Genomic DNA, 62,273 nt, shown 5'->3' on the forward strand with positions numbered 1-62,273 from the left:
GCAGAGGCCAGAGTAAGGCCTTCAAGACGTTTCTGAGCTGCTCCTGAAGCCTGTGCTTTGCTCTGCGCCCACCGTGGCACCCCCAGCTGGGACCGCCGGCGCTGCGGAGCCCGAGCGGCCGGGCGCCGGGACAAAAGCTGCCCGGGCCCCTTGGTCCAAAGGCTCCTCACCGGCTCCTTTCTCCTCCTCCCTTGACAGGTGCCGCCAACACTACCGCTGCTACCCCTTCGGTTCCTCCAGGTACGTCCGCTCGCACGGTGCTTTCTGCGCGTCGCTCGGGGCTGTACTGCTGGCTAGCGCAGAGGGGGGCGATTTGCCTCTTCCTCATCAGAGCAGAGGCAGGACATGCGCGGTCTTGGCCGACGGGCCGGCAGTGCTGCTGCCCGGAAGGGCACAGCGGTACCAAAGGCCCCGGCGAGAGCAGCTGCCCGCCTGCAGGAGGGTTTCCCCACGTTTTTCCCCTCTCCTCCTTGCCCAGGTGCCTTCCTGCGGCTGCACAGAGTTTGATAGATTTGTCACTGATTTTTCTGATTTTAAGGCATCTTGGAAGTTTGGGTTTTGCTGTGCCCTCACCTTGGCACTGCCTGCTGAGACCAGCAAACGCTGCACCCCTGCAGTGACAGGGCAGCACGGCAGTCCGTAGTGCTGGGATAAAGCCTTTGAATGTTGCTAGTATCCAGAAGTTCCTCATTTGCTTTTTTTATTACTCCCTTAACAGATGCAATTTCCACTACCTATGTTCCCTCTCCACCCTTGACTACTCCATATTTTCTTTGCATTACTTTTGAGTTGTATTAATTACTAGTTTTTAGTTTGGAGTTTTTCATTTCCACATTAGAACAGAGTCAAAAATATTCATCATCCATACTAACAGGCTAAACCCTCCATATTGCTTCTTTATGACTGTGATTCTCCTGCTGGAGATCTATTTTAGATTGTGTGGATGAAACAGTTTTTGTCAAAAATCTTTTTTTTCTTCTCTGGACTTTATGCTATTTGGGCAGACCTTCTAGCTTTTTCACATACATATATATGCCTGAAGCCCACCAAATGCAAAGGAGCAAGCAAGAGTCGGAGTTGTCTAATGAGAATGTATATTCACTTGTTCAGAAGAAAAACCTAAATTTTGCATGTCTATATCTTTTCTTCTTTCATTTTTTTCAGGCAGAAAATATTTTTGTGGTGGCTTACTTTCGAATTCTTTCGGAACACTTCAGAGTCCTTTTTACCCTTCGAATTACCCAGATAATGCAGACTGTCTGTGGGAAATACAAGTAGCGAGCAATTTCCTTGTTGTGCTCACATTTAGAAGTATTCAGTAAGTAAAGTTCTTGCTGCTTGGGCAATAAATGGGACCAAAATCTCAACTGCAAGCACATTTCCCAAGCACATTTCTAATACTTAGAAATTAATTAGAAATATTACCTGGGAATTGTGTGAGTGCGGTATCTTAGTTTATCGCTTTTTCAGCACTTACAAACTGGACTTTACAAAACATGTTTTATTGTATATTCATGTTAATCTCTCAGGTTGCAAGGTGGATGCCAGAACGACTCTGTTGAAATCTATGATGGGCCACCCAATACTTCTCCCCTGCTTGGAAGAATTTGTTCTGGTTCTGGTTTCACATATACATCATCCTCAAACCTCATGACTGTTAGATTTCGCAGTGACTCCAGATATTCAAGTAGAGGGTTTTATGCTGACTATCACTCCATTCGAGCAGATGAGAATACCAGTAAGTTCCCATTCAGTTTGTAGTGTTTTCCTGTGTTAAGTATTTGTTAATGTTGGTGAACTGTTTCACACAGATGACATTCCTACTTGAATTTCATAACTGATTATTGACCAGTTACTTTCAGACAATAATTTCTTTTGCATTTTAAGAAGACCTTCAGGTACCAAACTAATTGACTTTAGACATTTTCCGTGATGGTCAGTCTAAATTCACCTTTCTTCTTATCACCTCATTATTCTTATTTTTCCACCCTTGTGGCCAGATTTTCATAAAATCATATCAATGTTGTTGAGAAAGACATCTGGAGGTCTCCTAGTCCACCCACTCAAAGCAGGACTACTGCCAAAACTAGATTCAGTTTGCCATGGGTTTGTCTAGAAATCTTCCAAGAGTGGAAAAACTGCAACTTCTCTGGGTGACCTATTCCAGTACTGCCCTGCAATCCTAGTAGAAAGGTTTATCTGTGGTGCACTCAGGACTTTTCAAGGCACAATTTGTGGCCATCAGTCTGTGGTATATCTTCTGCTGTCACATTTGGCTCTGTTGTCTTTGTAATTGCCCTTCAAGAGCCTGTGTGTTGCCAGTAGCTGCTGTCACCAGACGCTTATCTCTACTAAAGGACAAACTCTCCCTGGAGTCTTTGCTCTTCATGTCACGGCACTCAGTGAACCATCACAGAGATGTTTCCAGATCCCCTCCTGCAGAAGTAGTGCTTATCTCTATAACTTCCACAATCGTTTTTTGATTAGTATTCAGGAAAAACTCTCACTTCTTAGCATTTTTTACATGAGTGGTGATGCAGGGTTGAGGTCTCAGCAAAGGCCTGTTGTAATCTACCTAATTTTGTCAGAAGAGTAACTGAAGGTCAGTTGAAGTTTGTCAGAGCCTAGTGCTTATTCATGCCTAAGCATAAGGCGTGGAAATAAGTGTTTTGGCTTATGAATTCTGCCCCCTAAATGGTAGTAGCTGTTGCATTTGGTGATGTTGTAACATCTAAGCATTATCAAGTACCTGAATCCACTAATAATTCATATTTTCTTCACTAGCCCTTGAGTGCTTTCCAAGCTACATGCACGTAGTTGTAAACAGAAACTATCTCCAGTCACAAGGCTACTCTGTGGAGAACATCATCTTATCTGATGGTTCTTGCAGACCAACAATTACGTCGACCCAGATTAAATTCATCATTCCATACAATGGCTGTGGCACACAAAGACAGGTTGGTGTCATGTACTTTGGAGTTCTGTCTAAGTAGGGCATGGAAACTTAATAGACATTTGGAAAATTGTTGTGCATCGCAAGTGGCATTGTGGTCCACCGGAATTCAAAACACAGAAAAGAAGGATGTGTTTCTGAAGGCTAAATTCTTTAAACATTTCTACTTCCCCTTCTCAACCTTGAAGGTAATCTCCATGTGTATTTCAGAGTGATGTTCTAGAGAACAAAGTGTAGGATAGAGTTGAGTGAACAACTCCATCCAGGATGCTTGAGTTTAAATTTGGCATATTCTTTCTAACTAGTACCAGGACCTGGTACATACATAGTTTATAGTGCACAGTATGAACAAGACTACATGCAGTAATTCTGCCTTCATCTGATGTGTCAAACAGGGTGACAGTGAAACAATCACCTATTCCAACGTGATAAAAGTGGCCACTTCCGGTTACATAATCAAGAGGCAAAAGGACCTTAATTTGCACATCAACTGCAAAATGCTTCAAAACACCTGGGTGCAAGTAATGTATATCGCCGATGACAATATTAATGATGTCAATGAAACTCAGTATGGCAGATATGATGTGAACATTTCATTCTACAATTCCTCATCTTTCCTGTGGCCGGTGTATGACTCTCCATACTATGTTGATCTGAATCAGAATTTGTTCCTTCAAGCTTCCCTTCAAAGCTCTGACCCAAATCTGGTGTTGTTTCTGGACACATGTGTGGCATCACCTAATCCTAATGATTTTACGAATCTGACCTATGATTTAATCAGAAGTGGGTAAGAAATTTATTAATAATGGTTTAAAAATTATTTTTATGCACAGTTCTCAGAGTGTTTCATTTATGAAAGAGATAAATTAGGGCCAGTGTACATTCTCAATACATATGTAGTTCTGAGAAAGGTGATTGGGGGAAAAAACTTGATTAAAATTGACTGTGACAATAGAAATGTCATTCAGAACTTGCAGTCAAGCACTGAGATTTCATCCAAGGAGGCAGCGTAAAAACTGAGGAATAAATTAATTTCTGACATAGATGGATGAAGCTCTGAACTGTAGGGACATCAATGACTCTACTTTTCCATACCTCAGGATTAGAATTTTGCAAATATTTTCATGCAGCACCATAACTAGAGTACAAAATATTCCATTCAAAAGAAGGTAAATTTCTTAGCCTTTTCTTGCTATTCTGAAAGCATAAAATATTTTGATTGATTTGATACAAAATATGCCATTTGATTTGAAATGAAACAGTTGTGGGTTCTTGTAAGGCCTGCAAAAGTGACAAGGAACTAGAAGTGCAAACATGTGGCTATAGGTTTCCCTTTTTTTTCCAGGAATGGAAGGTCCATTTTAATTTATGTTCTGACTGTGCTTGGTGAGATTTGAAGCTCTCTGCCTCCTGGGAGGGAGTTCACATCATTAATATTAGCAAGTTAGGAGTGTAGGTACCTCACCACTAGGCTGGAGGGTTATTGCTTGTGTCAGACTAAAGAATTGAACCAATGTCGCCTGCTTGCCAGGCGAATGTCCTCCCAGAACTACTAGTTATCTACAGTTAATCCTGCTTACAAGTACTTTGCTGAGTTATGGACTTTCAGTGCTGTACACTTTACTTTGGTACAAATTGCTACCACTATTTCTTATTTTTGTCTCTTATTTTCTCTTCTTACTAAAAACACACAGTTTTATATCCTTTAGAGTTCTTGCATATTCTTACTTTCTCATTTTATGTTTGAGCCTAAGGCATACTGCACATAGATAGTGTAATAGTGTTTCTATTCATGAGAGCTAATTTATAAATTTTATATCTTTCCAGGTGTGTTAAAGATCCCACCTACTACTCTTACTATTCACCATACAGATATGTCACTCGGTTTGCATTTAATGCCTTTGAGTTTGTAAGTCGACATCCATCAGTTTACCTGCAGTGTGAACTGGTGGTATGCAGGTACAATGACTATTCTTCCCGATGCTATCAAGGCTGTGTTAGTAGGTTCAAGAGGAATGCAGAAACTCCCGAGGAAAAAGTGAATGTTGTTATTGGACCTATTCAGCTTCAGGAAGCTCATGCTGAGAACAGGAATGCTAGTAAGTTTAAATAACTTCCTCTTGGGTTTAATGTAAGATATGGTCTATTACTGTAATGTAAGATCTGTATATTACTGGGTGTTTGCATGACAGTTTAGACATGAAATCTAGCTCTGATACATGTCTTTGCTGGTTTATTCACATTTCCACTGCAATCCTTAAAGGGAGTTGGTTTTTAAGTAAAGATGTTTACAAGCTATTTCCTTTCTGTCATATCTTAGAACCATTATTTTCATCTGCACATGTCATATGGCAATTGATTCAGTTCTGCAGGAGAAGAGATGAGATGTAACTCATCTCCCTACAGGAACTAGAATAATTTTTCAAAACTGTCTGTGCATGATTTGTGTGTCTTCTATCTATAAATGACCAATCTATCTGTAGGTCCTCTTGAGAATATTTCCCAGTGTCCTATAGCTGGTGTTACTATTATCAGAAAACATCATCAAATGGTCTTGGTGTGTAATCATTACAAATTATTAGTTGCTGTTTATTTTCTTGCTTTCTTGGTTGTTTTCTTTACTTGTTTCATATGGCTGCAGAGTTGTTTGTAAAACAATGTCCAATAGAGCAGTTTATTCTCTGATCAGATCTACATTGCAACATTTTAATTCAAATTCTCTCTGCCTAATTATTTTTGAGAATAACTAGATGGAGAAACAAATGTAAGCAACTCTCTCCCTCTCTTTGTGTGCAGAGCTGGCCTCTGACATCCAGGAGAACAGGGAGTCTCTGAGCTCAGCTCCCACGTCTGCTGCCGGGTCTCACGCTCCACTTGCTGTGGCCGCTGTGGCGCTGGTGGTAGCTGCTGTCCTCACCGTGGGCGGGTTTCTGCTGAAGCGTAAGCTGCAGGAACCCATTCCCTACCAGATCATGTGAGAGGTGGTAAAACCCCTGCAGCTGTTTGGGGCTGATGTTTTTGCCAGTCATCTGTGGCTGTACCACTTCAGGATTTGGTTTTATAATCTGTGCAGAGGGTAGCTCTTATGTGACAATTGCAGCACTTAGTTGCTGTTTGAAGAACGCACTGCAGTGAAATAACACCCCCTGTTAGAATGAACTGAACTTATAAAGAGTCTGGCTTTAAAATCTTTCGGTCCAAATACACATACAGGCTAAGGAAAGTTTGATTCTCACATCCCAGCATCCAAATAAGCTGCCATCTTCAATGCTGGACATTTCACAGCATCTCGGTTAAGTTCCTACTTTGAGTGTCCATCTGAGGAGACTGACTGACTTCATTGACTTAAGAAAGAAGAACTGATTTCTTTTGCAATTGTTGATATGCAGATAAAACATCTATGTGGCACCATGAACTGTTCCAGAGAGTAGTCTAAGAAAAATATTTTGTTTGGGTGAAATTAATCTCAATAATCAGCTGCAAGCAAAAATACACAGGGGTTGCACATAAGGAATTACTCCTGTACAACGTTTCTTTTTTTGGTGGGCATGGTTTTTCATATTTTGTGTTTTTATGAGAAAATGTAGGCCATTTATGAGCTTTTGTATAAAGGATGAAATTTTGAATTTAATCAAATCTGTTACATAAATGTACAGAGTGGTAGCTCTTTTTGTGTACTTGCAAATGTACTGCCTATACATCTGAACTCTGAGCTAGCTCTTTATCACGTTGGAGAATATGGTTTGTGACAAAGAGACTTTGCCAAGCAATGATTTGTGCTCTTGCTTTTACGCATTTCTAAACCTGTAATGTGAAAAAACAGGGAATGTATGGAGATTGCCATAAGGAAGCATGACCTCTCTCTTACTTCCATGCGAAAAATAAAATAAAATAAAATAAAATAAAACAAAACAAAACAAAACAAAACTTGTTTGGAAGAACCCACCTACTACAGGAGGAAAGGTCACTGGTGTTTGATTGAGAAATTCTCCTCTTTAGACTTTCCTGTTTTCTTGCCAGCTGTGAAAGAGGAGAGCTTGGGGGAACAATAGAATGTACTGTGTGTGAAGTGAGCTGGACATAAAGCGGTGCCCTCTATGGAATGTGAGCTGTACTTTAGGGCTACATCCTGACCTGACAAGGAGGATGCAGGCAGCTCTGACAGGAATAAGCATGACCAGCCTGCACTCTCTCTTCCTGCAAGCTGCCATTTCCAGGGGACCCCAGGCAGGCCTCTTCTCACCTCTGCAGGCTGTGGAGAAGGGGCCATATGAGGAGGGACTGATATTGCTCTCAGAGGATGGTAATGAAGTTTACCGCCCACAGCCGGAGGAGCAAAGATTGAGGAGGGTCCTCGGCTCCCTTCTGCCTAGGATGCATTTGAAGCGCACACCGGCACAGGAGGCTCACCTGTCTCTCATCTAGTCCTCTTGTGTGGGCCTGAGGTTGTCCAGGCTTGGAGGAGTCCAGCTACTTGCTTAGCACAGTGGAGACCTCCCGAGACCTGGCTCTCCAGAACAGGTTCTTCCCCTGTGGTCTTTCAGGATTGAAAACCTGCTGTTTTCACTCCTGTCCCCATTGCTGCAGTGGCCTTGTCCCTGCAGGTGTGCTGCCCCACCATTTTCCAGGCAATAGTGTGATGGTACTCTTTCTACTTGTCCTGGTCCCACGGTATCTTTGTGATTAGACTAGCAGGAAGATCCCAGGCCTAGGACATTGATGCCTCTGATCTGCAAAGAGCTTGTACTGCTCAGAGCTGAGCATTCCCATGCTATTTCTGTGCCAGGGTCTCACATGGGGATATACCAAGGTTATATCAGAATGCAAGGCAGAAATACCAAGTTCAGTGGTTTCCACATTAAATGTTGCTATAGAAAACACTGCTAAACTGCCCACGTATTTGGCACCTCAGAGTCATCCTCCTTATTCCCACCCCCACCCCCCACCTTCCTTGATCCACAAGTATTCCACAAGTGCAGGGTTCAAGAAAACTGGATTTGATGAAGAAAGGGCTATGCTTTAAAGCAAGTGTGCTGGGTGAATGGCCCCTCTGCCACAAATCATCCTTCCCACCTCCTGCCTCACCACATTCAGGAAAGCTGCTAGGGTAAATCCAGTGGATTTGACTCTTGGCTGTAGATAGTTCTGATTCACTTGCTTTCGCACTATTAAACAAATGCAAATTGATTTGAAATGGTATGTTTCACATGGTATAGGCAACAGAGCCCATAAGGCTGTCAAGGAACTCAATAAATTAGACTAAGCTGCCTCACATCACTTTAACACAGGCATTCAAACTATCGTTCCTTTATACAGAAGTTTGTGGGCAGCCACACTCCAGTGTAGATATTTTCTTATAGTCAGGGATAAAAGCTGATTAATCTTCTGTGTTCTTTTAATGATTTTCCTTTGGACCTCACAAAAGCCAGCATGTCTGCAGAAGTCTCCTAACAATAATCAGCAGAACAGAAATTGTTTGCAAAGCTCTGTGGAGCTTCTTTCATAGTGTAATGTGTTGAGAAACACTTCAAGCTGCCAGAAAAAGTCCTAGAGAGCAGAAATGCATGATCACAAGAGATCTAGCCACTGGGAAGGATGAAAACATGTTCTGTATGGTAATTGCGTTAATTAATTAATGCAAAATAATCTGAATATAACATTAATATCTGGTCTTACTGTGCAGAGATTGTCTGATAATCACAATCTCTGAAAATGTGGATCTCTGAAGTGTGTAGTGAAGAACAGAATTAATCAGTGTTATTAAGTCACCTAGACAGCTTAGTGGCATTTTTTTTTCCACTTCAATAGTTTGTGAGTCACTTTTGTGTCCCATCCCGTCCCGTCCCATCCCATCTCCTCCCACACCCTCTTTTTTCAGTTATTACAAGAGTTTGGAAAAGAATTGTTATCCGTCACTTATTCTTGCTTCATTGATTACAGTGTGTGATTGATCAGTCAGATATACTGGATTTTTGCTGCTTCTTGCCAAGATGTCAAAACCAGCAGAATATGAATAGTGAATACCAGGTATTTTTGTTCACGCATAAATTTCCTTGTTCATGTGCGAATGTAATTGTTTGTATAAAGAAGAAACATATTTACCCTTCTCAGTTCTTGCTTTCAAGTCTTCCAACTCTGTCTTTGGCCTCTTGTGTTTTGCACTTCCTTCTTCCACTCCCATAATGCTGGCCTTTGTAGAAAGAAGTTCCAAGTCATTCTCTTTCTCCCTTGGGTTCCTGAACTTTAATCTTCATCCTTGAGAACTGCCCCTATATGCCATAAATTTGTATATGGAAAGAACTGTGCAACAAATTTTAACTCCTGATAAGGCCCTCAAACCCACAATGCCTGGAGGGATAGGAATCAGATGGATAGCAATACTCCGGCTCTTCAGTTTTAGGATGAAGTGATGGTCATCAGCCTTATCTCATGAAATGGTTACAGCACAGAAACACAGGAAAGTAGACATGCTGACAAGAGTGTGATGAATGAGAATTAAGCATTATTTCATGCTGAGGAAAAGCTTCAGATTTGGTTTTCAAGTTACACAGCTATAATTGTCACTGTACGAAATTAAACAATGAATACATTAGGAGAGATTCTAAATGGAAAGGCGACCCTTTTTTTTTCATTTGATGGTTCAAAGGATAAAAGAAAATTTTAGAACAACATTAAGCTGTAACCCATGTGATTTACTTAACTATGCATAAAATCCACAGAATTTTCTGCACTGTTTTCACAAAAGGTTATAGGCCTTGATTCTCTTGACAGTGTCTTGCAATTTAAGTCTCTCAGTAAATATGATATGAGATTTGACTTGAAGTTAAAAATACCAAAAAGGGATGAATTTTTTTTTTTGGGGGGGGGGCTGGAAGATGTTCACATGAGCTGCAATATCCTTCAAATGTCTCTTAGCGACTCACTTGTAATGCTTGACTCAATCTCACACGTTAATTCTTTGGAGCGAGTTGCCCAAACAGGAAGGAAAATTTATTTATAGACTGTGGCAGAGATTCCTCCCTGCTTATGACGGTGGCTCCCAAGCAAGAGAATTAGGAAGCAAAGTTTCATGCCTCTCTGGGGTCAGCTCCCCTTGACACCACTCCAACTCTTTCTCCTCACTCTGGTGGCTCAGCCCAGGACCATCAATGCCTCCTCTCCTTTCCTCACATCTCTACCATGTGCCTCTTCACTGGCTCCTATGGCCACCAAGAGGCTGCAGCCACCTCCTACCTTAGCCTTGCTGTTGTTAGCTCTGCTTCTGGTGGTAGAAACATTAATGTTGATGTGAAAGTAGCAATTCTGGCAGAACCCAGCTGTCTCCACTAAGTACCTCTTGGTTATCTTTGCATTAAATTCAGCATTGCCACACTTCTAGTGGCATAGGTACAGAGACTCCCAGTCATGCTTGAACAGGGGCACCAGGGCTTATTTTATTTTATTTGAAGTATGCCAAAGCTGTAAGATATTCATGGCTCCCCAGGGAGATTTGTCTCACTATTTCAGACCAAGTTATGAAGCTTTTTAACAACTTTGTTGGAGGAAGCCTCTTTAAATTTCAACATCCCACTATCTTCCCTGAACCTGCCAAAGATTGTCCCCATGCTATAACTTTAAGCCATGAGAGAAAATATTGAGATTCATCAGCCAGAATTTAAAGGTAGCTTTCACATTCTACATACAATGAGATGATTGTGACACCTATGGTAGCATAAATATTTCCTTCCAGGCAGTGGAAAATGTTACTCTTGAGATACTATCTTTTTGCAGAGACTAGGAAGTTACAAAATCTTGAATAACAAATCAAATACATTTTTGTTTCAGACCATGGGATTGTGGTTATTTTACTGTTCACCTGTAGAGAGAGAGAGAGACCTTTACAGCCACTCCCCTTCAGAAATAGAGACTATAAATTCACGTGGTCCTTTCTGTCAAGAGCTCTAGATGAGATGGGTACCAATATGATTTTGATGTGGCTACTCTTGTTAGGTCCAGCAATTCTGGAGGCAAGATCAGGTAAATCACTTCATTTGTTCCAGGGCATATAAGTATATAAAGACACTTTGGGGTCCTCTCTGTTGATTCCATGAATAGAAATCACATTCATGCTAGCATCATTTTGGACAAATGATTAAAGGTGAAACTGGGTGAAATGAGATAGCACAGCTTTGTTCTACTGAAACTGTGAACTAATTGACATAGTGAATGATAAGAATGATTTAAACCAGTGAATGAAGTTCATTTTGCTTTCACAGGGTGGTATTTTTTCTTAGTGCTTTGTATCATGGCTAAAATGGTGTCTGTGAATATGTTATGAATGAATGACTCTTCTATTTCCAGAAATTTGGGAATTAAGAATTAATTATGAATTATGGAAGAATTGATATTTTTTACTAAAATGTATATTTATTCCAGAGCATACGTACACATACTTAGACTACGTATATAATACGCTTGTATTGTTTGACCTTCCTTGTATACCTGATCTTACGCACACTTTAATGAAATATAATAAGTTAGCCTTCATAATCTATCAATGTGGATAAAGGAGGGACATCTAAAAATGATGAAAGACATGAGACTTTGTTAGTTCAACTTTTCTTTCGTCATTACCTTTTCCCTTACATGATTGGTTTCTCTCTCCTAAGTGATTTAAATGACTTTGCACTAAACAGTTCCATGTATATCCTAGAATAATTGCAGATGATCTTTTTAACTAGCTATTCAAGTATCATTAAAATAACCTATATTGCCATCATTCACCTCATCCAATTTTATCCATCTATCCTCTTCTTGCCTTGTGATAACAACCTTCCTCTTGTTGCTCCAGTTCTTCTCTTCACTTGCAGCTTCATTTCCCAATCTCTGCCTTTGTTTCCTGGGTCAGAGTAAGTGCTGTATTTATAACATCGCTGACTGCTTTTGTCTTTTTGACACCTTTAACATGGGAGGCAGAAAGCAGCCTATCTAATTACATGCCTCAGTTGATGGTTTGATCTCACAGTGATGACAGACCTTGAATGAGGGCAATAAAATTATCCTAGACCAGCTTTAATTTCCCGATCTCACTCTGACTTTTCACCAGGTTTGCTGTTTCAGTTCTTAGAGATCATACAAGTATGGTTTAAAAATGTCCATCTCCGAACAGATATTTGAAGAAACAAATCAGATACAAGCCAAGGGACAGTTTTGTAGCTTCTCCCTTGAACTGGCAGTTAAATACATTTAAGGAGGAACAAATTTAGTTTGGACACTCTCTTGATTCCTCATGTGCAACTACCAGGAATTAGATGCAGTGAAGAGATTCTGGAGCTGGTAACTTTTCAGAAATTTTTTGCTTTGGTTGAATTATTCAGTGTTTAGTAACAAGCTAAATATATAGTTGGCAAACATACAAAGTTTGACAAATGCAGCATGCATTTCCCATGTGCAAACACTGTAGATCCTAAAAGTTACAACGTTTATTTGGTCATTTGCTCTTTGTGGTAACATATTCCTCCCCCAAAATGGATCTCTAAAATTGAGATTTTTCACACTGCTCGCTAAAGAATGTCTAACTTAAGAATAAGTTAAGTCAAACTGAAAAGTGGATTTTTTTTTAACTGAATGAATGCACTGTAACAGCAGTTGTCAGGCATATGTACGATAGGTTATTAAGTATTTCTTTATTTCAAACTCTAACAATATTTTACAGGGGCATAGGAAATTAAAGGTCAGTGGATTCCCATTCAAATTACTTAAATCCCATTGAGTGTATTGTCCATTTTGTTGAACACTTAGTGCAATTCTTCCACTAAAATTACCCTTAAAAACTTGGTTGCAATGTGTGGACTCTAGGTCCTTAAAATTTTCTTCAAAATTTTTCAGGAAGCAGAGAAATTCTAGTGAAATTGCATAAACCAGGGGGGAAAAAAGGTAGAATGGCTATTGCTGTCTCCAAAATTTGGTAGTTTTTCTGAAGGTAGGATTTCTGAAGGATTCATTTGACCTAATTCTGTCCTCATTTTAAGCAAAGGAAACCCACTGGTAGGTGTCCTTACTGGTATGCTTCAGTAGTGGTTTACAATTTACCTGCTTAGTAATTTTTGAATGTCAGAGCTGCAGCAACCCCATGAGCACAGGTTTAGGAAAAAGCCACTGTCTTGGCCGCCCAGGCTGCATCTTGTTTTGTCCCCAAAGCCTCAGGGATCTGCTTGAGCCTTCACACTGCTTTCCTCCCTGCAGTACCTTTTGTAGGCAGCTGTTGCACCGCAGGTCAGCAGAAGCTTTGTGTGTCATGTAGGAGTGCTACACATACACATTTCTAGTAAGACAAGGTTGGGGGGCAGAAAAGCTGTGTTGTACTTCTTAAATTCCAGTATGATTCAGTGCAAATTGCTACACTTCTTTGTTCTTTAGCATCAAACATTTTGACAGCAATGAATAAAGAAATATATAAACTTGAAGTACGTTACTAAAACGTGCTATTTTCTTCCTGTCAACAATGTGAACAATTTTTAGTTCCAGTCTCCTGGATTCTACCTAGGTTTCATTCAGATATTGAAATTCATTTTCTCTCCTTTGCTTTCCAACAGCTTTTCCTATTATCAAAGATTTTCCTTTCTTTGTGAAATGGTCTGTGCTTAGCTTACTGCCTAAATTTTCTGTAGCAATCTTGCATAAATTCTGTGCAGCTAATTTTGAGGTCTGTGACGGTAGAAGAAAAATGTGTTCTGTCTCTCTACCATGTCTTCCTCACAGGCATTTAATCCTAGGCTAAACAAATACCTCCTGGGAAGATGATGGTATCCTGGGGTAGTAGGCTGGAATAGATGACTTCTCAGGATCATTTCCAGCTTATTTTTCTGACTCTGTTTGTGCTCAATTTCCTGTCTCCCAAAGGGACCACTCTCAGACTAGTGAATGGAAGGCACAGCTGTGAAGGCCGAATTGAGATTTATTACAAGGGACACTGGGGGACAGTTTGTGATGATTTCTGGGACCTTCCTGATGTCCAAGTTGTGTGCAGGCAGCTGGGATGTGGCCAGGCCATTTCAGCGCTAGGAAGTGCTTACTTTGGCCAAGGCTCAGGAAAAATTCTCCTGGACGATGTGCAGTGCAGAGGATATGAATCCTCCTTGTGGCATTGTAATCACCGTGGATGGAAGAAACACAACTGTGGCCACCAGGAAGATGCTGGTGTTGTCTGTTCAGGTGTTGTCAGATTTTTCTCTTCTAAATACTTTTCCTATGAATTGCACCAAGTATACATGTATCAGGTTCTGGGTATGCAGACATTGTCCTCTTCAGATAACATTTCACTGAATTAAGATATATGGCATAAAGTTGAACCTGATATATGTCTAATCCCACACATTTTTGTGCTAGTGCTTGCTGTTTCTATTTTACTTTATTTTTATGTTTCGTATGAAGAATTTTCTGTCTGTGAAAAGGAACATTCTCGCTAAACAGACCTGTTCTCAGAAAGCAGAGTTAGATCTTCTAACAGCACTGTCTTTTCACTCCACTGACCCTGCAGAGCCCACATGGACTCACTAGCATACCAGTTCTGATTGCTCACACTGTGCAAAGCAATTAAAGAAATAAGGATCACAGATGTGTCACAGTATGCAGAACTTTTATTCTGTCTAATCACCCATCAGAGACAGAGAGAGAAAGGAAACAAATCTAAATTACAGTAGCAAAGCTATGTTGCTTGGCTGGTGTCTGGCAGGGAGGAGTGGGGATAGGTGAAACTCATCTTCAAAATGTAAGTCTGAACATATTCATTATAATAATAATTTTGCAATCACAACCCAAACTTCCATAGCTGACAATTCATTTTGCTTTGTTTCTGTACTTTTCAGGTATTCCTTAAAGTTTAGACCCATTAATTTTCTGTCCCTACACAAATTTCAATCTACTTTGAGTATAATGTCACCATGCTGTTTTCTAATTTTACTTTATCCTTATTTTTTAAGAAAAGCTGCTTCATTTGTATGTTCATTGTATGTTCTCCTGTATTAATAACAGATCTTTATGGAAGTGAGACATGGTCACATACAACAGGTAATTCAGGTGTTTTATATTTCTATAGTAGATTAGATATTGCAGTTTTCCACATTTTGTCAAAGATTAAGAGTGTAGAGAGATGAACTCAAGCTGAAAAACAAGGCCCTGGGGCTAGGCCAGTGATTGGCATTTAAAAAAACACCAAGGCTTGCTGTCATATCTCTATTAACTTACAAGCGTGCTGTGTTCAGTGTCTTTTTAATTGACATTTATTTCTTACTTGGGTTCATAGCTACACTGACTACTACAGGACAGCCAAATGCAAAAGGTAATTCAGGCCCACCTGATTCACTCCCGGCCCTGCACCAAGCACCAGCCCAAGAGCACCACCTGGGCTACTCTGAGAAAGAGCTGAGTGCATCGAGGATGGCGGTGTGCCCACGTCCTGCTCCTGCCAGGGACCTCGCAGCTCCCAGGACCAGGGCAGGGGCTCGCAGAGGGAAGGCTCTGGCCTCCCCTGGAGCCACGAGGTCCTGTGCCCGGGAGCAGGCAGCACCTTGTGCACTAGTCCCTTTCCCTCCTGACACTATTTATAAATAGCACTCCCAAGGGTAATTTTCAGCCTCCCTGCTCTCTGGTGACCTCTGTCTGGGTGGTGTCGGCAGACAGAGTTAGTTCTCCGGGTCCCATTTGCCTCTTGAGGAACTAGGCTCGTAGCTGGCACACAGGTGCGCCCGATGCACGGGCACGTGCCTCACCTAGGAGCTGTTTTATTCATATTCACAATGTGAACTCCAGCAGAGACGACTGTAACAGAGACAGCTGTCCCAGAGGTGACCACAGTGGAGACGACCACAACGGAGACAAGCGCAGTCGCCATGTCCACAGCAGGTAGCTCTGCCCGGTGTCACTCACGGCCCCCTTAGCGCAGCCTGCTCTCCTCCCTTCCCCTCCGCGCTGCGCTGGAAGGAGTCTCTCCTCTCTCGGAAGCTCCTGTGATGCCCCTCCTGTCACCCAAGTCCTCAGCGACAGCGAGTTGCGACGGGCCCCCGCTTGCCCCCAAGGGGCATCCCCGCGGGGCCGCGAGGTGCTGCCCGCCTGCAGCCGCCCCACGGCAGCGCCGCGGCGGCACGGGCTGGCAGGGCTGTGACCCGGCACCGCGTCTCTGTGTCCCAGGCGCCCGCCTGCGCCTGGCCAACGGCAGGAACGAGTGCGAAGGCCGCGTGGAGGTGTCCGACGGCAGCGGCTGGGGCACGGTGTGCGACGACGCCTGGGGCCTGAGCGACGCCCAGGTGGTGTGCAGGCAGCTGGGCTGCGGCCAGGCCACGGCAGCCCTGGGAAACGCTCGTTTCGGGCCCGGCTCCGGGCGAATCCTCCTGGATGATGTGCAGTGCAGCGGCCACGAGTCCTCCCTGCAGGAGTGCCGGCACAACGGCTGGGGCATGCACAACTGTGTCCACGGGGAAGACGCCAGCGTCGTCTGTGCAGGTAGGTGGGCGACGGAGGTGTCCCCGCTCTGCCGCGCGTCCCACCAGGCGTTTCGAGTCGCTCCCCGGAGCGGGAGCCAGGCTGCCTCCGTTGGCAGGGCTGGGGGCGAGCGGCGTGGTTAGGGGCCGTTGCTGCCTGCCGCTTGAAGCTGCCATGTCTGCTGGGGGCTTTCCTTCCCTGCTGTCCTGGCCTCTGCAGGGGCTCGGGCTTTGCCTGTGTCCCCCTCGAGCCCCGCTGGGTGCAAGCACACAGAAGCATGCCGATACGCCTCCCCGTGCAGCGTGCCTCACGCTTCATTCAGCGTGCCCATTTGGGGCATACATGGAGGGAAGAGCAAGGAGGGAAGAGCAAGTACTTCCCCGGCGTCGTAGCTCCTGAGAGTGGTGGCAAAGAGCGGCAGCGCGAGGAGGTGCAGGCGATGTCCTGGGGACTCGCATGGCTGCGTGCAAAAGRGAGAGAGCAGGATGTGTCGTCGTGCTCTCTTCTCCTCATTGGTGGCCCAGCCTCACTTTCCATCTCTTTTGCAGTGTGCGTGCTGTGCTTGGTGGTGGCGTGCTGTTTCTGAGTAACAGAGCACTGGAACAGGTAGCCCAGAGAGGCTGTGGAGTCTCTATCCTTGGAGATATTCACACCTGTCTGAAGAGGGTCCTGGGCAACATGCTCTAGGTGACCCTGCTTGAGCAGGGGGTTGAACTAGATGATCTCCAGAGGTCCCTTCCAACCTCAACCGTTGTGTGATTCTTTGGCAATTCCATTTCCTGCTTTTTCTTCCATGCAGCCAGTGATCCAACTTCTCCTCCAGCATGGCCATACTCAACAGGTAAGTGGCGCCTGAGGTGTCAGGGCTTTGCGGGAAGCACCAGCCCAACAGGAGAGCAGAGCAGAGCAGAGCAGAGCAGAGCAGAGGGAGGTGTGGTGGCTGGCGCCTGCCTGGTGCAGGGCTCGTGCTCCTCCCTGCCCTCTGTGGGAGGCCGTGGGGCTCCCCGGGGCTGCTCCGGGGCAGAGGCGAGCAGCTGTAAAGGGCACTGGGAATGGTGGTGTGTCCACGTCCTGCTCCTGCCAGGGACCTCGCAGCTCCCAGGACCAGGGCAGGGGCTCGCAGAGGGAAGGCTCTGGCCTCCCCTGGAGCCACGAGGTCCTGTGCCTGGGAGCAGGCAGCACCTCGTGCACTAGTCCCTTTCCCTCCTGACACTRTTTATAAATAGCACTCCCAAGGGTAATTTTCAACCTCCCTGCTCTCTGGTGACCTCTGTCTGGGTGGTGTCGGCAGACAGAGTTAGTTCTCCGGGTCCCATTTGCCTCTTGAGGAACTAGGCTCGTAGCTGGCACACAGGTGCGCCCGATGCACGGGCACGTGCCTCACCTAGGAGCTGTTTTATTCATATTCACAATGTGAACTCCAGCAGAGACGACTGTAACAGAGACAGCTGTCCCAGAGGTGACCACAGTGGAGACGACCACAACGGAGACAAGCGCAGTCGCCATGTCCACAGCAGGTAGCTCTGCCCGGTGTCACTCACGGCCCCCTTAGCGCAGCCTGCTCTCCTCCCTTCCCCTCCGCGCTGCGCTGGAAGGAGTCTCTCCTCTCTCGGAAGCTCCTGTGATGCCCCTCCTGTCACCCAAGTCCTCAGCGACAGCGAGTTGCGACGGGCCCCCGCTTGCCCCCAAGGGGCATCCCCGCGGGGCCGCGAGGTGCTGCCCGCCTGCAGCCGCCCCACGGCAGCGCCGCGGCGGCACGGGCTGGCAGGGCTGTGACCCGGCACCGCGTCTCTGTGTCCCAGGCGCCCGCCTGCGCCTGGCCAACGGCAGGAACGAGTGCGAAGGCCGCGTGGAGGTGTCCGACGGCAGCGGCTGGGGCACGGTGTGCGACGACGCCTGGGGCCTGAGCGACGCCCAGGTGGTGTGCAGGCAGCTGGGCTGCGGCCAGGCCACGGCAGCCCTGGGAAACGCTCGTTTCGGGCCCGGCTCCGGGCGAATCCTCCTGGATGATGTGCAGTGCAGCGGCCACGAGTCCTCCCTGCAGGAGTGCCGGCACAACGGCTGGGGCATGCACAACTGTGTCCACGGGGAAGACGCCAGCGTCGTCTGTGCAGGTAGGTGGGCGACGGAGGTACCCCTGCTCTGCCTCGTGTCCATCCCGTACCATCCTGATCTCTTCTCCCCGTTGGTGACCCAGCCTCGCTATCCATTTCTTTTGCAATGTGCGTGCTGAGTTTGCTGGCAATTTCATTTATGCTTTTTCTTCCTTGCAGCCGTTCATCAAACTTCTCCTCCATCATGGCCCCACTCAAGAGGTGAGTGGTGCCCATCTGAGGCATTAGAGGCGTTGCAGCAAGCAATGGATTAAGAATAACAATGCTTTTACTGTAAGAGTTTATTCATGGTCGTAGAAACATGAAATCCTTTTGTAGCTGTCCTAATAGGAGAAGCAATATATATATATTTAAGGCCTCAGCCAGCTGCAGGAACATTTATGTTTGAGATCAGTAACAATTTATGAAGATTCCTGAAAGACCTGCAGCTTATTTATCCTCCGAGATCCTTAGGGATATAAGGAGACCCAGCAGAGGAACTGAGGGAGAGCTGTGTGTTCAGGAAGGTATTTCCATTTGGACCTCCATGGTACCCGCCAGAACCAGGCGCTGACTGTACAAAGCAGAGACCAGGCCAGGCAGGGTCTGGATGTTACCAGCCAAGCCTGCAGATGGTGTTCTGGCACCATGGATGTGAGGAGGAATCCAGAACAACACATGGAAGTACACCTAAGGCAAATATAAATGTTTGTAATACGTACTCCATACTCTGCATGCTAAGAGAAACAGTTTCAAAATTAGACAGTAATCATGTAACTTATGATCCGAGGTGAAAAACAAACTAAGAGTTATAACCATTCAAATTCCCTATAAAAGCATTACTTTCACACATCCTGTAGATGTGAGCTTATGATTTACACAATATATTTATATGTGTAGTCCAAAATGCATTAACATTATTAACAATTCTCACTGATCGTTACTGATTTTGTTAAATATACTGAATATCTTCCCATACATATAAAATCTAAGCCCGAGAGCTACTGAGAATGAGTGTATTTAGTTTTGATTTGGGTCATATAGAATATGATCTGAAGTTATCAGATCTTTTTAATTTCAGTGGCTGTGGACTGGAATATTCAAGTACAATTTTGTAGAGGTTAATATATGTAAATCCTTTTCCATTTCTTTCTGCAGGAACTTTTTTTTGTGGTGGCTTAATTTCAAATTCCTCTGGGACGCTGGAGAGTCCATTCTACCCTGGACATTATCCAAGCAATGCTGACTGTGTGTGGGAAATACATGTAGAGAACAATTTCCGTGTTGTGCTCACATTTAGAGATATTGTGTAAGTGATGATTCCCTGGGCAAATAGCAAAGTCAGAACCTATTTGAAACAGGCAAACTTCCCAATCTTAAGGGTATTTTCAAGAATACTGAGCCTTTTCAAGGCAGTTAGAAGATTAAAACAAAAACTGGATTAGTGTGGTATTTTGTGGTCACAATAATATATTTGCTACCGCTCCATACAAAATGAATAAAATGTCTGCCATGAAAACTTTAAATTCTGAATGATTTTATAATGTGACAAACAAATCAGAATTTATGAAACACGTTTGACGAGATGTTGACGTTTGTTCCCTAGGATGCAAAGCAGCACTCAAAGCAACAGATGCCAGCATGACTATGTCGAAGTCTATGACGGGCCTCTACATTCTTCTCCTCTTCTTGGGAAAATTTGTGCTGGTTCCCTCCACACATTCACGTCATCTTCAAACCTGATGACTGTTCGGTTTCACAGTGATTCTAGATACACATTTAGAGGGTTTCAGGCTCACTACTCCTCCATTCCAGCAGATCACAACACCAGTAAGTTCCTGTTCAGAGCAGAACTCTATTTCTCAACAGACAAGCCTGTTTATTGGTTTTGTTTGCAAAATAAATATTTTTTAATGCTGTTGAACTATCTCTATCCTATTTTTGGAGCTTCACATGCATGTGAAAGTTGAAGTTGATCTGAGACACATGTGAACTTAATCAACATTTATGCTTTTGCAATCCTTGCTATGAATAGTACTCACAGGATTGGTATCACTGGATAAACACATATTGGAGAAAATGGCCCAATGCATGGACTATGATCCAATATCCTACTCTATTTAACAAGACATTATGTTCTTAAGCAAACTCACAAGTAACTTCAACTAGATTTTCACCAAGTCAGGTGTCTGTATTACATCAGCTGGGCCTCATATGATTTTTATCACTGACACATTCTGATTACAAAGAGAATAATCAGAATTTGAAGCTTTTTATTGCAATAGTAACCTAAAGCATGCTGGAAATTTTCAAGGCTCTAGTGTGTATTGAATGTTAAAGATGTAATGGAAATGAAATGTTGTATGTGAAACATGATGTGCTGGTGTGTGAGCTGCCTACCTTCTAAATTAAGAAAACAACATCTGGTTAAATTACAATTTGTAATCATTAAGAAAATCCGGAATTCACAAATATATTGTATCCTCTAGCCCTCTTGTGCTTGCCGGACTACATGCGTGCAGTGGTTAGCAAAGACTATCTCCAGTCACAAGGCTACTCTGTGCAGAGTGTCACCATGAGTAATAGTCACTGTAGACCAACAGTCACGTCACAGGAGGTTATATTCAACGTTCCCTACAACGGCTGTGGGACAGTACGACAGGTATGTTTAAAGCTGTGTGAATTGCAGGACCCCTTCTGAAATGAGTTGTGAAAGGTGCACTGTGGTCCACAGTGACTAGAAGACACCAATGAGAACCAGAAGTTTTTAATGCTTAATCTTTCAGCACCTTAGGGAATCCCCATGTTTATAAGAAATGAGCTTCTAGGGAGGAAAGCATGGGAGGAAGTTACATGAACTTTCCATACTGTTATTTGACATTTTTCTCATTTCATGTTATTTGATTTTTTTTCTGAGCCTGATGTGCTTTACCTGACTAATGACATTTTATACTTATACATGCCTCAGTTCATCAAAGCATTTAAGTCTCCAAGAAATACTTTCACTCCAATAAAACTAGCTATATGCTTTAAAGCAGATATAGTCTTTTAAGTACCGTGCTGATTTAGGATGTTTGTCTCTTACATGATCAGTGTTTTGTACAGATGTTAAATGAGTTGGTCTGCCTTGGGTTTAGTGAAGATTTTTTTCCCACTGATTTCTATTGAATTATATACTCTCTATATAGTCAGGCAATTTATTTGCAATGATGTTGTGTGATCAGAAAAGACCATAATCAAACTTCTTTGTCCAAAGAGTTTAAGAGGAATCTGCATTTTTAAATTCTGTATTACTCTATCAAAGCTTAGAATATGGAATGTGACAGAAATGCCGTTGCTCATTTTAAATTACACCTTAAACAGGAAAACAATGATACGATCAACTATTCCAACATAATCAAAGCTACCTCTTCTGGTTACATAATCAAGAGGAAAAAGGATCTTCATTTACACATCAGTTGCAAAATGCTCCAGAACACATGGATGCAAATAATGTATGTTGCTGAGGATATTGCAGATGTGAATGAAAATCAGTTTGGAAGATATGATGTGAACATCACATTTTATGATTCAGCATCATTCTCACAGCCACTGTATGACTTTCCATACTACATTGACTTGAACCAAAATTTGTTCCTTCAAGCTTATCTTCACAGCGCTGACAAAGATCTTGTGTTGTTTGTGGACACATGTGTGGCATCACCGGATCCTCATGATTTTAACACTCTGGCCTATGATATAATCAAGAGTGGGTAAGAGCTTTCTCAAAAGTCATTAGAAGCATAGCTGTGATCATCTTTCTGCATTTATTATAAAAGAAAAATAGAGCCAATGTGAATTGGTTTAGATCTCATTATCAAAAGACTGTTAAAGAGTTTTTGAAGTTTTCTTTTTTATAATATCAGACTGGAAATAAGAAATGACATTTAGACCTTACTAAAATTTTGTTACACTGACTTGCTCCTTGCCTTATTTGCAAAACCCAAAGTAGTGGGAGTGAGATAAATGAGCTAGTGAAAACTGGAGGCAGAAGTCTATTGTCATAGGTGTTTAATATTTTAGTAAATCCTGGAAATCCCAGTCAAGCATTAGGCCCATCTTCTATGCCTGGTAAAGCACAGACATTTAGCAAAGAGTCCATTGTCCACTCTTCACCAATTATATTCTCCTTCCTTTGGAAAAAAGAGCTGCCAGTGCTCTAACTGCTTCATAGGACTTCAGTACACTTAGACATACTATAAAAGTTGCATTTCTATCTCTTTTGGGGCTTAGCACATGGTTATTATTTCATTTTGTTCTAATTTATTGCATTATAGCAGGAACGTACATACTTTAGCACTATGTGAATCGATGTAAACTAATTCTCTTTTTCATTTCTTTCTAGATGTGTTAGAGATTCTTCCTTTGCCACATTCTACTCCCCCTACAGCCACCTTGCTCGTTTCAAATTTAATGCCTTTGAGTTTATTAACCGCCACACGTCAGTCTATCTGAAGTGTGAACTGGATGTGTGTAGGCTAAGAGACTATTCCTCTCGTTGCTACCAAGGCTGTATTAGTAGGTCCAAGAGAGACACAAGTTCTGCCCAGGAAAAAGTGGATGTGCTTGTTGGACCAATTCAACTTCGAGAAGGTGGTGCTGAGAGTAGGAGTACTGGTAATGTCAAATAAGCTTTTCTCATATTTAGTCTAAGACTGCTTAAAGTCTTCATGAAAAGCCATAGCTCTGTATGTCTGTTTCCGACTTCCGTCCCTGAAATTTGCTTTTGCTAGCTTCACCATAAACATGAAGGGCTTGTTTGATGGCTCAAATATCTACAAAATCCTTTTTCTTTCAACACCTTGCAAACCCTCTGTTTTCACCTGCTTATATGAAAAATGCTAACTGCCACAGCTGTCCTGAAGGAGAGCAAGCACGTAACCTGCTTTAGTGCTGTAACTTCATTGAACTAATTAGCTCCAACGTGATTGTGTAACATGACTGCCAGGTCTACTCTTGTAAAGCAAGCTCCTGGCCTTCATTAGAAACATTTAATTCCCTCAGCCTTCTTCTAGTTATGAAGTTTACTTAGTTAAGTTGTAATCACTACCAGTATAAAGTCTGTTCAAAAGGTTTAAAGCAATGAAACTGTAAGAAGTTAGTTTATTTCTGGCTCTGATCTAGAAAGCAACCTTTTTAATTTAGCAGTTCTTTGTCCCCTCGTCTTTGGTATAACTAGACCAAATACTCTCTGCCTTCACTCACAGGGCTGGACTCTTCTGTCGCTCCTCTTCAGGCAGTTCCTGCTGTTGCTGATAATCCACTTATTGCTGCTGTTGCAGTCCTGGCAGCTGTCGTTTTCATTCTTGCCGGTTTTCTTTTGAGACCTGCATTGAAGAAACCGCTTTCATATAGGATAATGTGAGATCAAAAGTCAGCATCTTCTGCTACACGATTACAGGACAAACCACAAATTCTGAGCTGCCCAAATATTTCACTGACAACAGGCACATATGTGCCATTTGTAAGAAGCTGTGATATCTTTATCTACAGTAAATCCTAATCTATAACAATGTTTTAAAATAACTTTGTAATCCTAACACCTCTTAGACGATTATGAAATCATTTCAACATTCATTTCGCAAGTTGTTTGGTACAATCACTTTTCTCCTTCTTAATTCTCTTCTCATCCTTCTAGGACCATTTATTTAATACCTCAAAATTTTGTGAGATGGAGGAAAAATATGCGTAAGGCATCAATAAATATTTCAAGGTTTATTAGAAGGGAGAAAGATTGAATTTGGGGAGAAGTAATAAGTCATGACTGGAAAGGAATATAAAAAGGGATCTTACCATGACATCTGGAATTGTGGCTACATAATATTTCTATTTATTTTGAGCGTGGTTTTTAATGCTAAATTTCTTATTGAAACAATAATAGGTCTGTGATTATTTATAAAATGCAGAGATTTCCAAGCTAAAGTTATCTGTTACATGAGCAATGTAATTTAAAATCGAAGGAAGGAATGTTTACAAACCAATATTTCTATTCTGTGTTTCAAATTAATGTCCTTGTGATTAAAATCCAAATGAATGCTTTGCTGTGTTGAAGAGTGTGATCTGTCAGAAGGAAACTTTGCCAAGCAACACACTGAGCTCCTGCTTTTAAATTACTAAAAAGGGAATATGAAAAAATCTTATGCAGGCTTCATAAGGAATGAGCTAATTCTTTTTCTTTTGCACATACAAATTTATAGAAAATGCTTGGGTTTAGGAAGCCATCTGTCACGGGAGATTAGCTCGCTGACACTTGATTCAGAAATGCCTTTTCTTTTTGGTTTCTGTTACTTTCTCCCGGGGATCACACACAAAAGCTCAATGATGCGGGTTGTTCTGGGGACTTCAGAGGAATCACCTATCGGCATTTCCCCTGTCCCTGTGTTCCCTCCAAAACGGATGGCTCATTTTGTCCCCGGCTGTCTCCCACCATCCACTGCTATTGCCAAAGTATCACTAAAGGTGTAGGCTTCAGGAGAGGTAACAGGAGCTTCCTAACTACTCCACACCAAGAAAATCAGCACCTTAGGACATTTAGCAGCTTTCCCTTCTCTGTGCAAGGAAGCTCCAGAGACTGGCACAGGGTGAGAGGTGGGAGGAGGATGGGACATGGGGCCAATGTCTAAAACAAGCACCTTCAAGAAAAGCAGGATTTATGAAGACAAGTTTCTTGTGTTTCTGTATCACACGGCTGGATTCTCCAGTAAATTATGAACTCTGCCAAATCTCGTTGAAAGTTTTCAACAGGTATAAAGTTCTTAGAGTGGAGGGGACAGGAACAGACAGACAGATGGCCTCCCTTAAAAAAAAAAAAAAAAAAAAAAAGGTGAAATTGTAATGAGTTATAGAATAGCTAGTCTGTGTTCATGCAGACATGCTTCAGGATCCCAAGTGTGTCTTTAAGCAATCCAGGATCTTGCAATTCTTTTCCCAAACAGACATCTCAGACTTTGTTTATATATACACAGGAAGAAGTCCACTACATGTCAGTGAGGAACTGTACTCTACAGCCAGGGTATTTCTCTGCATTATTGCAGAAAATACTTTCTCTCCAATATGTGGCTTTCTTGATCATGTTTTGAAATACTTCTACATGCTGCTGTAAAAAGTTGTGAAGTATCCATTTCATATGAGTTTTGGGCATACCTCTATGTGTGTGGTTACAAGAAATATTTTATAGAGTTAAACTGTAAAGGATGGATTAAAAAAAAGAGAATAAATCCCAACAGCAAAAGTAAAACAAGTGTCCAAACCTCACAGGAAAGGCTCCCTGTCACTCTGCACTGTGACACTTGTCCCCACAAATGCCACAGCCTGCTGCCTGAGCAGCTGTTAGGTCCCTGCTGCTGCCACCTTCCCCTGTGCCAGCTGCCCCCATGCCACCTCCTCCCAGGCTCCGCTACCCTCGTGCCCCACCACCAGTCAACTCTAACGTAGCCCAGGGATGTTTCCCTAACTTCTTAAAAACCTCCCCTGAAGGCTAGGCAATCTCTTCTGGTGCCTGACTGGACTCACCATCAAGCCTGGTGTCACTGTTGCAAAGGCTGTCTGCAATGCCTACCCTATATTTGTGTGGTTGCAGTTCAAGCCCATTAGTTCCTGCCCTGTCCCTCCTGGTCACAGAGACTGATTTTATCTCCTTTCTCTTTAAGTAATTTTTGCATATTTGAAGATTGATGTTCTTCCATTAAATTTTCACTTCTCTAGACTAAATGAGTCAAACTTCAAAAGATACTGAGCTGTTAAAGATGTTTTGTTTGCAGTATTTAAGGCTGAACTACACAATCTGATCTAAAGGCTTGTCAGATCAATTGGAAATCTTCCCATTGACTTCAGTGGCCTTTTTGAATACAACCCTAAACTGGGCAAAACTTTAAATCTCATTCAAGAAACTTGAATCTTATTCAGGAGATTTTTCAGGTCTCAGTGAAATGTCAAAATGTCAAAAGACACTTCATATCTGCTTACCTGAAGGAAGAGTTATGTTCAATCATCTTTAACGTTTTGGTTGCTGATCGCAATAAAATTCCTCAAAGTCTTTTTTTTCTTTTTTCTCTCCCACAATTTGAATGGTTTGTGCTGTGAGGAGCTCAGCTTCTCGGGACAGAGCCAGCATCTCGAAGTGGGCTGCACACATTCATGAATCAGGCTGAAATATGCTGGAAATGCAAACAGCCAAATCCCACATAAACATTCACCACTGGTGGTACTCAAATGGAAAGCAAGGTCTAGGATTTTTGCCTTTCATGTCCTTGTTGACAACACAGGGACTTAAACCAAAATGTAAACTGAAATAGTTTATTCAGACCCCCCCCCCTTTTTTTGGTTGATTCCTTTTATGTGGGATCATTGTTATGGGTCAAAGTTTTATGTGTAACTCTCTGCCCCATATTGTAATAGAAATGGACTCCTGGATTCAATAAATGTGACTCATCTCCTTAGACCACTTCCAGTTAGGTGGTTAGTCATTGCTGCTTTGTCACTGGTGGTGAATAACTCGGCAAATAGTAAATTCACCTCCAAAATCAAGGTTCAAGCTGCGGAGCAAGAAAAAATATATTTGACTAACAGCATCAGCCTCATTGGCACGGATCCGGCAGAAGCGACCTTGGCAGAGTACCTGGCACAGGAGGCTGCAGCGGAAGCCCCTGCGGGTGGTAAGGCCGGCACTCCTGCCCATGCCTGGTCCCTGGCACGTGGGAATCGCTGGGGCGCCCCTGCCACGCAGGGAAGCTACTCCACCAACTCTCCTGAAGCATCGCCTGAGAAGGCTTCTCATGGGGAGAGGATGGACCCAGAGCAATCTGCCTTCAGATACCTATACGTTTTTTTGTCAAAAAAATTGTACAGATTCTATGCGTTCCTGCCAGTGTGCTGTTCCCGGCACAATCATGTAGTTTATTTGGCTGGCACTAGGTTTAAAGCAAAGCTCGAAACCAAAATTCTTGTTTGCCTGTTTATATGCTGAATTTCCTGTGCTTTGGTGTCCTGTTTATATTTCTATTCTAATTTCGGAGTATGAAGCAGATAATTTGACTCTGTAGTCCTTCTTCCCAGGAACATAGTATAAAAATATTTATAGTTGGGTATAAATAAACATTGTTTTGTTTCTGGATCCCACAGCTAACCAATAGACTCATTTTTGAGCAGTTAATAATGTATGCCCATGTTTTGCAGATTGAGACTAAAAAGAGAGAGCTAATTTGGTTTTGCAGGGAATGGGTAAGAAATGCTATTTTTCATGTTTTCATTACTTTCTCCCCATGCTTTGCCGTAGAAGCCCACAGATATTCACTGACATCAAGCCTCTGAGTTAAGTAGTTAAGCACAACCTGCTGCTCACTGTTCTAGCTTAGGTGTATTTAATGTCTAAGACTGAACACTTGTATCAAACTCTGAATAAATAGCTAAATGAATGAAATTCAGAGATCATTTTCATTTGACTGATCATTATTACTTTTTTCTAAAATAACTCCATCAGATGCACCAGGGCAATGAAGGGCAAGCTTTTTTTTTACAGGATTGTATGAGAATCTACCTTAAATGGTAAGTCAGGCAGAGAGCAACCAGTTCTGGGCTGCTGATTTGTCTAACAGGCTTAATAAATCTCCTTTCCCCCACGAAAAGATCACTTCCCCTTATTTGTGACAAGTTCAAGAAGAAAAGAATCTGTAGTTTGTACAATTTCAATTAAATCCCCTATATTACAAAGAGAACAGATTTTCCTTGTTTATTTGTTTTTTATTCTGTTTGCTTTTATTTTCATGTTTATTTTTAATTTAATTTTTATCTGTTCTAGCAGTTTGTTTCTATCTGGAAGAAGACTAAGGAGGTATTAGAATTCTCACAACAGATTTTGATTTTAGGAAGTTTTCTATCTCAGGTTCAAGAACTGTGACACAAAAACCAAGTCATGCCCAGCTGAGGAAACTGGTCAGTGGCCCAGCTGTTTTACTCGTGGGAATGAGATCTGTTTTCATTGCCTCAAATAACACTTGGATCACCTCTTTTGCCCTGAATCGCCTGGTACACATCCAGGCAGATTTTTGCCTGTTCCTTCTGAAATAAGTGAATTCGTCATAGGCTGTAACGTAGAAACGAATTGCACTGCCACTGTTATAAAGAACGTGCAAAGTTGGAATGACCGTGGTCTTCCTTCCGTACTTTTTGTTCTGTTTTCAGAAACTGCACTTTCAGAGGGGCGGCCTCTCTCGTTTCTCTTTTTTTCTGTATTCAGACCGTGAGGGCTGCGTTTTGTCCCAGGCTGCAGCATGCAAACCTATCGCACACCTACTGAGAAAACCTCCCGTGGCTGTGTGCGTGGCTCAACAGACTGGGTAAAGCGCGGTTTTCAAACAGCGGCCGTCAGATGAGCGCTCCCTGGCAGCCTCAGAGCCGCGAAGGAGCCGGGCTCCCGGGAGGGGGGTGAAGTCCAGTATGTCCCCAGCAGGGATCCCTATGAATTTTTTGTTGCAGCACCCCGCTTGCAGGAGGGAGGCCAAAACCTGCTGCTCCGGCTGCTTTTCGAGCTCCCGGGAAGCGCAGGCAGCGGGCGTTCGGGAGCCGCTTGCCGCGCGTGCCAAGCAAGCACCCGCTCTGGGGCTGGCCAGCGCTGAACAAGCGCTCCTTGTTCCGCCGAGCTTGCTGCGTTTCTCTAAGGAAGCTACTGTTGAGGAAGACAAGCGAACTCCTCCCTGCCAGCGCTGCCAGGATAATCCAGATGTCAGGTGAAACGCTTTCCGAAGGTCGAGAAGCATGAAGGCCGTGAAGAAACCTGCGGAGCAAGCTGAAAATTAACTATTTAAAATGCCCAGCTTATATTAAAATACAGATCCAAATTTGCACAGTCTTAAGGGGTTTCTTGCATTCTGTTTTGGAAGAAAGAGTTTTATGTCCTAGCAGATAAGACGGTCGCTCGCCCCCGTAGCTCTGCGCCCACGGGGCCGGCTGCGAGCTATGGCCATGCCCCTTCCCGCGCGGGGCTGGCTGCAGAGCTGCGAAACCCTCTCAGCCCAGCCCGCCGCGCTGCTGCGCCCGGCAGGGCAAGCCGCCGAGCAGGGGGGCTTGGCAGTGCGGGAGGGGACGCGGCAACTGCCCGGCACCACTTTGGGACAGTGGGAAAATTGCACCGTGAAAAAAAAATCTGCCATCATTTTTCACCTGGGCTCATTAATTTTCTCCCTGACTGCGTGTGTCTTATTCCTCTTGAAGCCAGTGGCCGCTATTGGCTATGCTAAGGGGAGGGTTTAACCTCCATTTCTACAGAAGAGAAGGGCTTAAAGCAAAAATTAAGGTAATCGAAAAATCAAGCTATTATGAACAAACTCTTGCCAAAAAAAATTAAGAGGCTGTTTTTAAAAGTTAGAAGCACCTCTGTTGCATGAAATTGCTAACTTAAAATAAATAAGGCTGGTCGAACTGCAGAACACACCCCTTGAAAGCCGCATGCTTATAAATTCGGAAGGGTGTTTTCTCAGCACCATCCAGAGCACAGGTAAAATGAGGCCCGCGCTGCCCTTTGCCTGGATGCTGCTGCTGCACGGAGGATGCCTGCGGGGCTCAGGTACGGTGCCTGGCGCTGCTCAGCGCTGCTGCCTCTCTCTTTCATTTCCCTGTAAAATCAACAGTGGCAAATTTTGTACCCTGACTCCAAGCCCACTGAAACAAGCAGACATCTTTGGGGTTTAGTGGGCTTGAAAGACTGAAGATGCCACCAAATATTTATATGACTTCGCTTAATGTATTATAGGAAACACTCTTCTAAGTACAAATGAGTGTGATAAGTAATTAATTTTATGTAGTGCACTGGAGGGGCTTAGACAAAAATATAATGGCAGATGGAAAGGGGATGCCAGTGAGCAGGTAAGAAAGAGCAATGTTATTTTTCAGCCCTGCTACGTTCTCACTCCAGGCTGTTCCAGAACCCTCTTAAAAACTGAGGGTGGCTCCTTCTCTTCTGGATTCTCAGTTTTACTGATTTAATTTCCTAGTGTTTCATAAAGTATTTAGAAATAAGGGCAAGACAGCTCTTCGAAACTGTAAGAGCACCTTCCACGCATTTTTTTCTGTGACAAATATACACAAAGCTCTTTTTTAGTAAGCTGGATCTTAGAGATCCAATGTACCTGGAAAAAACTTTTTTTTCTCTCTTCAACACCTTCTATAGCAGTTTAGATTTGGTAAATTTTATTACTGAAGGAGAAATTCAGTCAGAGTCCTGTAGTTTTTATATGTATATATAGGTATGTACATAGGTAGGTATGCACGATGCTGCTGCATGAGTGATGCTGCATAAGGGGAGTGCTCAGTGTTCTGTGATACTGTGACTACAAATAATAACGGAGAAATGTGGTTTGATTACAGAGATTTGTTTCTGAGCTCGATCACGGAGAGGCAGAATTTAAGCAGGCCTCCCCAGGGCTGTGCGGCCCTGCTCCGCTCCCGTCCTTGCTCCCCGCCGCCGCGGTGCCCAGCTTGGTGCTGCACGACGCCTGCCCTTCCTGTGCTGGGGCGCTTGGCGCTTACCCCAAACCGGCCAATTCTAGGATCAGACTAGTGTTCGAAGCGGCAAACGGGGGCATCTGCACATTCAGGCACGTTTGCGGGGAGGTGTGGGCTCAAACCATGAGTGATGCAGGTGACAGTCTGGGCGTGATCCAGCCCCGAGGCGCAGCCCAGTGGTCTCCACTGTGCCGCTCTCCGGCTGGAAGCCTTGCGGTCTACACGCACCCCGGGCCAAAGGCATCACCACGGGGCCCCAGGCACGCAGGTTTCCCCCCACAACCCGAATGCTGAGGGCAGTGGCCTGCTATGTTATTCTGAGCACCAGCTTCCTTGTTTAGTCCAACACCGGCCAGAAAAAACGCAGCACGGCGTGCTGGAGCCCCCAGGAGACGGTGGTGTTTTTACGTCAGGGTAACGCTAAATCCGTGGACCTGCCATACGGGCACACAAATCCTTCACTCTCGGAAGACGAAAGGCTCTGAAGCCAGGCCTGTAAACACAGGAGCTCAAGTGCGGTAAGCGGGGCAAGCGAGAGCACCCTTTCCTTGCTGCCGTGCTCCTCAGAAAGCTGCTGGAAAGCGTTTCCTCAGGTAGCCTGAGCTACAGGTGTCGCTGAAAACACGACAGTCCCTCTAGTAATTGCTACCGTTTGCCTCTTCCTTCCAAAGAACCGTCGCTGAGGCTGGCGAAGGGGCAGAACAGATGCCAGGGCCGCGTCGAATGCTTCACGGCGGAGCCTGGGCACCATCTGCGATGACTCCTGGGGCACGGCCGACAGCGACGTGGTTTGCGGCCAGCTCGGAGGTGGCAGAGCCGCCTCAGCGCCGGGGCAAGCTCATTTCGGTGCCGGCACAGGAGAAATTCTCCTGGACAAAGTTCAGTGCCGCGGGAATGAAGGCTCCCCCTGGCAGCGCTCCCGCGGCAGCTGGGCCGTCAGCGGCTGCCTGCACCAGGAGGATGCCGGCGTCATGTGCACAGGTGACTTCTGAGTCACGAGTGTCAGCGAGCCATAGCAGGCTATGAAGACGTGCCAGACTACGGTTCTGGTGCTCCGCAAAAGGCAACTGAACTGCCAAAGTTGCTGTCAAGCTCATCACGACATCCCACAACTATTCCCCTATGCTTCAGCAAAAACTTCTTAAGCAAGTACTGTACACCACACATTAGCCTTCTCATTTAAAATCTTTAACTAAAGAAACTCTAAGAAGTGAGACACTTACATTTACTTTTTTTGTAGAGTATAATGCCATTCAGAGGATTATTGACCTTGCCATTCGCATTGCTTTCTAGCTAAAGGATGAATTTAATTGATTGTTCATAGCGTCACTGAGAAAAAAAAACAGAAATTTCTTCATGGAATGTAGAAAAATCTTTCATGACACTTATTTTTCTATGTTCAACACATATACCACTATACATTTAAAAAAAAAAGCTAATAAGAACAAAATTCCAGTGTACTGAGGGTTGGTTTTGTGTTGTTTTTCTAGCAGCACAGGTAAACTAATAATGTTTGTTCTCGTTTTGTTTAGTGCAAGTTGTTAAAAATGTGATATTTCTCACTCTGTTCTCTCTTCTTTTTCAGCTCCCATGATGTCTGAAATTCCTGGTAATTTTTATTTAGATACTTTTTATTTTACTGATCAAATAATTTTGCCTAATATAGTTAATAGTAGGCTAGAGCTTATAAAGAGGAGTATTTGTAAATCTTTTGTCAGCTTCCTCCTCCATATACAATTTTAGTTTATATATCTCAAACTTTCTGAATATGCATCACTATGAGATTTTGACAATACCATACATGAATCCTAACCTGTTGTGTTAGGAATATGCTGTATCTTCAAGTTTTTACTGAATTCACATCAGTCATGATTCCACAATTTTGCATCCAAGAAAAAAGATAGTAAGCATTTTAGGTCAGTCTCCTGCCTTTGATTTGATTATCAGATCCAGAGCAAAACTAAATCATGGTTAATGTCATCTGTCATTGGGAAGTTCTTATTCTTGCCTCAGATTTGCAGCAGCCACCTGAAAACCTGATGATATGGAAGTGTCCCTGATAAATAACATTCTCTTTTTTTGCCTTCCAAAGGGTTGTCCCTGAGACTGGTGAACAGCCAGAACCGATGCGAGGGCCATGTCGAAGTCTACTACCAGGGCAGCTGGGGAACTGTCTGCGATGACTCCTGGGACCTGATGGACGCCCAGGTCGTCTGCAGCCAGCTGGGGTGCGGCCAGGCTGTTTCTGCCCCCGGAAATGCCAGTTTTAGCCAAGGCTCAGGAAACATCCTGCTTGACGATGTGCACTGCAGAGGGAACGAGGCTCACATCTGGGAGTGCCCCAGCAGAGGGTGGTTGGTGCATAACTGCGTGCACGTGGAAGACGCCGGCGCCGTTTGCTCAGGTGCGTTTTACCTAACAGTCCTGCTAAGCAGGATAGACCTCAAGCTAAATGTCAGCATAAAAAACACCTTGCAAAAGCCTTCTGCTTTATTCCTCGTGCGCTAAACCTGTGTTCACCCTACGCCTAATGTTGCATCTCACGTTGGCAGTGGAGCGCTGCCAAGGCAGGGCGCTGGCGACGGCGCGGGGGGGTCCGGCTCCCCGCAGCCTCGGCAGGAGGGCGGCCCCCAGGCACCCGCGCCGCCTGCTCCCCGGGAAACACTCGCTTCTCCTCAGCCCACGAGAACTACCGGGTGCTGAAGCAAAACCATGTGGTCAACTGCTTTCATATATCACCTGACATTTCCTGCTGTCCCTGAGGTGGGGAGGCTCCTTGTCTGCTGGGGAAGGTTAACTTATAACTGGTAAGTCAACAAATGGAGCCATCCCAAGGGAGGAACGCCAGCGCGGATGCAGAGGGCAGGTCCGAACGATCTCTGCATCACCTGGCACGGCCTATCTTCGGAAATTGTAGCACAAAGGCATCATTGTGCTAGAGGCAAAATAAATAACGTTCTGTGCAAGCACAGGGAGAAACTGCCTGTTGGACATCGATAAACTGAAATCTCTGTGTAACAGTCTGTCCTCTTCCTTTTCTAGTTAATAGGATTAGTATAACCTGCTGTTCTGCTCTAACCGTGTATATTAGCAACAGGGCTACAAGAAAATTAGTACCCTGAATTTATACATTATGATCCACTGATGGTCTTGAAATGGGAGTTACTGATGCACTTCAGAGGATATTGTAGACCTTTAACTTTTCTCTTTTCACTGCAGTATATCTGAGTTTCTTCATTGATCTGAGTCTTCTAAAAGTCAGCAAGAAATCATTAAAAGAGAAACATTGGCCATAACTGCTCTTTCAGTTTCTCAGTATACTTCTATCTTTCACTAACATTTCCCCTGTAGTCCTCAGACCTTAGCCAATCATACCCCTTGTTTTTATTTTGAGGACCTTTTTCTTTTTTTTTTTTTTTTTTGCTGGTGATCATACTATCTTGGTTATAACACTTTTTTTTTATCACTAACACTTAGAAAATTCGTATTTTCCCCTTGAGTCATAAGTTGATATATTTCAGAAATGATCTGACTTCTGCTGTAGACCTGTGTAATAGTTCTGAAACAAGGTGCTTTATTCTGCTTTCAGTAATATTTTCAGCATGATGTGCAATATGACCTTTCATCAATAGATTTAATTGTTTCTGCAGTGACTGAGAATTCTACCTAAAAGTGAACTTTGTTTCATTCACAGCTTCTACAAGATCTGAAGAGTCTAGTAAATATCTTATATTTGTATCATTGCTTTTAATATCAGCAGTTTTATGTTTAAAAATATATTTGTATTGTTAAGTTCATTTGATAGATTTAATTGAAAAGGCTGGACATTGCTGTCTTCCTATTGGATGTGACTTCCATTTAAAATAATACAGCAGCATAGTCCAGGTACTAAATAAATGCCTGTCTTTTTATTCTATTAGTTTTTAACAGCAAATAAAGCCAAGAGCTTCTCCAAATTACTTCCATCTAAATGTTAAGTCTGAATAAATGAGGCTTGGCTTTGCGTATACAGAGTCACATGAATGTCGCCATGTAAAGCTCACTCCCAGCAGTACTGCTGTGGACCCTGTGCTGCAGAGCTTGAATTATTCAGGAATATTATTGGCTTCAGATAAAATAGGCAGGTGCTTTGGGAGCATGGCCTTGCCCCAGAGACTCTGAAAAACAGGAGTTTCTAGGTAGACAGAAAATGCATGTTCATGCCTAACTAGTGAAATGAGCAATGCTTTGCTGAAATGACCTGCTTTGCACCACCTTCATTCATCCTTAGCAGAACAATCTCTTTGACAGTACGTGTCAGGTAAGATTATGAAGCATAGCACAGGAGTACAGGCAGAGAGCCAGCGGGGTAGACTGCAGCTTTGCAGAGAAGGACCTGGGGATCCTGGTGGAAAACAAGCTGAACGTGAGCCAGCAACGTGCTCTCGCGGCAAAGGTGGCCAGTGGTATCCTGGGGTACGTTAGGCAGAGCACTGCCAGCAGGTGGAGGGAGGTGGTCCTTCCCCTCCACTCAGCCCTGGTGAGGCCACACATGGAGTGCTGGGCTCCCCAGTACAGGAGAGACACAGACATACTGGAGTGAGTCCAGAGAAGGCTAACCAAGATGGCCAGAGGGCTGGAGCACTAAATGTACAGAGAGAGACTGAGGGACCTGGACTTGTTCAGCCTTCAGAAGAGAGGGTGAAAGGGAGGTCTTATTGCTGATTACAATTACCTATCGGGAGGGTGCAGAGAAGGTAGAGCCAGGCTCTTCTCAGAGGTGCACAGCAAATGGACAAAAGGCAACAGGTACAAGCTGGCACTTAGGAAATTCCACCTTGAAATAAGGAAAAAAAAATTATCATGAGGTGGTCAGATTCTGGAACAGCGACCCAGAAAGGCTGTGGTATCTTGATCCTTGGAGACAGTCAAAACTCACCTGGACAAGGCCCTGAGCAACCTCCTCTAACTGAACTTGCTAGGAGCAGGGGGCTTGACCAGAGACCTCTGGAGGTCCCTTCCAACCCACATGCATCTCTGATTCTGCCTTTCCATGAAGTGCCCAGGTTCAGTGAAATTCTCTTCTCTCTTTCAAAGTAATGTCAGTGAGGTTGGTGAATGGATGGAACCAATGCGAAGGGCGCGTTGAAGTATTTTACAAAGGAGCCTGGGGAACTGTTTGTGATGATTCCTGGGATATAAGTGATGCAGAAGGTGTCTGTAACCAGCTGGCTTGTGGACATGCTGTATCATCTTCAGGAAGTGTGACCTTTACTCACAGCCCAAGAAATACTGTCATGGATGATGTGCAGTGCAGAGGGAATGAGAACTACCTGTGGGAATGTTCTCACAGGGGGTGGTATAGACAGAGCCGTGACAGCCGGCGAGATGCCAGTGTCGTTTGCTCAGGTACACTCTGACCTCTTTGTTTTATCAAGAAGCGTCATGATAAGAAATACTTTGTTTAATATTTAATTTTGTCAAATTGAAAATTGCTCCCCTGAATTAGAATTGTCAGTAACAAGGCTCTTTTCCACACAGAGAATTTCCCTGATTTTTTTAGTTTGATCGACATTTGTCATTGCAAACTTCCATCTGATTGTGCTTCAGAGAAATTTTAGAGTATTTTAAACAGTGTCATTCAGAGTTCATCCAATATGTTTATCCTAAAATCACACTATTTTTACCCACCTGTAACCTAGCAGTCAGTTTTAACCACCTCTGTTTGCTTACTGCCTGACTAGCAATTGCAAAAAGCAATCCTCAGGCACATTCTGCCCTTACAGAACTAACAAGCTTTCACACAGGAGACTTTTCATGAGTTTAAGGTCCTAATCCCCCACGCCTTACCTTGACAAAGCTTCCATTGAATTTCTGTAGATTGTTTATTTGAGTGAGATGATCAGGGACCAAATCCAAAGGTTTAAAGTCACAACTCTTTTGCAGCACAGGGGCAGGAAACAAGAAAAAGGAACCATGACTCTCTCAGGTCCCTTTGAAGAAGGAAGTACTACGCTCAGACTTTTGGGTCCTTACCCAGATTTAACCCTGACAGCTTTTCCTATATCTGTCAGATGGTAAAAGAAGTTGCAGTGTCCTCCTGTTCTCCATTGATTTTCAAGCTGCTAGCAAGGAAAGTCAGTTCTTAATCTCATGTCTCATCATTTTTACACTCTTCAGAACACATATCACAAAGAGTTTAATTACCCTCTTGTTGAACACTTTCTGAAACAAAAACAGGTTTTGTAAAGAAGGGTGAAGTATTATGTTAGTAAATGTGTATTTTGTCTATTTCCTCCTTTCACAGCTTCTACAGGAACTGAAATACCTGGTAATTTCAATTTCATGTTTATTTGATCATTTCTATCTTGAAAGAAGTTTACCTAAAACATAAAGGTACTTCTTGTTCAAAAGACTGCCAATTTACATCTTATTTAGTTTCCTTAATAGTTCATGCATGAGAAGGGCTTCTTAAATGTAGTCTATTCTGACCACAGTGAAAGTGGTTATTTACATAGTTTTCATGAAGCTAACCACGTATTCTTAATCTTTAAGGAGGCTTAACAATTGACACTGAAATGTATATATGTTTGGGCAGAGTGCTGAAAGGATGGGATCCTTTATGTGTGAAAAATCTTCACTGGATCAGGTTCCTAAAAGTCCAAAGTCTTAAAAAAAGGCACTGCATTAATTAGTAAATTAATGATTTTATCTGTTGGATGGAGTTACCTCAAACACAAAAAAAATCTAAGATGGACTTTTTCCACATTCTAGTAAAACTCAAAAGCTCTTAAGTGATATTAAAACATAAGGAGAAAAGATTATTTAGCTTTGAGAAAATTATGGTCTCTATTTTGTGGCTTAGATGAGATTAATTTCATCTCTTCATCACACCTGTCTCCATAAGTAAAACCTTGATCCTGCTTCTACTAAATTTAATATTTCATTGTTAATATATCAATAGATAAATGCCCACTGGTGGTTATCTAACATACATCATTTCTTTCATTCTTATTAACCTCATGATCAGAATTAAGCTGGGAATGAAAAACTGATTTAGGTAAATGTGAACATCTGCTGAGCCCAAGCAGAAGAGCTTTGGTTCAAACAATGAGCCAAAGTGATTGCAAATTGCCGTATGATGACACTAGATCTGCTGGCACTAATCGTATTGCTCTCTTCACTTTTCCTAGAGAGTCGTATTAAGCACCAGGAGAGAATCAAATAGTCAGTGTCATATACTGAATCAATTCCAGAATTAATCCAGAATTTTAATTCATCAGTTTGGCAGTCTACAAAGTCTTATCCCTTTCTCTCCTCTCTTTCAAAGAAATGTCACTGAGACTGATAAATGGTAGGACCAGATGTGAAGGTCGTATTGAAGTCTATTACCAGGGAAGCTGGGGAACAGTCTGTGATGATTCCTGGGACATAAATGATGCGCAGGTCATGTGCCAACAGCTGGGATGTGGAAATGTTCTCTCTGCCCCGGGAAATGCACATTTCTCTCCAGGATCAGGGAACATTTTTCTGGATGATGTGCAGTGCCATGGAAATGAATCCTATCTGTGGGAATGCTCTCACAGTGGATGGTCAGTACATAACTGTGGGCACAAAGAAGATGCCAGTGTGCTTTGCTCAGGTACGTTTGGAGTGAATTTATTTATGTAAATCTGTAAATTGTGTAAGCTGTAAATCTAACCATGAGCCTGAGACAAGGGCTATGGCAGTAAGAGTAGCCCAGCTGTAAGGGTGTAACGTAAGAGAAGCGCAGTGAAGGCAGAAGTGAACCGAGAGCCTGAGTATTTCTTTCTGTTCTCCTCAGCAGTCCTTCAGAGGTGGTCACTGCCAGTGAGAGGGGGTGATGCACCCCAGCAAAGGCTGCAGGTCTTCTGGTCCCGCATGCTCAGAAGGTGCAATTAGTGGACAGTCAGCCACACTGATGGGAGTGTAGAAGGTGGAGGCATTATGTTTTATACAGGATTCTGGAGGAGGAAGCATTTGGCAGCATGGTAAATCCCCTGAGTATTCAAAGGTAGTCAGATACCACCAAATACAGCACAGGTATCTAGATTTCTGAGAGTATATTCCAGCTGAACCCACCCAAAGTACTCTCACCAGAACATTATTTTTAACCGATGTGGGTTTTTTTGACTTAGAAGTCATTCCTAAAGAATAAACTCTTGCTTTGGCATTTCAACACAAGTTAAAATGTTTGTCTTGAATAATGTAGATAAAGATAGGTTATAAAAAAGTAACTTAGCTTTAGAACAAATTAGGCAATCAAAGAGAGAGGATCCTAATGAATTACAGAGAGCAGACTGAGGTACAAAGTTCTCACCCATTACCACCAGGTACCACAGATTTCTGTTACAGTATTTGTTCTGTTACGGGCAACTAATTATTTCTTCTGAAATACAACTGAAGTTGCTAAGGTTAAAATGTTTGTATTTCTTTCTAATCCACAGCTTCTAGGGGAGTAAAAACACCTGGTAAGTCTTATCATTTCTTTAACTGATCATTTTAAGAATTGGGTATTGTACTGAAAAATACATTTTGCTTTTGTTGATGCAAAGTCTTAGGGAAAAAAGATAATGTTTATTCAAGGAAGATGGACAACTTCCAAGCTATAGTTTTTCAAAAGATGTAGGTGATTATGGAAGTCTCAAATTTTGAGAAACCACCTTGAAAAAGAGTGTAAAGTGCATAATTCGTAACTTATCACTGACCTGAAAATCAGGTATCCTCAGCCTATCTCGCCACTCAGCAAACCACATTGCAAAGAGTTGAAAATCTTGGACATGCTTTCAGAAATTAATCACAGCAGAAGTTCAAAGTGTCACACATAGATGCCTGCTTAGCATTCCCTAGGAGTCAAGTTTTGTGCTACTCTAAAGATTCATTGAAACTACAAAGAGAAAATGACCACTTATGTGATTCTTACACAAAATGCAGTCTCTGTATCTCACTGTTTAGTTACGGTGTAAGTACCACACAGCATCAGAGAGACGTTTGCCTGCTCCAAACACAGTAGGCAGGCTGCGTGAATGGCCCTGTTCTGCAGAATATCTTTTTCTTGAGTCATGTCCATTTTGTAATACAGATCTTCATCAGGCACAAGTGCAAGGTTAGAATCCGGGCTACGTTCAGTTTTCTGCTTAAGTGAGAGTTGCAATTGCTCTGTCTTTGCTAGAAATATCACTGCGACTGGAGAATGGAGGCAATAGATGTGAGGGACGTGTTGAAATTTTTTACAAAGGACTCTGGGGAACGGTGTGTGATGATCTCTGGGATATCAGCGATGCTCAGGTCATTTGCAGACAGCTTGGGTGTGGGCAGCCCACCTCAGCACCAGGCGCAGCCCATTTTGGGGAAGGCTCTGGAGTCATTTTCCTAGATGATGTGCAGCGCAGAGGGAATGAGCCTTAGGTATAGCAGTGCTCCTACAGTGGATGGTCGAGACATAATTGTGGCCACAATGAAGATGCCAGTGTTGTCTGTTCAGGTACTTCCTGCTTTATTTTCTTCATTTCAAGAATTTCCCATAAGCCGCAGTTTGAAATATAGCTGAGATATCACTAGGAATTGACCCTATCATGCAGAATATGTTTTTGTTTCACTTCTGTGGGCTGAGACTTATCAAATACGAATATCATACCTATTTGCCAGCTCAACCCACCACTTTTCTCTTTGGTCATTCTTACAGGGTCTGCAGAATAAGGAGAAGGAGGAAGATGTATGTTATCTTTTAAGACTTGTAAATTGTTGAGGCATCTATGAGAAATCTTAGCAGGCACCTTCATCTTACAGACCCCCAGTCCCTGTGAGAATTGGGTTTTGCAATGAGGAATAGTGAAGAAAACCTTTTTCCAATGAATTTTATCTATAATGAACTCAAAATATCAGTGATTTCTCCTGTAGATTACCTGAGATTCACAAGGCTGAGTATTTTGTGACTCAAGTTTTTGAACTTTAGTTCCAGTAACAAGGTATAAACTGTTTCTATTCTTTTCTCTTTATAGAATCTACTAGCGTTGATGTACCTGGTAAGAAAACTCTGAGACAAACTTCATTAACTTGATTGACGTAAGGTATTTGTTGAGTCTGGGGTGAAAAAAGAGAAGCTAGGCCTCCTCCAATGCAGAAATATACTTGGTCCATTTTACATCCCAAACGGTCTCCTCCCCTGAAGAGTGCAGCTCCTCAGAGAAGTGGTGTTTGTGGTTTTCTCCCTCCTCTCCGTACCTCTGATTCCTGAACCTGAAGAGAGAACTCTTCAGCCATAGATCCACAACAATTTCATGCTGGGACCGAGGATCCTCCAGAGACTCCAATCCGAACTCGAACTGCTACCCTTATACGTCTTTTACATTAGCCAATGGTGTTGTTTTCTCAAGTAAAAACAGCCTTTAGAAAATAATATATTTACATGCTCTGTCTAATGATAAGTCATTCCTCCAGTATTCTCCCTTATACTCATTCTGTTGGAAATCTCGTAATCTTGTGCTTTAATTCTCTCTGCATTCTTGGAAATAATCAGGCATTCATATAAACTGAAATTAAACCTGATTACAATCATATCTGTCTAGTAGAAACATTTTCATGAATATAAATTAAGCACAATTCACTCTAATACATGGATTTAGGATAGTCAGCAATGTTTTCTATACATGCCTAAGGCACAAGCTTTATATCATGCATTAAATGCTGTGATTATAAGATATTATAAATGAGTAATAAAGATTTTCCATTGCATGACATTGTTTACTGCTCACCCCTCTTTTTTCTGCACAAAGACTCTGACTGCATTAGTTGCCCACGGTGTCCCTATTAAATCAGATATCTTTTTCACAGAAACCTCACTGAGACTGGTGAATGGAAGGAATAACTGCAAGGGCTGTGTCAAAGTCTATCACCAGGAAAACGGGGGAACAGCCTGCGATGACTCCTGGGGCATAAACGAGGCACAAGTTGTGTAGAGACAGCATGGATGTGGATCCACCACTTCAGCACTGGGGAATGCCCGTTTTGGGAAAGGCTCTGGGAATATTCTCTTGGATGATGTCCAATAGGAAGGGCATGAACGCAGTCTCCAGCAGTGTTTTCACAGCAACTGAGGCACACGTAACTGTGTCCACCATGAAGATGCCAGTGCTGTCTGCGCAGGTATCTTCAGCCGCATGTCATTTATGCTACGTGCTGCACATGAAATACGGTAAAATATCAGTCTGAAAACATATCAGATGCAAACTGCTCCTCTGTGGTACTTGTCTGAGTTGTTGAGGCCAGGGGCCACCTGGAGTCTGAATTCTGTGTCCATGCCTCAGATGTATGCCCAGAGGAACAACTGCACAACTGGGTGTACAAGCACTGTACATCAGCTGTGCAGCAGTTTAGTGACTTGAGTTTCCCAGGCACCCACTAAAATAGCCACAACAGAAAATGAAAACGTGTTATCATGAATTCCCCTTTGGGAGCCTTTGTATTTCCCTGTTAATTTTGCAGGGTTTTTGCTACTGTAGAGGATGAAATGGGCCTAGACACGGTCAATAGTTACACATGTTGCTGTCACAAGAAATTCAACCCTTTATCTCTTGGCCCTTATTACTTGTAAATAAAAATTCAATTATGTCCAAAACAGAAGATTCTAGTTTTGCCTGCCAGGTACTTTCTTTATTTTAGCTGAAGAGCTGCAATGATTTATGTATGATTTGTGACTAAAATATCAATAGGAAAATATTATAGGAAGGAAAAGTTCCTTCTAGATCACTTAAAGGATAGGTGCTACTTATTACTAGGTACTACCAGAGCCATGAAAAATGAATCCTGTACCTTTGCATGGGCGTTTGCATAGCCTTACACGTGCAAGCCTATGCTGTGAAAAAAATCAGTGTACAGACAAAAAAGATCTGCACATCTCTTTTACATGCACTTTTTCCCTCTTATACCCAAGTCAACAAGGACTCACGCAGGGAAGAAAGCCTTACTAATGAAGCGATGTAGTTAGCCTAATTGATTCTTACTGCTCATTTTCTCTACTAATTGCCGTTACAATACTGCATAAAGCCAAAGTGAGATTTGACTGGCTTTGTTCTCCAAATGCAGCTGGCATTGTGGGGTGTGGATTATTATTTGTATTTTCTTTCCGCAGAGTCTGCTACCACGGGCACACTGGGTGTCAGTACCATCACACTTATTCCACTGACAAAAATATACTTTCTGAAGCTGGAAAGTGAAAAGGTATTCGACCCAGTAGTCCTGCTCCATTTGCTCCCCAGTTTTCCTCTTACAGAAGCAGACTAATCCTTGGTTTTCCCCAGCTGCTTTCTCTATAGCACATAACTCACAACAGAGGAATCTCTCTTTGGAGCGGCATACATTTATAACTCCTTTCTCTGGCAGGCATTTAGCACGTGTTAAAGCATATTGTTTTCCAGTTTAATCCTGTTATTTTCCTTCATGGTAATCAGATATCACAATGAAATTTTGTCTTCCCTATGTTGTTAATTATTCATGTCATCATTTTTCATTAGTAACTAATGAAACAAAGATAGTACTATTTATCATTTCCAATAAACATATATCAAAATCTGATGCAGCTTTGTATCTATATCTTCCATATGCAATGACAGTGACGTGATGAACCAAGCCGCAGGGCAATGCCGCCTGAATTTCCCAAGGAAAATCAAAGCGCCGGCCCCGTTCTCTTTCTGCCGCTGAGGCTGACGAAGGCAGGGCCAAGCACGGGGGCCGTGTGGAGGTCTACGACCCCGCAGCGTGGGGGACGGTCCACGAGGGCTCCTGGGGCCTGGCTGACGCCCAGGCAGCGCCGGCCGGGGGCTGCGGCCCCGCGAAGTGCTGGGTACGGCCCCTGCTCGGGCCCGTGCTCCTCGGCAGGGCGCAATGCGAGGGGGCGAACCAGCCCGTGGTGGTGCCCCATTGAAGATGTTGGTGTCCCCTGTTCTGCTCCTGTCTGGTCATTTGTGTAAAGGAAAGGGCTGTTTACAACCAATTCTTAGTATCTTTGAAAGAACTTGGGTTCTGGTCACTAGAGTAACCACTCAGTAGGGATTATTTTGTCTCTAACATTGCACAAAAAATCCTTGGGTTAGGCTCCCACCGGGTATTTTCTCCAGAGAGGTATTTGTGAGTTTCCCTCATCTGTTTTTTTCCTTTACCGAATACTATGGACTATTCCTGAGAAGGAATACCAGAAGGGGTAAACGAATTAAGTCTACGGAAAGGTTGGCTCATGGTACTCATCTCTCTTCTTCAGTGATTTGAGCTTTGATGACTTTAATTTGGGAGTTAATTGGGTTGGGGTTTGGCCATTTATGTTCTGTCTTTTGTGTTGTCTCTGTGTATCTTTTAAATCAGTGATGTATTCGTTATTCATACTCAGAGAGACTCTGAATCAAAATCCGCAGAAATCATTCATCTTCAGGTCTCCCCAAACCCTCAGGAGGTAAAGCTCTAAATAGAAATCCAGCTTTCATAGCTGGACCTTATCACTAGACTGAACCAAACTTTGATTAAGTCAGCATTTGGTTAGGCTGTGTGCTTCAGTCACTAATCCATATATCTTATTGCATTGATTTTACTCACTATCAAATTCTAAATAAAAGAAGTTTAAAGGCAGCGTTAGTCACACCTCACTCTCTGGCACTCCCAGTGGGCATACCACACTAGAAGACCACTTCTGTTTTCTTAATAACAAAAGCTTAAAGGGCACTGGAGGCAATCACTGGAACCGATGATGCCTTGCATGACCCCTGAGGAGACCAAAAGGATTTGCTAGAAGCCGAGAAAAACCTCTTTATTAAGAGAACACTATTGTCCATGTAAATGTTAAAGCAGGATAATCTGCAAGAATATAGCACATGCCAAGATAAGCAACCTGTGTTGACCTAAATTCTTAGTCAATTAAGTTAGCTGGGTAACAGCTAACAGAAGTGACCTGTTGTACTGTGTGCAGAGCCAAGTCCACTGATACCATTTACATTGGGATAGCCATCATCTCCGACAAGGATTTTCCCCCACAGGGGTGGGATTGGGCTTTCAGAGGCTAGGTGATGACAACCTTATACCAAGGCAATACACCTCTGGGATTAGGGAGCAGTACTCAATACTCAATATTCAGTTTTGTCCACAGAAGATGACTTCATATGCAAGGTTTCCACTCTGTTTTACCTGTAAATTGACCATAAATGCAGGAAACCTGTTTGAAAGTCACATTATCGTGTAGGTTTGTTTTGGTTTGTTTTTAAGTGCACAAAAATACCTTTCACTTCAGAACTCATGGGACTGAATTTGGTAGAATGGCTGGCAGAGAGAAAGAACTGAAAAAAGAAAGAATTGAAAGAATATATATTCTAATTATAAGTGAGAATAAGTCTGGACAGCTAAGTGATAAACATGAGAGTACCACATGCTACCGTGTGGTAGTTGCATGTAGCTAGCATGGGTAACAGCAGCAGTGAAAATATGGCATCATGGGCCTTAACAGGAGCTAGCAACCAGACAGAGCACATACCCAGGGTCTCCAAACCTCAACAGATTATTGCATTTAGAAATGCAAAGCATACCACAAAGCTGTACAACACCTAGTCATCATCCTTTGTCACACACACAGTGAAGCCATTCAGCCCCTTGCTAAGCTCACACGTACACAGGAACAGGCACTGTTGTTATCAGGCAACGTCTGTTACTCCTGAGGGAAGTGGGGACAGGGACTGAAGCTGGGAAAAGTGGAAAAAAGACAGTCTTTGGCTCCCCTGCTTGCCCAGTTTTCCTATTGCATCTATTTCCCCTTTGTTTTTATAAGCCCATAAATCCCCCCAGAGCAGGCAGGATTCCCAGAAATGTTCCCAGAGCATTCACAAATGTTCCCAGAAATGTTCAGAAGTGCATAAAAATTGTAAACACTGAGGAGTGAGAAATGCTATTTTAGGTAAAGGGCAATGTTAGTTCAAGAGTGGATAGGCATACATAACAGGAGTAAGTTTAGGCTGGAAGATAAAAGTAGGTCCTTTATTCTCAGCACAGCGAGACTGTGGAAGAGCTTTTCAATGAGATTAAGGGTGCAAAAACTGTTTTTGGTTTAACATGCAGCTGAAAACAGATATGAAAAGATTTGTGCAGTTGATAGCAGTTGATATTACAAATGGTGACTTAGGAAGTCTATTGCAGGCCCATGCTTCTATCATAAGCACAGTGAAAATCGCTTGACTCATCCTTACTAGTCCCCAGAGCCTCCTTTCACTGATGCCCAGTTTGCAACCACACCACCTCTTGAAGGACAGGAGAAAGGGCCTTGCTGCACACCAGGAATGCTGGCAGACTGGGACCCTGGCAAGCAGTGTGCCCTAGCAGAGCACGCCTCCTCCTCCTCCTCCTCCTCTTCCTCCTCCTCTCTGGCCTCCTGACTGCGGTCCTGATGCTACCATGTGCACAGGCGGCTAGTGCACGCTGGCTCCCTCCTGCTGCATGGAGGAGGCAGTCTGGTCCCTCCCAGACAGACCCGTGTGGCTTGGGCCAGCACGGCATGGGAGGAGAAGAGGAAACTGGGAGTAGGAGTGAAGTGAGCCGGAATTTCCATAAAAACCAAATCTTCTAATCAATGGCATCTCCAGTTGTTATATTTAACTAAATCACTTTACTTTAAACTTTGAAAGGCTCTTTTTTCTTAAGTAGCGAAGCAATTCCTTACCAATGGTATTTCATGACCTGAGAGCAATATTTCTGTTCACTCCCCCAGTCAGCTCTGAAAGGCCGGGTAAGCTAGCTTGCACAGGGCTTCAAGGTTTGGCACGCTGCTCCGCCACCAGAACCTCGCCTGGCTGGCTGAGAGCTGCCTTGGGTGTTCCTGTATTGCACTGTGAACATCTCTGCTACGGCAGGGTAGCAGACGTGGCTACTACCACGTTGCTGGGAATGGGATTTGACATAGGTCAGCATAAAACCAGGATTTGTTACGTAGGAAACGTTCTCAAAAGAGTAGTAAGTATATTTACAGGCAGTGGGAATCTTTCATTACGTCTCTCCTCAGAGCAATATGCAATGAAACATGAACCAAACTCTGCACACTTAGCTGTAATCTATTTTCTTGTTCACATATAGCTAGGAGCAACACTGGGTCATGAGCTTACACATTTGTCAAGTCCCCAAGCTGACTCAAATCAAGGCCCAGTACATGACAATATTATGGTAGTATTAGAATTTGCCTTTTGGTGAATTTGGCTGGTTTCACTGTTGTTAGGTTGTGCGTAATCTGCAATAGTTGAGTGAACTCAAAGTTACTAATATGACCAAAACAAGAATCAGACCTGTGTTTTTCTAAGGTTGAGAATTGACATTTTTGAGAAGGACTGATGTTTGCATCAAGAAATATCAACAAATACATTACTGTAGCGTGAAACAAAAGTGCACCATTTTGTGCATTCACACACTGGCATTTTGTTCTGTTTTCAAGGAAGAAGAAGTACAAAGAAGTGTTTGCAGAAGAAATAAATGTACAGAAGAAATGCAGTTAGTGCATAGTTTATAGTTCATTCCTTCGAAGACATTTTAATAAAATTCTTTACAAAATCAGTTATGAGGTTTAACAGGTGTCATGGATTATATCCTTACTAAGTGATAACAAATGAAGAGCTGGAAGGGAAGCTGAAACAGGTGGATGCCTCAGATGGGCCACAGTTTCCCATGAGCTCTGTGTGTCACTATTGAGCAGAGAAGTATCTTGAAGCTTGGCAGGAGACAGGTGGAATGGAAACGGCTGGCCTGCTGTTTGTTTGTCTGTTATGCATATATGTTTATTTGATCTCTGCTTACTTTTTAAGGTATTTATCTAAAATGGAGGCCTCTTTATGGACCCTGCAAAAGTACTATGTTGTTAGACCATCTTACCCAGTAATGTGCTCACTCCTCAAGGACAGTGCCTCGCTGCCCTCCAGTGGTAGTAGCCTCCAGGACAGCTCTGCTTCTTCTGACTGCTTTAGCCACTTAAACTGTTAAATCCAGATCCTTAGGGAGATTACAACACTATTGCTTTCCATGAAAATTTTATATTTAAATGTATTTGGCAAGCTCCACCTTACCTTTGTTTGAAAATGTTGCCAGTGGGGAAGTTGCCCCATCAGAGCTGCAGAACAGCATAACTTCACAGAGGAATTGCGCTGTAGCACAACATATCCTATGTGTCCCATATACAAACGTATATACCTCTGTGCATGTATGCACACATGTAGCTCATACTATACATATGCTAGTCCCCCAATATCCAGATGCTAGATTTCACAATATGAAATACACACTGGAATTCGTATGTAGTTTGAATAGTTGGGAAAAGCTTGAGAGGGAGGGGTAGTTTTATCAGGGCAGAACAAACAAACTCCAGCACTCTGTGAGGAAAGCCTAACAAACACCCAAACTATAGCATAAAGCTATTTCAGTCCAGACAAATGCTGTTTGTTTTCTAAGAGCAAATTTTGATAGATTTCTCTAAGGAGATGTTCTAGGAAACAAGAACATTGTTATTCCAAGACTGCAAAGGTCAGCCCTACTGTCATCATTTCCTTCTACACAGGATTAATATGCTTGATTAGCTTTGGACTGATGCCTTACCATCTCCTTTTTAATGGTGCCTTGGATGTCTGTGACAGCAGTTGCAATGTTTGCTGTGGAGCCTGCTCATTCTTTGTCACCTATCATTAAGAATTAGCTGTACAAATCTTCTGCCCTTGCTATAACATTCACGGAGCCTACAGTGAGCTGCAGCCTCAATAGGGAAGAGCTGGGTAGTGGAGTCTTCAGACCTCTGTATGTCTGTTGAGACTAATGGCTTCTTCAGGATATTTCTTATAAGAGAGACCATGGAATGCTGGGAAAGCAAACCTTGACCTTATTCGTATTCAAGATTATTTGCATTCAGCCGTATATCTAACATAGGATAGATACATGTTAGTTAGGGGCCTGTGCTCCCTGTATCCTCCTATCCCTATATCTGGGCTCCAGATAGAGATGTTCTACAATGCCATTGCTTAGTTTATAAATAGATGAGAGTCCTGCAAAACGACAATGTGAATTCCACCCCCCTCTCCATGACCATGCTACAGCTGCAGGGGATTTCTTAGACAAGTACTTCTGCTGCTGAGCACATTGCTTGGCCTGAGTCACCTGACTGAAGTATCAGCTGTATCTACAGGCCTAATTCACATGCTCTATGCTTCCTAGACAGAATATTATTGAAAGTCCAGTGTCAGCCAAAGATGCAATTTGACATTTGTTGATTATAACATGGGTGTGGCATGCACTGAAGTAGCACATAGATATCAGCTTCTGTGTCTTGCATGTGACTATGTTCAGATCCAAATCTTTAAATCAGAGCTCTTAGATTTGGGTCAAACTGCAAGATAGAAAGAATGTATTTCTCTATATTTTGAGAACACAACCTTCATGATATTTCAGTTAGAGTTTTGGACTGGTTCTGAAATTTCTTCTTCACTCAAAAGTAAAAATAATTGTATAAAATAGCTTAATTACTGACAGGAAAGAAATCTGATACATACTGTACTTTTCAGGCCTAGCTTAGAGCTATTTGGATAGAAATATCAATAATGATATATCATAAAGCTATTTAGTCACTTCAGGAAATGACATTGAATTCAAATAACCCATGCACGGAGAATTAGTAGTTTAAATACTTGGCATGACTGTTTTGCTCAAGAAGGTATTGGGAAGGTAAGAACATGGAAATCTAGATAGATATCATACGTCATAGTGTGTTGAGAAAATATGAAAAGCATTTATGGAAAGAAGGAATTGACGTCCATTTTTAAATCAATAATACCAGAGGCAACCTCATGCCAGGGAGAAAACCAAGTGGATGGAAGAATCCTTCTGGATTCATGGCTTCATTAGAGGCAGTTCTTTTCAGTATAGACATGGCTTTTCTAGGTGGGATTCCCTGTTTCAATGCACACCACCTAATCTGAAAAAATACCATGAAAACAGGTGGCAGAGGATAGTCTCCAGCACGATGTGTTATATATTTCTTCTTCATGGTGATTTTTGTGGTTTCTCCTACTCCTTTACTAATTTGTATTTATACTGGCAACACAATAATTTTTGCCTCTCATCCCACGATAGCCCAAACCTCTTGTCAATAGAATAGAAACCTGTTCCAGTTTCTCCCCTTCACCTAAAAAATACTTTTGCCTCAATTCTTTTCTGTAATATCTCACAAGTCCAAAAGTACATGTCTCACAGGTCTTAACACCCTGAGGCTCTGCACTCTTTAGGCTCCGTGCAATCTTAGTTTATGGGGGATGTGCCACATAGGGTTGTCAAGTAGCACATGTGCTTGTCTTTTGAAGACAAGGGGAAAATCTCAGACTAGTTTGACCAGAAACATGCCAGCTGTGAAACTGGGAGATGGAGAATGGGGGATAAATGGCCAGTGAAGTCTTCCTCTTGCCTCAGGCTTATGGTGACTGTAAAGTAAAGAAGGCAACTATTTCTTTTGAGCAACCTCAGGCTCATAAGGAACATCTGGCCTTTCCCTGCAGTGCTTCACCAGTGCTCAACATTTTCTTGGGGATAACAGCAAATCAGTGTAGATCCCTGCATAGGGTCCCATGACTCCAGTCTACACTGACCTTTCCCAGGTTCAGGGCAGAGCAGCTGGTCCTGCCCTTCTGTCCTTATATACACATGGCAGGGGCCCAATGACTTGCACGTTTTTAGGTTAATTTAGCACCATCCGGTCCTATCCTGCCTCCACTTCTTTGGTTGCTGTAGTTCAGCAGTTTTTGCTGCTTATTTATCCCCCAAAGCAGTTCTTCCTTCCATGCCTTTACCATGATTTTTTTATATTTCTTATAGCTATTTCATTGCTCTAGAGGCTGAAAGTGAGAATGAACTAATTGCAGATCAGGAGCATGCTGGAGGGATCTAGTCGCAGGTTAAACATGAGTCAGAGAAATCTGAAAAAGCTTAGAAACTGCTTTCTACAGGAATAGTCTCTGGTAGACAGAGAGAGCTTGGTTGAGACCTTCTTGAAATTTTTAGGATGCTGGTCTTCTTTTGATACCGTTCTTATGCTAATTTCATCTGTTTTAGCACAATGGTAATTTGGGAACAGACTTACCTGATGGTATGAGAATCCTTAACAAACAGCCTAATCTCCAAAAGTAAATCACTGCTTCCTGGAACAACCACATCATCACACACGGCTACAAAAGTGTCTGGGGGGTGTTTTGGAAGACTTCGGTAGCCAGTCCGGAACAGTGGTATGATCTGGATCTACTTATCCGGATGTATGGATGTACACTGTGAAATGAAAACACGCAGTAAATCACTTCTTTGGCATTGATCTGGAAGTTCAGCAAGAAAGATCAAATTGCACATCTCACAGCAGAACTCATCTAATATAAATTCTGAAACTGCATTTGTTTCGCAGAACCAACAAACCCATGGAAAATGGACCTTCAAGTGAGTCTCACTTGGATGCTTCTGTTAAGTACTACTCTTCTATATGAACCAGGTACAGTGTTAAAATCTGATAATTTTTCGTGCTTGCAGGGAAATGTTACAGACAGAATTATATAGAGTGGTTTGCTGGGAACTGGCAACAAAGAGTATCTTAAAATATGGCTGATCAGCTTTGTACAACAAAACAGTTGGTTTAATTTGTCTTCTGAAGCAAAGATTCAGATTCAAATCAAATCTACAGGTTACATTTTAAAACTGGAGATGCTGAAGAATGGTATTTTCTTTGTTGCTCTTCTACGAGGGGAAGCTGTTTTCCAAATATTCTTCTTCTAATATTGTAGTTTGGAATTTCATTTTTTCTATACTGTCCATTTAAAGATAAAAAGAGAGAGTAAAAAAGAAAGAAAGAACAGCCTGACAGACCCAGACAGAAAATGTACATTACAAACTCTAGTCTCTGCAGAGACTTGGGATTGCTGCAGAGCCATGTTCAAACTTCAGACAAAAAATAACCCCAAACCTTCCCTATAATCTTGCTGGTTTACATAGAGATACTTTGATCTCTAATAATCAGCRTGGGCATTACTAATAAAGGTTTGCCAATTCCCTTACAAGAAGAGAGAGATTCAAAGAATTTAGATTAAAGGGCTGGTTATATTGAATTATTTATAAAATGAGCAAAGGCAACCCAGAAGCAAATTTAGTATCAAAGACGATTAAACTGCATTTCAAGAAGGTGGTCAAATCCCAACACCACAGCAACCTTATAATCTTTGTTCTTATTCAATAGGTTCATTTTTGTCTTTGATTTGACTTGATGTAGGTTGGATTAATTTTGACTGGGAAAATCACTTAGGATCCTGTCTTGCAAACCCAACACTTTAGTATCACTGATTTATTCACAGTAATAAAAATCTATGGAAGTGAGTGCCTGACAAGCAAATGTTGATTAAAATAAAGAAAATATTGTAGATCTCAAATTTATGATGATTTCAACTTCTGAAGTCAACTGCGGGCCAGATCCAGAGCCAACAAAACAATTTCCTCTGATTCTAGTGATTGAATTAGACATAGCTCTTCAGAACATGGTATTTCCAAAAAAATAAGGAAAACATTTTTAAAAGCTGCCATTTGAAAACATTGCTTTGACTCCTAGCAGTCTAAATTCTATTTCTTTTCGTTGAATCTGTGTAAGGCCAGATTTTCAAAGGTATTTATTTGACTAAAGTTGCAGCCTATCAAAACCACCCCGATCAGACCACATGTTTGTATTCTGTCTTTGGAAGTCTGTTTCATCCTCTTGTATCTGTGAAGTTCTCCTAGTGATTTTAAAAAGCTTATACCATGCCCTACAGTGCCTGGTTCATATTTCTGTATGCTCACAACGGCACCTGGAGAAGCAGTGGAAATAGAGGTTTGGGGTTCCTTTCCTCAGGATGGGAAGTATTAGAGCTCTTCTGATTTTTGTGGGAATGACGAAGGTCACTGCATATTCTCAGTGGTTTCACTGTAAATAAGGAAGCAAAGGATTCCCTGTGAGGATACAGCAGTTTATCTGTGATCCCCTAAACTTGGCAGAACTAGTGGGAAATACATAGACTGTAAAAGGAAGAGCTGCCCTGCAGATATAGACAGAATTAAAGTAATGCCAGGGGTTGGTTTAATCTCACTTACATTCTGGAATACCTTAAGCAGTGTATAAGGTGTGGGCTGTCTCTAAGTGAGTTGGTAAACATAGACGGTGCTTAGACATATTCAAACACAGACACATACAAATGGCATCTCTTCACTGCAGAGCCAGCCAAAGGCTGGGCTCCCCGTGCAGACCTGAGCAGGTGCTTGCAAAGACAGTGGTTTAAGCCAATATGCTGGGCTGTCAGCCAACACAGCTGTTGCAGCCTGGGCAGACTAACGGTCCTTGGCCACCTCTGCTACTGTAGTAATAACACCTGGCAAAGGTAAGTAAGCTTTCCTAGTGCCACAGCAAAAATTGTCCGAGCTCGGGTCATAGAGGCCCACATCTTCACTGGAGATGAAGGATGTACATGAGGATTTCTGGGGTCATAACTCTTTGTTCTTGGTGCTGCCATGAAATGGATTCCTCCACACTCTTCTTCCACTGAATTATGAGAGAATAAGCCTGTTCCTCCAGGCACAGGGAGGAACTGTGGGATGGCTTTGAAAACACATCACATATCAACAAACACTCTAAAAAAACCCTGTATTAACCCATACAGGGTATTATCTCACAGCAAAACCATAAAGCATACCTAGAATTGTGATGTGTCACATCAGTGCTAACATACTTTCTTATCTGCCACAGTAAGTGGTGTGTGGTGGCAGTCAACAGGGGACACAGCAGGTGGAGCCACATTGGACCTAAACTCAGCATGGAAGAAATTTTCAGAATGGTTTAAAAGCCAGTTTCAACTCACAGGTGAGAGGGTAAAACATGTGCCTGAGTGTGAACATATCCATCCCTTTGTCAGAGGTACATGGGAAAAGCTCTGGATGAGCTGGTTATCTCACCAGTGCAGCCAACGGTAGGCTAACGTGATAGATGAGGTCAGGCAAGCAGTAGAGCCGTGTGAGCAAGGCACTGCGTACGAGCTGAATTAATCACACTCATCTGGCTTTCTTAATTCCGGTTACCGAGCTCTGCAGGCAGGGGCAGTCGGAGGCTCTGTGCCCAGTACTGCCACGCGTGCAGCAGCGTAGAGACAAGCCCCAGGGCCGGCAGCACCTGGGGGCACAGAAATGCTGTACGGCCATCCCTGCACCGACGGGGATGCAGCCTTAGCTGTCAGGAGTTTAGATATCCTGGGAATAAACAAACCAGATCTTTACCTGCCAATTTGTGCTTTGGTTTCAGGAAATCAGCCACAATTGCAACTGGTACATGGAGGGGACAGATGTGCTGGAAGGGTTAAAGTTTACTACAGAGGAGAATGGGGGACAGTCTGTGATGATTCCTTTGATTTGAACAATGCCAATGTTGTATGCAGGCAACTGGATTGTGGACAAGCTGTTTCTGTCCTGGGGTGGTCTTACTTTGGCCCTGGTGAAGGAAACATCCTCCTGGATGATGTTCAGTGTACAGGAAATGAATCTTACCTGTGGGACTGCCAGCACTGTCCCTGGCATGAACACAACTGTGAACACAATGAAGATGTCAGTGTCATCTGTTCAGGTTAAAAAAAAAAATCTCTGCCCTCTTAAAAATCTCTTCAGATTTTCCTATTGACCATAGATATGAGAAAATCAGCATGGAACTTGCAAATCTTGGACTAGGGCTGAACTATGTACATGCAGAGGCCCCTAGTGCTCAGACTGGACCTAGTGCTGAAGGAGAAAAAGGATGTCCAGTACAAAATACCAGGCCTGGTAGTAGCAAGCACTGAGTATGAAAAGGGTGAGAAGAACGTAATCCAGGACTATTCTAGTCAACAGCTGGTCAGAGGCTGTTTCTAACATGAGAAAGGCAATCAGTTAAGAGTGCATCCAGAAGAGGTGAGACAGGTTGAAAATAAAGATTAATACACTTGTGAAAAACATAATTGAAATCAAAGATCACATAGTTAGAAGTAGCCTATTTTGAAGCAATATTAATAACTGCAGAGTAAAAGTCAATGTTTGTCTTTTTCCACATTCACAGATGCGGCACTCTCCACAACTGCACCACCAAGTAAGTCAAGACCTTTGAGAGATCATTTCATTAGCACTTCACAGTCTCCCCAGATGCTCAGAGACTAATTTTTAACTCAGAAATTATGTGATTTCTGCTTTGGCAGATAGTATTCTAGAAAGGTGCATCTTCCTAATTTTTCCTCATTACTAGTTATTCATCCATTGTAACGTTATTTCTGTTGTTTCGATTGCTCGCAGAACCTATATTTGATATTCACCTACTAATAATTAGGGAAAACATAAGATGGTCTTAACAGTCCAGGTATAAGTGATTGACTCCTGCTTTTTTCACCACTGTGTTCCTGAAATAATGATAGCACCACTGGAAACCTTAAAGTAGAGACATTACTTGTGTTTCCTGGAATTTAAGAGTGTTGAATTAATGACTAATATTCTTCATGATACACAATCACAAAGGAGTGGGCAGTAAAATGCCGTTTTCACTCACATGTAACCCGGAAGTGAAAGACCAGTTCTCTAAATCATTTTTACTCAAGACTGGAATCAGCAAACACACTTTAGTAGCTCTGACCTGTTGCCTTTCAGTTTTAATGACTTTTTTCTCATGTCTCTGCCAGTTTGGACCTCAGCCTTCACCCCAGCAAACATTGAAGAAATACCTACCACGCTTGCTGTTACTGAAGGTAAATAAAACTGAGAGAGACAGAGTGATAAACTGAAGCTCTTTCAGCCCCCTCCTTAAGACATTAGCTTGGTCCCTGTTACTTTACACCTTGGTCTACTTAGAATGGAGAGCATAAAATCTCCAGGCCTGTGCTGTTCCCTGACGTTAGATGGTAGGGAACCTAAATACCGAAGCACAGACCTCACTTCCACTTCAGGTGATTATGTCCCTGGTTCTGCACCAAAATCCACCAATTTCACTTAAAGTGTTAGTTATTAATGGGGGGAAACAATTTTGACCCAGATCAGTACAAGACAGGGTATTACTCTACCTTTCTGCAAAATCTAAAGTATTATTTTCTAACCAAAACCTCAGTTTGGGGGAAACATCTATTTTAAGATAACTGACTACAGTGCATGAAGGTAAATGGCAATCTAAAATTATAAGCATCATCTAAGAAAATGTAAGAAGTATTTATATAATTTTGTTAGAAGAAAAAATTGGCATTCAGACAAATTTTTAAATAGGCGATGCTAAATGAGAATGATCTTCAAAGAAAGAGTCACTGAGTTATGTCAGATTCATCTTCATTTTCAAAATGTCAGGCTCTAAGAATCTGAAAGGAAAATGTGTTTGTAGCTATACTGTCACTTGGGCTTAGGGTTGGATATGCAAACAGGTATCTTTTCTGCGAAATTTACTGGCAAATAAACCAAGATTAATGTATCACAAGGAATAAAGCAAAGTAAGAGGCATGACACTGAACAGTTTGGGACTCTTAACCTGTGGACACAGCATTCTTCATGTAAACTTTTAATTTTCTTCATATCTGTTAGTTTATGCTGTTCTGAAAGTACTGAATACATCATATAGTGCCAAGAAATTATGCTATTCATTCTTCCACATCCTAAATGTGGGGTGCAACACATCCATCTGTTAGATCATAATTTTGAATGATTATAGAAATGCAGTTCATAATAGCTATGCTGTAGAGTTTTGCTAAATCCGATTATTCTAATGATGGTTTAGAACATCCCTCATTAGACATCTGCATGACGTCTTAGCCATCTCCTCTGTAAGCACGTGGAATAGCACCAAAAGCAAAACAGGTAGATATTATGCTTACTTTCCCACTCAGATTCACCAGGCCTCTTTATCCCCTCCACACTTTTCTGGATTGCAAAGTATTAAACAAGCCAGTTTATGTTGATTTGTGAAGTTAGGTTGGATCCATCTTTTGTGACCACTGTCATCACAGAAGAAAATGGCATATCTATTTCTGAAAGCCCAACCACAGTTTATGAAAGTAAGAACAGCCATTTTACAAGTGCTATCTATTAAAAATATTCTGTTAATGTTGGTTTTCCAGCTCAATTAAGTAGATGTGACCATGTGAATCTGTAAAATATTCATGGAAGGTAACTACAAATTAAACATTATGGGAAAGAACAACCCCTTCTTCAACCTAACAACACCTTCACTTTTGAAATATCAGACTGTCATGACAGATCAGGAATATATGCATTTAATGACTGATTAATGAGCTGCAGATGTTATACACAAAGCTTGGTTCAAGTGAAGTTGGATAGTGCAAAATTTAAACCAGCGAGTCTGAAGAGAATTATGTTTTGTTTTTTTAAATAACCATAATCCAGGAAAAAGCCACTCAGCCTACACTCAGCCTATTTTTAGCATTATTTATCTGAATTCTTAACAACATATAAGCCTGCAGGCTCGGGCTATCTAATCAAGGCAATCCAGGACGAGCGGTGAAGCCCTCACTCAGATCTGCGCTCCCTCTTGAGGGTTTCTCAGCTGAGATTCACCCTCTCCCAGCCTGCGGCCCAGCGAGCCGCGGGGGAGAGAGCGGGCTCTCCCCCGTGCCTCCCAGCCTCAGCACGGCTCCCACCCAGTAATGGTGCTGCTCTGCAGGGCAAGAACATCCTGGCAAAGGCAAACCTGCAGAGAACTGTGGAAAAAACAGATACTGTATTTCAGTGTCTGTCCCCCACAGTTCTCTCCCTCCCTTCCTGAATGAGTACTGCACCTCTGGGAGAAAGACTTTCAGTCAGATAAATTGTGAATGGCTGTAAAAACCATTTCCCTCTCAAGAAACAGAATATCCTTTGCTATTTCACTTTTTGGTCCTCTTAATAAAGATGGTAAAACATGCTAAGTTGCAGTGCTGGGAAGCTAGATATCAATAAATGTTACTACCAAGTTACAACACTCGTTTCTATTTTTGCTTTTTACACTCTCAGTGAGCGAAGCCTGAAAATTGTCTGACACTTGTAAGGCGAAGCATTAACATGGAGATCCGTTTCTGAGCCACGTCCATGGATGTGGATGGCCACTAATACACTGGCTCATTTTTCCACAAAGCCTGAAGCCAGTTAAATTCATCAAGACCTGAGTTCAGTTGTTCACCTGCTCTCTTTCTCTCCCTCCCATTTCCTTATTTCTTCCATCTTTTCACATCCTCTGGAAACACTGCAGGATCACTGGTTTCCCCCACCCCACTCGCAGGAGATGGTGGTACATCAGTTCCAGAAATCCCTTCCACAGCTGCTCGAAGTAAGAACAGTCATGACAAAATACTATCTGATAGAAATATGATTAAAGTAAAGAAGGGTAAAAAACACTGCTTCAGTCCAATATTCTCACGTAGCTAACATGCTTAAAAATCCAAGACTTAAGTATTTATTTATCATGGTATTTCGTACTATTATGTGGTGATAGAGACTGAGATAAATTTACAAGTGATTCCCATTTGTTCTCTGAAACGAAACTTCTATTTTCTCGCTGTTCCGCCAAAATGACAAAACTAATCATTTTAACCAACTCTTTAATTCTGGTTCTTATTCACACTTGGTCATTTATTGTTCATTGTTCCTATTGCTTTTTTCCTCCCAGCTGTCGCAGATTATTTTACCACAGAAGTGGACTACTTGATCACATCCCTGGTCCTTCTGTGCCAGCTACAAGGATGATTTTGCATTTGTGAATTGGTTCTCTCCTTCCTAAGAGCAGTGCATTGCAGCTGTCTTACTGAATTTCAACTTGCCGATTTTTGACATTTATTCAGTTTATGAAAGTAATTTTGAATTCTCATCCTGTCCTCCAGAGAGCGTGCAAATCTTGTGTTTCCTTCTGTCACTCTATCTGTACTCTTCCAAAGTTTCAGTGGTAAAGGCTGAGGAGCTCATTATGGCATGGTAACCGTGGCTGGCTATTTAACACCCATACCATCTGTTAATCCAAGATGCTGCATAACATGATGAACAATTACCAAGGCAACTGGAAATTTCTTTTCTAAAATTGCTTTTCTTCTATAGCCTTATCTATGCTGCTATAAGTTCAGAGCTGTGATTCAATACCAGTGGCAGCAGCATTAGAAAATGTAGTACAAATGCACTTAAATTTGTTTACTGCTCCACCCATTAACCTTATTTTGAACAATATATTCACATTCAAGGTCTAGGACCCAGCCACCCTAATTTCTACCAGTGTTAATTGCCCTAGAAACTAACTGATAAGTCTTCAGCACTGTGAAAAAACTTAAGTCACTGTTTTTCTACGTTTTTGGTGCCTTGTTTTTAATGAAAACTTTCCTACCTTAAAAGAAAAAAGAATATTTTACAGAGCTTTGACCAGATTTTGCTGCCTGCCTTGCTTGTTCAGACTGGGATCAATTCCAACCAAATGAAAAGGAGTTCATACTCTTTAGCACACACCAGTGAAAATGAGAAATGAACCTGGTCCCTCAAGATTATTTTTATTTTCTTGGCTTTCAGAAGTTGAATGTGAATTTCTTCTTAAATGCATAACCAGTTTAATAGGCAGGCTTAAGGAACCTAATACATAGTGTATATATGGTTTCCTAAAGATATCTCATTACTACAGGCAACTACACGTCTATAACTATTAATAAGTGCTTTTTCTACATCTACTCATCAAAATATTTATGCAAATGCTTAGTTTTATCTTATATATGCATACTGTGTGTGACAGGGATGCTGTTCAATGGTTAAAGGAAAAAAAGGCTTTTCTATACCTGTCACAAATAATTTCATTACTTTGACTTGCACAAACTGAAGGTAAACCACTCTTTGGGTTAAAGGCTCAGGAAAAGCAAGTGCTCTATAATTTCTTCAATTATATTCTGCACTTAACTAAGATACAAAGCCCCAACTTTGAAGAGACACAAATTATCTATTGTTTTCTTTTATTCACTTGCTGAACATAGAATGTTGCCTTTCAACTGCCTGTAAACACCCCCAGAAGAATAAATTAAAGATTCTTGGGACTGCTATTTAATCAGTCCTTTATTTCTGAAAAAATGTCTAAAACATTTTCAGATTTATGTTCCTATTTCAGATTGTTGAAATACTTTTAGTAAGCGTAACAGAGAGGACATCTCCCTCTGAATATAGCCATTTTTAATATCAGCTGAATCACAACAAATTTATTCCTGTGTTAGTTTAAGTGAAAATCTGGATCCACCTATAGAATTTTTGATCTGCTTCTTTCTCACTGTTCCCACCTGAATTTAGATAGCTAAAGTCCTGTTACTAAACTTCTTTTTATTTAACACCTTTCACCATCTCTCGTGACTACTCAATACCTGGATCAACAGGTTAATTAGTTATCTTTTGTCAGTGCTATTTTTTTCTCTCTGAAATCATATTTGTTAGTCTTGTAATAGTTTAGACCTTGATCAAGGGAAATGAGCCAAGCACACTGCTGCTGACATTTCTTTACAGCCAACTTTTGCAGAACCAAATGGTAAGCATTGTACTCAGATGGAAAGAGCTTTGATCATGATCAGCAAAAAGGAATTAAAGGGAAAGAGACCACTAGGAAACATTGTCCTCCTTCTGAATGGATGTGCATTAGTTGGCTTCAGATGGCTGCCAGGCGACAGCAAAATGTCCCAAAATGAAAATATTGTAATCACAGACCTACCAAGGAGTAACACAGGCATGTGTCCTTGATGCAGTTTAATGGTAGCAACAAACTCGGAATAACTGAATTATGGTGTCATCAATGTCCGTGATTTCTTTCTCTGAAAGAAAAATATACTCCAGACCCATAACACTAATTTGGATCTTCAGATCTCTAAAGGCTTTTCCTTCTGAAAGTGAGATAAATGTGTGGAATATTCCGCAAGTACTCAGTCCTCAGAAATAAGCCTGATGTGTAGAAATATAAGTGCTACTATTCTGGGGAAATGATGCTGTGCCAGCCATCTGCTATGCCAGAGTGCAAGCAAGGAAGGGACAAGAAGCTGATCAGCCGTTTTTTAAACAAGAAACAAACATACCTCTTAGGCTGTAAGGTACTGCAGGAAGAGGTGGGCTCTGGGTATTTGTGGTCATCCTTTAGACAACACTGCAATACAGATGACGATGGTTAAAAAAGTAGAAATCCTTCCCTACATTGCACACGCTTGGGGTGGAGGGCACAACTATCTGTATGAATGAGGATCATTTTCTGCAGAGGTCAGCATGTCATGGAAAAAGACCATATTTATGCCCATTGGTATGGCGTCTATCATCAACTGATAGGAAGGTAGGCTCAAGCCTTTATAATATCTGTCCTAAAACAGCACTCGAATTCAGGGATGGGTTCTGTGCTATAGCCGACTACATTGCAGGCTACCTGCTCCAGTATTCATTGTGGTGGTAATTGGCCTGAAGAAAGGATTTGGCAGTGTCTCCAGGTAAATAACTATGATGTATGGAGGCAGCTCTTGCCGTGAATTGCAGGCCTGCCCCCACAACTCGCGGACGGTGAGAACAGGTGCTGTGGTCACGCTGGAGTCTATTGCAATGACAGCTGGGGAACGGTCTGCCACTAATGCCAGTGCAGATCTATGAATTACTATTTGAATCGTAATTTCACGTTGTTCTAGTAGTGATATCCCCATAAAATATGAGCTATGACTAATAGTAAATCAAATTTACTTTCCTTGTATTTGACAGGAAATTATTTTTAGTAACGTTCTTTAAGATGCTTCCAATAGAATTTCCAGTTTTCCAGCAATTCTGTATTCTGACTGGGCACATAGACGTCATGTGCAGTTAGAGAGCCTAGAAAGAGCACTGGGGGCTTGGGGAAAATAACTCGGCATTAGGAGGAAGAGAGAAGAATGGGGAAAAACAGAAAATGAAGAATTTACTGCAGATTCCCTTCAAAAGAAATGACTGCCAGTTTGTGCTATTGATTACGYGGCAACAAAGAGTCAGGCTTTAAAAAAACATTTCCAGCGGTGTTAAACACATGACCCGAGCACACGCGTCTCTCTTGGTGAGGACGCCCCGCAGCTGCAATAAGTGGAGATTGCACCTGCAGGGTGAACGCCACCACTGGCCATCGCAGGGCTTGGGTGCTGACATGTGAAAAAGGCTTTGCGACCTGCTCCCTTTTGGTCATGCTGCTGCTGTTCCTG

The 62,273-nt window shown here is 42.5% G+C and overlaps 1 protein-coding gene across 1 annotated transcript; it reads left to right on the forward strand.

Moving 5' to 3' along the window:
- Positions 1-198: 198 nt before the first annotated feature.
- Positions 199-55,841, forward strand: LOC112961690 (deleted in malignant brain tumors 1 protein-like; the record flags this gene model as incomplete). Its single annotated transcript, XM_026057099.1, is given in 21 exon segments — positions 199-240; positions 1,165-1,274; positions 1,530-1,738; positions 2,785-2,957; positions 3,349-3,521; positions 4,781-5,052; positions 5,750-5,893; positions 13,835-14,218; positions 16,121-16,432; positions 17,211-17,252; positions 18,214-18,525; positions 23,137-23,148; positions 33,134-33,445; positions 36,118-36,429; positions 38,351-38,666; positions 39,771-39,778; positions 40,214-40,525; positions 41,043-41,066; positions 41,875-42,108; positions 54,383-54,700; positions 55,776-55,841. Coding segments are annotated over 21 exon segments (4,087 nt in total), but the record flags the coding sequence as incomplete, so codon positions are not given.
- Between the last annotated feature and the right edge of the window lie 6,432 nt (positions 55,842-62,273).

Source organism: Apteryx rowi, unplaced genomic scaffold, assembly GCF_003343035.1.
Source record: "Apteryx rowi isolate R43461 unplaced genomic scaffold, aptRow1 scaffold_1366, whole genome shotgun sequence".
Taxonomy (NCBI): domain Eukaryota; kingdom Metazoa; phylum Chordata; class Aves; order Apterygiformes; family Apterygidae; genus Apteryx; species Apteryx rowi.